Raw genomic sequence first — 60,948 nt, 5'->3', positions numbered from 1 at the left:
CTTTAATGTCTTAAAAATACAAAGTTTCAAATTTCTGCATAATTTGAACAATCTGAAAAAGGCTATCAGTAGAGATCTATGTCCTAAATATAAAGCTGTTCAATTAGCAGTTTTGAAAAAGATTTTTAAAGAACTTTTGACCAAAAATGACGAAAATTGCCATGAAATATAAAAAATTGAATATTTCATCACAACTAGCACAAATTTGACTAGGGTCATTCTTAGGGACATGTTTACCAAATATTGAAGACGTCAGTAAAAGAGAAGAAGATTTTTGCCAAAAATAGCAAAATTAGCCTCAAAAATATAAATTCGCATAGTTCATCATAATTTGAACATATGTGATTAGGGTAATCCCTGGGGACCTGTAATCCAAATATTAAAGGATTTGTACATGCTATTTTAAAGAAAAACCTTGGGATGTACAAATTTGAGGACAATGCTACACATCCACCTATTTAGCTGACGGCAAAGCTAAAAACCAGCTGCTAAGAACAAGAGACGTGTTAAGGTACAAGGTTTGGTAGCATGCTATGATCAACTAAATTTTATAAGGGTATAAGCTTCCAAAGACGTGAAGTCTCCTTTATCAGATGCAAGGGGGAATGAAAAATTGTAGCAGAAAGTGACAGAAAATTCAGAGTGAAAATTCAGAAAATTCAGTAATTAGAGTGGACATTTTTACTCTGAATTTTCCGTCGCTTTCAGCTTTAATTTTTCATTCCACCCTTGCATCTGATAAAGGAGACTACATGTCTGTGAAAGCTTATTCTCCGGCAACATTTAGTTGATCATAGCATGCTATCAAAGCTTAGATTAATTCAGAAAAAAATACAGAAACTTATCAAAATTCAGTTACTGACCCTTGGAAGTTTAAATCTACATTAGAGATGAACTGAGGTTCTCAAGCTTGTTTCCAGACAGCTACCTGTACACTCATCTTCTTCATTATCTGTACCACGTGCACCAGCTTCTGTAACAACTCTTCGATTTTCAGTTAAATCCAACTTTTTACATCCTGAAAATGATGCAACAATAGGTAATATGGCGAGATGAGACTTTAAATGAAAGACAAGAGACTGATTAGGTTAAGGAAAAGGGGAGACTTTCATATACAGTGCCTCTTTTCAATACTGTTACAAAATATTGGTTTCTTCTTGTCATCAATTGATTAAAATAAAAAGCCAAACTCTCATATGCTGAAACAATACATTGTATACTCTACGATGTTTAACTGATTTTTTACATGCGATTGTCTCTACTAAAAGCCATCAGCTGTGATTACGCTGCGGTACTATGCAAGGCGTATCGATCGCGCTCAGGTCAAGGGTTATCGCTTAAGTTGGTGTTACGATGACCCTTGACCCGAGTGAGATCGATCGATAGGCCATGGCCAAAAGTACGTCGCGTATCACAGCTTGATGTTGGTATACCAGCCACTGAAAAAAAGGGTTCTTCACGTAATTAAGCTATTTCAAAGTACAATATGATTAATTTCGAAGGATATTCATACAGATGCTTCAAAATCTAATACCTTTTACGATTTTGGAGAGAAAACTTACCTTTCTGGTCATGTTTCCGCACGATCACGACTTCAGGGTGCGCTTACAAGAAAAATGTCGCAACTTCCGTTTTGATGCATCATGGGATAGGAAAAAGCACCAAACTTGAACACGAAGTGTTTAGAAATAGAACGCCTCTTGCACGCCGATGTTAAAATTAAAAACGTTCATGGTAGTTGTCTGATTTTTATTTCAAATTTTCAAAATTTCAACACGTAATAAACGTGTAAAATTATTTTGTATACTTTCTTTTTTAGAAAAAACATGCTTTCAGCAATTGTAGACCGGAAATATTTTTCACTAAGTGGGAAATTCGTCACACCAAAATCCGTGTACGTTTGCCGGACAGCGAGGCAGTAGTAAATTGAATATAGCCATTGTAAAGTAAAAAACACAAAAGACTGTTAATTGTTTCACAGTATTGTAAAATTTCTGTGATGCTGAGTTTTTGAACACTTGAAGGAGATGGTTGTTAACACATAGTGTTCAGGTTTAGAACATCATTGTTAATAATATGAACAGTAGTGTTAACAATATGAACACTAGCCGTTCAAATTTGAACACCGACACGTACATTTTGAACGCGTAAAGACGCGTCTAGCGTCCGCTATTTTTACAGTGTACATATATCTGATGATGCAGAGATCGATCTTTACATAATTGCAGAGCCAAAGAATTATGTTTGAATAAAAGTTCATATGAATCAAGCATTCGTGCAGAAGGTATAGTTCGATTGAGTTAATAGTGTTTGACATGTTAATTAAAAGAATGCTAACTATGGATTCTCTGTGTCGAGAAATCACATTACAGTTTACATACAAATTGAAACGGATCAAACCTTGGAGCTAATCAGATAGAAGTACTCCCGTACTATACGCTCTATATATTTGCAAGTTATTCATGTCAGTGCAACCGGACGCGAGTCATTATACTGTTTTGTGCTTGATAGTTTTGGAACTGGCATGACAGTGAACTATTTCTAGCCACTTGGTACAACTTGAATGGGTAAAGAACGTTTAAAAATATACGTAAAAATAGGACTGAGCAATTATATTGTTTTGCATAGCTTTTCATGGGTCTGACTGGTAAGTTGTCCGGGCGAGCTACTTGGTTACACTTCGAACTGGAGATAGCTTGATTAACAATAATAATTTAATATCAATCCATTCAGAGAATGTAAGATTCTTATATAACGATAACAATTCTTGACTAAAATCTCATTTGTATCAATCACAACATGAAATGTATTCAGTTCATTCGAGAAAGACCTTAAATCTCGGGAAAGAAGTGAAATTTATGCTTCGATTTATACTCATCAATGTTTAAAGCCCATTCCAAGCTAGACGAAAGATCCGTCGCTCGAGGGCGCTCTCTACGCTCCCCCACAGTGAGTTGAGGAGCGTAGTGAGCGCCCTCGGATCCTTCAGTCTAATTCCATGCTTTTCCGGTATAATTTCTTTTCTCCTCAACCTCCGTCTTTTACTTATAATTCGCAATTTTAGCCACTCGCCTAAATGTGTTTCTTACCTGAAATAACCCTTCTTATCTTGCAGAATTAAATTCTATTCTTTTAATTTCAAGTCTTTTTTTAAAATTGTTTGCTCTTTAGTGAATACGCGCACTGCACTGCTCTTTGCAACAACATCTACACAAAAGTTCAACATAACAGCATGCAGTGTCTACTAGGTCACTTCGATCACTACAGTTAGCGTCGACCCCAGTGTGTTTCAAGAATGTTCTGGCAAGGATGAAGAAGTGGCATGCGACAAGGAAGTGACGTCAAAGATGCGTGTACTGATGAAAATGAGGTCAAAGTTTACGTTCAAAAAAGGGCTGATAAATTATTTTTTGAAGCAGAACTAGGGTATGGGTGGGGGACTTGGAAAACTAAGGAGAGAAATTATTGAAAGAAATGGTCCCAATTTTCAGCCAATTCCCTTTTGTCGTAGAATCGTAACTCTACCCACGTCTTTTCCAGCTATACTGACACCTATACGAAAGGCACTTGTTGATTTATACTCTTCATTTATATTGACGTTAAATTGCTTTAGACATTTTAGATTCCTTTTTATTCAATTCTTGGTCTTGCATTTATTTCTTTATTTATTTTGTTGTTATTCTTTATTTTTTATTGCATTTGTTGTGCAGGTTTATTAGATGTTAATAGTGAATTTCAAAATAGCTTGGAATTACAATGTGTTAACATGAATAGAAAAAAACGTTCCTGGCAATAGAAAATAACGCCAAATGCATCAACTGCAAACGTTTCGTTTTGATAGATCATGCCAATCTAGGCCTTAACAACTGTTGCAGATTCAAATCCTCCTTAATTTCCCCTATTACGAAAAAGCAGCGTTTTGCCGGATTATAATCAAAGGTGTGAATGCTTGATCAACTCACTGAATCCAAAGTACACGGTGTTTATCGGAGAGCAAATACCAAGTACCCTTTGCGCATTGTCATGTTAATCACAGTCAACCAAGAGATTGGGCAGACAGTCCATGTAGCCGACAATGAGATGCTAATGATATGCAGAATGTACAAGTTTCAGGTTTCGTCGACCAACTTCCCCCTCTTGGGTACAACTTCAAACTCTGAAATACCAAGTCGGTATGAAACTTCCCGGTATGAAAGTTGGCAAGTAAGTTGACACGTTGGCACAGGCCTCCTCCAACTTCCACCCATGAAAGTTGGCAAGTAAGTAAGTTGGCAAGTTGGCAGAGGCCCCCACCAACTTCCACCCATGAAAGTTGGCAAGTAAGTAAGTTGGCAAGTTGGCAGAGGCCCCCGCCAACTTCCACCCATGAAAGTTGGCAAGTAAGTAAGTTGGCAAGTTGGCAGAGGCCCCCGCCAACTTCCACCCATGAAAGTTGGCAAGTAAGTAAGTTGGCAAGTTGGCAGAGGCCCCCGCCAACTTCCACCAATGAAAGTTGTCAAGTAAGTTGGCAAGTTGGCAGAGGCCCGCGCCAACTTCCGGCAGACAGTCCATGTAGCCGACAATGAGATGCTAATGATATGCAGAATGTACAAGTTTCAGGTTTCGTCGACCAACTTCCCCCTCTTGGGTACAACTTCAAACTCTGAAATACCAAGTCGGTGGCTATCGTCTGTTACATAATTCAATAGCAAACTTGTGGAAGTTTCCAAGTTCGTGGGACCCTCTGCCAACTTGCCAACTTACTTGCCAACTTTCAATGGGGAAGTTGGCGGGGGCCTCTGCCAACTTGCCAACTTACTTACTTGCCAACTTTCATGCGTGGAAGTTGGTGGCGCCCTTTGCCAAGTTCTGGAAGTTAGCAAGTTGGCGGGGGTCTCTGCCAACTTGCCAACTTACTTGCCAACTTTCAATGGGGAAGTTGGCGGGGGCCTCTGCCAACTTGCCAACTTACTTACTTGCCAACTTTCATGGGCAGAAGTTGGAGGAGGCCTGTGCCAACTTGCCAACTTACTTGCCAACTTTCAATGGGGAAGTTGGCGAGCCCCCGTGGAGGCCCCCGCCAACTTCCACCCATGAAAGTTGGCAAGTAAGTAAGTTGGCAAGTTGGCAGAGGCCCCCGCCAACTTCCACCCATGAAAGTTGGCAAGTAAGTAAGTTGGCAAGTTGGCAGAGACCCCCGCCAACTTCCACCCATTAAAGTTGGCAAGTAAGTTAGCAAGTTGTCAGAGGCCCCCGCCAACTTCCACCCATGAAAGTTGGCAAGTAAGTAAGTTGGCAAGTTGGCAGAGGCCCCCGCCAACTTCCACCCATGAAAGTTGGCAAGTAAGTTGGCAAGTTGGCACAGGCCCCCGCCAACTTCCACCCATGAAAGTTGGCAAGTAAGTTGGCAAGTTGGCAGAGGCCCCCTCCAACTTCCACCCATGAAAGTTGGCAAGTAAGTAAGTTGGCAAGTTGGCACAGGCCCCCGCCAACTTCCACCCATGGCAAGTAAGTTGGCAAGTTGGCAGAGGCCCCCGCCAACTTCCACCCATGAAAGTTGGCAAGAAAGTAAGTTGGCAAGTTGGCAGAGGCCCCCGCCAACTTCCCTGAATGAAAGTTGGCAAGTAAGTTGGCAAGTTGGCAGAGGCCCCCGCCAACTTCCACCCATGAAAGTTGGCAAGTACGTAAGTTTGCAAGTTGGCACAGGCTTCCGCCAACTTCCACTCATGAAAGTTGGCAAGTAAGTTTCCAAGCTGGCACAGGCCTCCACCAACTTCCACCCATGAAAGTTGGCAAGAAAGTAAGTTGGCAAGTTGGCAGAGGCCCCCGCCAACTTCCACCCATGAAAGTTGTCAAGTAAGTTGGCAAGTTGGCAGAGGCCCCCGCCAACTTCCACCCATGAAAGTTGGCAAGTAAGTTGGCAAGTTGGCAGAGGCCCCCGCCAACTTCCACTCATGAAAGTTGGCAAGTAAGTAAGTTGGCAAGTTGGCAGAGGCCCCCGCCAACTTCCCAGTATGAAAGTTGACAAGTAAGTTGGCAAGTTGGCACAGGCCTCCACCAACTTCCACCAATGAAAGTTGGCAAGTAAGTAAGTTGGCAAGTTGGCAGAGGCCCCCGCCAACTTCCACCCATGAAAGTTGGCAAGTAAGTTGGCAAGTTGGCAGAGGCCCCCGCCAACTTCCACCCATGAAAGTTGGCAAGTAAGTAAGTCGGCAAGTTGGCAGAGGCCCCCGCCAACTTCCACCCATGAAAGTTGGCAAGTAAGTAAGTTGGCAAGTTGGCAGAGCCCCCGCCAACTTCCACCCATGAAAGTTGGCAAGTAAGTTAGCAAGTTGTCAGAGGCCCCGCCAACTTCCACCCATGAAAGTTGGCAAGTAAGTAAGTTGGCAAGTTGGCAGAGGCCCCCGCCAACTTCCACCCATGAAAGTTGGCAAGTAAGTAAGTTGCAAGTTGGCAGAGGCCCCCGCCAACTTCCACCCATGAAAGTTGGCAAGTAAGTTGGCAAGTTGGCAGAGGCCCCCGCCAACTTCCACCCATGAAAGTTGGCAAGTAAGTAAGTTGGCAAGTTGGCACAGGCCCCCGCCAACTTCCACCCATGGCAAGTAAGTTGGCAAGTTGGCAGAGGCCCCCGCCAACTTCCACCCATGAAAGTTGGCAAGAAAGTAAGTTGGCAAGTTGGCAGAGGCCCCTGCCAACTTCCCTCAATGAAAGTTGTCAAGTAAGTTGGCAAGTTGGCAGAGGCCCCCGCCAATTTCCACCCATTAAAGTTGGCAAGTACGTAAGTTTGCAAGTTGGCACAGGCTTCCGCCAACTTCCACTCATGAAAGTTGGCAAGTAAGTTTCCAAGCTGGCACAGGCCTCCACCAACTTCCACCCATGAAAGTTGGCAAGAAAGTAAGTTGGCAAGTTGGCAGAGGCCCCCGCCAACTTCCACCCATGAAAGTTGTCAAGTAAGTTGGCAAGTTGGCAGAGGCCCCCGCCAACTTCCACCCATGAAAGTTGTCAAGTAAGTGGCAAGTTGGCAGAGGCCCCCGCCAACTTCCACCCATGAAAGTTGGCAAGTAAGTAAGTTGGCAAGTTGGCAGAGGCCCCCGCCAACTTCCCAGTATGAAAGTTGGCAAGTAAGTTGGCAAGTTGGCACAGGCCTCCACCAACTTCCACCCATGAAAGTTGGCAAGTAAGTAAGTTGGCAAGTTGGCAGAGGCCCCAGCCAACTTCCACCCATGAAAGTTGGCAAGTAAGTTGGCAAGTTGGCAGAGGCCCCCGCCAACTTCCACCCATGAAAGTTGGCAAGTAAGTAAGTTGGCAAGTTGGCAGAGGCCCCCGCCAACTTCCCAGTATGAAAGTTGGCAAGTAAGTTGGCAAGTTGGCACAGGCCCCCGCCAACTTCCACCCATGAAAGTTGGCAAGTAAGTAAGTTGGCAAGTTGGCAGAGGCCCCCGCCAACTTCCTTCCATGAAAGTTGGCAAGTAAGTTGGCAAGTTGGCACAGGCTTCCGCCAAGTTCCACCCATGAAAGTTGGCAAGTAAGTAAGTTGGCAAGTTGGCACAGGCCCCGCCAACTTCCCTGAATGAAAGTTGTCAAGTAAGTTGGCAAGTTGGCAGAGGCCCCCGCCAACTTCCACCCACGAAAGTTGGCAAGTAAGTAAGTTGGCAAGTTGGCACAGGCCCCCGCCAACTTCCACCCATTAAAGTTGGCAAGTAAGTTAGCAAGTTGGCAGAGGCCCCGCCAACTTCCACCCATGAAAGTTGGCAAGTAAGTAAGTTGGCAAGTTGGCAGAGGCCCCCGCCAACTTCCACCCATGAAAGTTGGCAAGTAAGTTGGCAAGTTGGCAGAGGCCCCCGCCAACTTCCACCCATGAAAGTTGGCAAGTAGTAAGTTGGCAAGTTGGCAGAGGCCCCCGCCAACTTCCACCATGAAAGTTGGCAAGTAAGTTTGCAAGTGGCACAGGCCCCCGCCAACTTCCACCCATGAAAGTTGGCAAGTAAGTTTGCAAGTTGGCAGAGGCCCCCGCCAACTTCCACCCATGAAAGTTGGCAATAGTAAGTTTGCAAGTTGGCACAGGCTTCCGCCAACTTCCACTCATGAAAGTTGGCAAGTAAGTTGGCAAGTTGGCACAGGCCCCCGCCAACTTCCACCCATGAAAGTTGGCAAGAAAGTAAGTTGGCAAGTTGGCAGAGGCCCCCGCCAACTTCCACCCATGAAAGTTGGCAAGTAAGTTGGCAAGTTGGCAGAGGCCCCCGCCAACTTCCACCCATGAAAGTTGGCAAGAAAGTAAGTTGGCAAGTTGGCAGAGGCCCCCGCCAACTTCCACCCATGAAAGTTGGCAAGTAAGTTGGCAAGTTGGCAGAGGCCCCCGCCAACTTCCACTCATGAAAGTTGGCAAGTAAGTTGGCAAGTTGGCACGAGGCCTCCGCCAACTTCCACCCATGAAAGTTGGCAAGAAAGTAAGTTGGCAAGTTGGCAGAGGCCCCCGCCAACTTCCACCCATGAAAGTTGGCAAGTAAGTAGTTGGCAAGTTGGCAGAGGCCCCCGCCAACTTCCACCCATGAAAGTTGGCAAGTAAGTTTGGCAAGTTGGCAGAGGCCCCCGCCAACTTCCACCCATGAAAGTTGGCAAGTAAGTAAGTTGGCAAGTTGGCAAGGCCCTGCCAACTTCCAACATGAAAGTTGGCAAGTAGAAGTTGGCAAGTTGGCAGAGGCCCCCGCCAACTTCCACCCATGAAAGTTGGCAAGTAAGTATGGCAAGTTGGCAGAGGCCCCCGCCAACTTCCACCCATGAAAGTTGGCAAGTAAGTAAGTTGGCAAGTTGGCAGAGGCCCCCGCCAACTTCCACCCATGAAAGTTGGCAAGTAAGTTGGCAAGTTGGCAGAGGCCCCCGCCAACTTCCACCCATGAAAGTTGGCAAGTAAGTAAGTTGGCAAGTTGGCAGAGGCCCCCGCCAACTTCCACCCATGAAAGTTGGCAAGTAAGTAAGTTGGCAAGTTGGCAGAGACCCCCGCCAACTTCCACCCATAAAGTTGGCAAGTAAGTTATGGCAAGTGTGCAGAGGCCCCCGCCAACTTCCACCCATGAAAGTTGGCAGTAAGTAAGTTGGCAAGTTGGCAGAGGCCCCCGCCAACTTCCACCCATGAAAGTTGGCAAGTAAGTAAGTTGGCAATGCAGAGGCCCCCGCCAACTTCCACCCATGAAAGTTGGCAAGTAAGTTTGGCAAGTTGGCAGAGGCCCCCGCCAACTTCCACCCATTAAAGTTGGCAAGTAACTAAGTTGGCAAGTTGGCAGAGGCCCCCGCCAACTTCCACCCATGAAAGTTGGCAAGTAAGTTGGCAAGTTGGCAGAGGCCCCCGCCAACTTCCACCCATGAAAGTTGGCAAGAAAGTAAGTTGGCAAGTTGGCAGAGGCCCCCGCCAACTTCCACCAATGAAAGTTGGCAAGTAAGTATGGCAAGTTGGCAGAGGCCCCCGCCAACTTCCACCCATGAAAGTTGGCATAGTAAGTTAGCAAGTTGGCACAGGCTCCCGCCAACTTCCACTCATGAAAGTTGGCAAGTAAGTTTGGCAAGTTGGCACAGGCCTCCACCAACTTCCACCCATGAAAGTTGGCAAGAAAGTAAGTTGGCAAGTTGGCAGAGGCCCCCGCCAACTTCCACCCATGAAAGTTGTCAAGTAAGTTGGCAAGTTGGCAGAGGCCCCCGCCAACTTCCACCCATGAAAGTTGTCAAGTAAGTTGGCAAGTTGGCAGAGGCCCCCGCCAACTTCCACCCATGAAAGTTGGCAAGTAAGTAAGTTGGCAAGTTGGCAGAGGCCCCCGCCAACTTCCCAGTATGAAAGTTGGCAAGTAAGTTGGCAAGTTGGCACAGGCCTCCACAACTTCCACCCATGAAAGTTGGCAAGTAAGTAAGTTGGCAAGTTGGCAGAGGCCCCCGCCAACTTCCACCCATGAAAGTTGGCAAGTAAGTTGGCAAGTTGGCAGAGGCCCCCGCCAACTTCCACCCATGAAAGTTGGCAAGTAAGTAAGTTGGCAAGTTGGCAGAGGCCCCGCCAACTTCCCTGCATGAAAGTTGGCAAGTAAGTTGGCAAGTTGGCACAGGCCCCCGCCAACTTCCACCCATGAAAGTTGGCAAGTAAGTAGTTGGCAAGTTGGCAGAGGCCCCCGCCAACTTCCTCCATGAAAGTTGCAAGTAAGTTGGCAAGTTGGCAGAGGCTCCGCCAATTCCACCCATGAAAGTTGGCAAGTAAGTAAGTTGGCAAGTTGGCAGAGGCCCCGCCACTTCCTGAATGAAAGTTGTCAAGTAAGTTGGCAAGTTGGCAGAGGCCCCCGCCAACTTCCACCCATGAAAGTTGGCAAGTAAGTAAGTTGGCAAGTTGGCACAGGCCCCCACCAACTTCCACCCATGAAAGATGGCAAGTAAGTTGGCAAGTTGGCAGAGGCCCCCGCCAACTTCCACCCATGAAAGTTGGCAAGTAAGTAAGTTGGCAAGTTGGCAGAGGCCCCCGCCAACTTCCACCCATGAAAGTTGGCAAGTAAGTTGGCAAGTTGGCAGAGGCCCCCGCCAACTTCCACCCATGAAAGTTGGCAAGTACGTAAGTTGGCAAGTTGGCACAGGCTCCCGCCAACTTCCACCCATGAAAGTTGGCAAGTAAGTTGGCAAGTTGGCACAGGCCTCCACCAACTTCCACCCATTAAATTGGCAAGTAAGTTTGCAAGTTGGCAGAGGCCCCCGCCAACTTCCACCCATGAAAGTTGGCAAGTACGTAAGTTTGCAAGTTGGCAGAGGCTTCCCGCCAACTTCCACTCATGAAAGTTGGCAAGTAAGTTTTCCAAGCTGGCACAGGCCTCCACCAACTTCCACCCATGAAAGTTGGCAAGAAAGTAAGTTGGCAAGTTGGCAGAGGCCCCCCGCCAACTTCCACCCATGAAAGTTGTCAAGTAAGTTGGCAAGTTGGCAGAGGCCCCCGCCAACTTCCACCCATGAAAGTTGGCAAGTAAGTAAGTTGGCAAGTTGGCAGAGGCCCCCGCCAACTTCCACTCATGAAAGTTGGCAAGTAAGTAAGTTGGCAAGTTGGCAGAGGCCCCCGCCAACTCCCAGTATGAAAGTTGGCAAGTAAGTTGGCAAGTTGGCACAGGCCTCCGCCAACTTCCACCCATGAAAGTTGGCAAGTAAGTAAGTTGGCAAGTTGGCAGAGGCCCCCGCCAACTTCCACCCATGAAAGTTGGCAAGTAAGTAAGTTGGCAAGTTGGCACAGGCCCCCGCCAACTTCCACCCATTAAAGTTGGCAAGTAAGTTTGCAAGTTGGCAGAGGCCCCCGCCAACTTCCACCCATGAAAGTTGGCAAGTAAGTAAGTTGGCAATTTGGCACAGGCCCCGCCAACTTCCCTAAATGAAAGTTGTCAAGTAAGTTGGCAAGTTGGCAGAGGCCCCCGCCAACTTCCACCCATGAAAGTTGGCAAGTAAGTAAGTTGGCAAGTTGGCAGAGGCCCCCGCCAACTTCCACCCATGAAAGTTGGCAAGTAAGTAAGTTGGCAAGTTGGCAGAGGCCCCCGCCAACTTCCACTCATGAAAGTTGGCAAGTAAGTAAGTTGGCAAGTTGGCAGAGGCCCCCGCCAACTTCCAGTATGAAAGTTGGCAAGTAAGTTGGCAAGTTGGCACAGGCCTCCGCCAACTTCCACCCATGAAAGTTGGCAAGTAAGTAAGTTGGCAAGTTGGCAGAGGCCCCGCCAACTTCCACCCATGAAAGTTGGCAAGTAAGTAAGTTGGCAAGTTGGCACAGGCTCCCGCCAACTTCCACCCATTAAAGTTGGCAAGTAAGTTTGCAAGTTGGCAGAGGCCCCCGCCAACTTCCACCCATGAAAGTTGGCAAGTAAGTAAGTTGGCAATTTGGCACAGGCCCCGCCAACTTCCCTAAATGAAAGTTGTCAAGTAAGTTGGCAAGTTGGCAGAGGCCCCCGCCAACTTCCACCCATGAAAGTTGGCAAGTAAGTAATGTGGCAAGCTGTCAGGGGCCTCACCAACTTTCCAGTTGTCAAGTAAGTTGCCAAGAGGGCAGAGGCCCGTGTCACCTATTATTGTCTTCTCATTTACATATTTTTCGTGTAACCCCATGTTCGTGTCGGCTACATGGACAGTCAACCAAGAGATTGTGGGAGCGTGGGGGAGTGGGAACGCGGTAACATTGGCGATGTTGACTGTGGCTCAGTGAACGTCGTACCATAGGGGATAGCCTATGTGTCCGTCCCCAGGGGTGGGTAGGTGTTTTGTTGTATTGCTAATAAAGGTTTATTCAACCAAACTTTGGTGGTTTTTGTCTTGCACTGCCCTTGACAATCTTGCGTCAACGTTTTATCAGCATGCTGCATCTATTATCTGACCAGTTTGATTGCCTAATTCGCCAAAGCAAGCAAGGTTGTAATTTAGTCTATTATCTGATGAGTTTGAGTGCCTAATTTGCCAAAGTAAGCAAGGGTAAATTACTAATCTGTGGACGCTGTCACCAGATTATCACCGGATTAACTTTGACAGAGTCAACAACGAGCGCACCAGCAAGGTATAACTGAAGAAAGGGGAGAAACTCTCAGAAGCCGTGTCCAGATGTGGTCCGTAAAACTAGTGAACACTTTATATTCATGTATTCAGAAACAATCAGGTGGCAAAACAAACTTGAATATTCATTTGTAAACGAACAGGTCGGAAAGGAGGACTTCCGAGGAATGCGTGGTATGTGTTCAACCATCTCTGCTACCTCCATGCTTCAACCAATCGTATTTGGAGCCGTTGTGACTCCTTCTCCCCTTCTACCTCCTTGGTTCAATACACCTTGCTAACGAATCGGAGGTGTTTTTATACTCTTCCGTCTGGCCCGGCAAAAACCACGTTGGTCGACGTGCCTAACACCGCATCGAACTGAATCAGACTTCATGGGTATACTGAACACTTCCTTGTAAGTCAAGAACAAGAACGGAAAATGCTTTATTAACTCTTTGACGTACGCGTTCGCCTTCAACTTGTTCAGTTTATCAACTTCGTTCTTGCAATACGTACACTTTCGTATCAGTCATTTTTTAAATAACGAAACAAGACATGTTTTACATAGGACCGGTTGTGTGCTCTACAATAGAAACTTATACACCGCGGTATTTTGCTTTGAATTTTTCAATTGACCCCATGTGCGGACTAAAAACAAGAACAAGAGGAGTCGAGTGTTCTCTCTGCAAATCTAAGAAGCATTTCGAACACGAACGATTCGGATATCGTGACTTCAACATTACTAGCTACGCAGCTCGAAAGTTATTCTCGGAAACAGGACGGGAACATTAGTCCAAACCGGATTTTGCATGGTAGCTAAGGAAACCGGCTTTTCTTTCTCAGAAAGCATGCAATGTACTGCGTACTGCTTATACTCCCTTGGGTCTGAGACTTTCGCCCTCTCGGCCATATTAAACCGTCAGTGAGCTACCAAGAACATGATAGTTCAGTCGCGTGAACCTTTGTATATTTTGATACATTAATTTATCAATCTTTATACTCAACTACCTAACGCATCAAACAAGGGTCACAGTCAAGGACGTTAGGACGTTCTCCAAAAACATAATCGATTGGTGTCGTGGAATGATTTTCACCAGGCTTTAGAACTAATAAATAACTGGTCATCAACGTGTCTTCGCATATCAAATCGACAAGTGTATTTTGTAAATTCGAAGGTTCACATAGTTCACTGTAAAGTTACATCCTTCACTGTCAAGTTGTGTTATACATTGTCAAAAACACATTTTCGGGAAATCTGACGTGCAAGGGAAAGACATAGCGACTGAGTCCGACGGAGGCGCAAAAAACAGTGCATCCGCATTTGTGTCCGATGTACACATCTCTGTGATTCCAGTTTCTCAATCGACTAACCCTATGTCAAATTGTAGTGAACTCCGAGCACAGTCCCGCATATGAAGGCGAGCCAGTGGCCATGATGTTGGATTGCATAAACTTCGAAGTAAAGCTGGGGTTTTTATACAATACGAATACCAATGTGCAAGGGAAAGACCCTGCGAACGCGCGACTGAGTCCGACAGTGGCGTAAGAAGTGTTTCCCGACAGTCAGACATACAGTGTGCAATATCATGCATTTTTACAGCGTGTTAAAACGTTGACATATAAAGATATGTCCAAAAGTTTTTGTTTATATATAGTTATGTATAGTTACGCAGGGTTTCACGCGAGTTCAAAAACTGACATAAAAAACATATGATGTCCCAAAAAATTCGTTTTATTCAACTGACTGATTAATCGTCTTTGCTATTATGAGTGCAAACATTGTAATTTGTAGCGGAAAGCATTCACCGGTGAAACCAGAGGCTGTCCGCATATCACATGATTGCATGACGATGTCAATAAAGTAGAGATCCGGAACTAATCTATTCACTTTCTGAAATATGTTTACGTTCATGCATTATATTTTAGAGTGCCTCTTCGACCATACACCTGCCCGACGACCAATTAGATATACTCGATAATTTGGTTCATCTAGAATCGTTCTTAATTTTTACTTACAGTAAGCTTACAACCTGTCTAAACTGAACCCTACAGGGACTGAGAAAATTGTTTACTATAACTTTATTTTAAAATGTCCAACCGGACAATAATTTGCAAAATTATTTCCGTTATTGTGTAAATACACTTGTTGAAAATCTAACTTGTAATAATTTTTCTATAAATTTCTCCAAAGGCTTGAGTTTTGTTTCAGGAAAGTCAGGCTTCATGTGTGTTGTAATTAGGCCTAAGTAGGACAAACATCAATTACCATGATTCCACTATTCTCATCTCTGTAAGCTTATTTTGTTTATCCGCTTGTAGCTATTTGTGTTGAACTGGTCGATCTGAGCCCCTCTGTGGTCACTTCTCTCATACGAGGATATACAGACACGTTCTCACCCTATCCCCACCCCTCTCGGTATTCAGACTCACAGCCCCTCGCCTCGTTCACTAAGCAGCGGTGAAGTGCCCTTAAGGTAGAACGCACCTCGGGGACAGACATTCGGACTCTCAAACTTTTACAATTCTCTTCTGATATACCACATGTGGGGGTTCATTTGAAAGCTCTTGATGAAAGATAACTTTTCACCGGCTTAGTTTTTCGAAATTCAAAATTTTTATTTTTCTCCATAGAGTTAACGCAGGGATGGCGGCCATTTTGAATTTCTAATATCGGTAAATCTTGGGTAATTTGTTTCTCTAGTACCAAAATTTGCACGGTCACCCTCTATTTTTATTCTTGATTTTGAAAGAGAATGATTGAAAGATCCCTTGAGGAAAGTTAGAGCAAAAGTTTAAGTCTTTCACTTTCGAGTGCATGTAGGCCTACCTTAACCAGTCCGGGTCAGCTCCAAAATTGGAGACTCATTATGATAATGTATTTCGGCATTCAGCCAATCATCGACCAGATTACATCATTAATAAAGTACAGGTCACGCTGGGTCACAAATTACCCACCAAGTGTGATCGGCAGTTTTGGGCCGCTTATTAAGCCCCTGTTTTGTGAATTTCGACGAATTTCGACAGTCAACATAATCCACGTGTTCTGCAGAAGGTCATGTCCAACAAGGAGTCCGATTAGTGAACAAATATTCGAAATATTGACGATTCATTTCTACCCCCAGTTTATCGATTTCGCTCAAGTACCGAGAATCATTTTGTGGATGTTCGTCATCTCTATTAGAAATACTGTTATAAAGGTTATTTGTGTAGGTACGCGTATAACATTTTGCAAGAAGAAGAGCAATGTCAGAGCTTTAAAACGATACCTGTTTTGTAGTTGTCAAACGCAGACTAAAATGGTACGCGATTTTGAAAATGTGTTGACAGAGTGGCCACACAACTGTTCCCCATACGGTAGAATTTGTATCGCTGCCATCTCCGATACAAATGGGGTATTCTGAACGATCTGTGTAGGTACACGATTTATATTTCGCAGGACTTCAAGCCAGAGTCTAGGAATCACAGCGATATATGGGGTTTGGTTGTCTTAGCTAGAATAAAACTGGTACGCGATTTAGAAATTGTGTTTTGACAGAGTGGCCACACAACTGTTCGACATTATGGCAGAATACGGCGCGGGAGTTCGACACATTAGGTTCGGCTACACGTTTTACGTGAACGTGAACGCGTAGAATCCACGTTGGCGTTGGCGTACACGTTCGCGTGCAAAAGTCCGTTTGGCTACGCATTACGCCAACCGTTCTTCTGGCACGCGCAAGAAATGATTCGGCCCGGCTTGGGTCCGCGTAGTCTGTTACAGGGATAGCTCAATGGTTTGCCCGTATGCCGCAAATCGACGAAGAAATTGCACATAAAAATAACAAAAATACATGAATATCTTTGAGGATGTCACTATCATATATCCAACTAACAACTGCATGAATGATTCACAGTTTTTACCATGTTTTGACACCTAAAGATGAGAATAAATTTACACGTTTACAAATTACGTGAAAACAGCTGTCTCCACGTAAATACGCGACGCCGGCTCCGTGTACGTGAAGAACGTACGCACAAGTCGATGACATCATCGCAGAAATTCGTGACGTTACGCGTTCACGTTCACGTAAAACGTGTAGCCGAACCTCTCTAGTATGGCGTACGTAACGAAGGACGCACAATTTTTACTGATGGCGCGCTGGCCGCTGATTGGCTAATGAGAGGGGGAAAATATTATGGTATAGCGCTCCAATTTTGGAGCTGACCCGGACTGATAACATTGCGAGCGAGGCTCTCTGCGCGAGGACCAGGAGCCTGTCCGTCTATCTCCTCGGCTGCACTAGTCTACTTTCTAACCTTATTTCTACCACTTGCTACGCTTTGCTCAACTTTGGCAGGCAAAACGCGGCAAGCGGCAGGAGTATGACAGGACACACACGACGGGCTTTCGTATCCACTGGGTGGACTTGATTGGGGCGCCCCGGTCGACCTGACCGGGGCGTGACCGGTTTTTTCCGTCACGTGGTCGGGGTCATCCGGCGTATTCTCCAATCAAGTGACAGGCTGTGTTGAGCGCCCTATATTGCAGACGATAAACACATTCCTTCGTTTTTTTTAGAGTCGCGTTAAAACACATCGAATATTAGTTGCAATGGATGCGGAATTGGTCGGTTTGACTGGTATTGTTACGGAAGTTGTTGACGATGAGCGCATAGACCTCAGGACGTTGCTGACTGTACTGTAAGTACCGTGTTCGCGTAAATACTCGTCAGAAAAGGGAATTACCCTCATTTTAAAGCAAAACTGTTTCAGTGTTTGTGATCGATCTTAGTTTCAAGGTTATCTTAATTTTTCTATGATTTATGAACGCAATAATAAACAGATAAAGTTCAAAAATATTTTCGTACATCAAAACTACTAAGTATGCAAGTAAAACTTTGTGGAAATATTTCACTAGGTGGAATCACAGTTATTATTTTGGATATATTCGTGTGACCAAACAGAGGCGAAGGTGAGTCATATCATAAGAACAGTCTCCTTTGTGGCAACTGTAATGCTCTGTCCAAAATTAGGCTCAAAACTTTGAAGCAGATACTCCATGCTCCTATAGCACACGGGCATATATCGGTCGGTTATAGTCTACTCCAACACTCGATATGTACTCTGTACACTGCGCTTGAACGGGATTCTGCAGTTCGTCCTGAACTCCCGTCATTCTGAATACAGCTGACTGACGGCACCGTGCTTGGTTTCTACAGATCAATGGTGTTATTTTCTTGAAGGAAATCACACTAGTGTAGCTTGCATGTAGCTAGTGTAGCTATGATGAAACAACGAGAATGAACACAGATTTTATTTCATTGAGTCAAACTGGAGTATTAGAGACACTCATCCTCCATTAACTACGGTATACAGTAAAACATATACTTTACTGTTTTCCCCAAAATTGGGGGAGGGGTTCATATGTCAACATTTATGGGACAGAATCTATGTTAATAATCAACATTTCCTTCAAAGTGGTAGGTTAAAAGTCTACATCATTGCAAGAATGTCAACATTTAACATCAATACTTTACTGACAATAGTTTACAAGTATTTGGGTTATACAGGCAGATATCTAGTATTTTATCGTATTTTACTTCTTTTGAATTCAGTACTAGTAATGAATATTTTGTGTTTTTGTATGGATTCAGTTTTCAGTATAAGCAGCCTGCCCTATCTTTGGCCCTGGTGTAAAAGTCAAAGCATTGTCTGTGTCCTTGTGACTGTATAAATCACTCTATTTATTTGTCCAGGAGAGAATTGTTTATTCAGACAAATCAATGATAGCATACATGTATTGTTCATCTCTTTAAAGGACCAGTAATGCTAACTTTTGATGATTTTTTTTCACTATTTTTGTTTTTAATGTCAACTATAATTTCTTGTTCTACTCCCAGGGGGCATATTAATATATACAGTATTCAGCTTGACAACTCAGCCTGTACATGTGTAAACTGTGTTGTTATTGTTGACGATTGAATTCTAGTCTGGACTTGAATTCAAATGTTGACAATAACAGTGCATTTTACACATTAAATAATATGCTATGTAGACAAGCTAAATAATAGTTGTTTCAACATTCTTTTGGGAGTAGAATAAGAACATTTCATTAACATATAAAATAAAAATAATGATAAATTATCAAAAGTGAGCATTTCTGGCCCTTTAAAGAGAAGGAATAATTAATGGTGATTCTTGAAGCCAAAGCAAATCAATCAGATCCTATGTATATGAGGGAGAATTTTTCATAGATTGAAATTCCAAATGTCACACCTAGGGTACTTGTCAGCCTTTACATCAAGTCTTGCAGAGCCATCAAATGTGATGACTACATCACTTATTATTTAAATTACCTCTTTTCTTTATGTTGATGAAGCTTCAAAGCAATGTTTGTTATCAAATGTTATAATTTATTCTTTCAAATATGATATCTGTATTCAGAAAAAAGTGTTTGGAGTAAAACGATGGTGTTTTCAGATCAAATTATGATCATAACAGATAATGTGAAGTAGAAGTTCACAATATTGGATGATATTTAAAAACTCGCATTTGAGAATTGTATCCCCTTAGCAGGATAAGAATTAATTTCAGTTTTGTAATGTAAAACAGATACTGAAATACTGGTTTGAACTTTGACCTATGTGACATTCATACATTGTAGATGTAGGAATTTTGACCTTTGTTGTTCTAGCCTTGTCAAACAGTGGACTTCATTGATAAAGATATATTTTGGAAATTGGATTTTAGGGACATTGGCTCATTGAGGAGTTAGTTTGTGAATGTTGAATGTAAAGGTATATATTATTCTATACTTGGACATGATCTGGTGTGAAAAAATACATTGTAAAAAGTGACAATGTCTTTCTAAGTTCTGCATTCCAAGTAGTCTCAGTGAGCCAGACTCTCTCTGCTGGGGGCGCTGTCACTTCTGTCAGAGAAGAGACACTTCTCCGGGCGGAAGCAACAGCGCCCCCAGCAGAGAGCAGTGTTCAATCTAGGATGTAAAAACAGGGAGCCACGGGGCCCCTGCTCCTGTCCCAAGGGGGCCATTTTAGAAAATCAGGGGCCATCATTAACACCCATGTAAAACCCTTGAATTGTCTGTTGATCTATCAAGTCAAGAAAAGGAGAATACAAGAGATGGAACCCCCGCAACCAACCAAGCCCCGCTGCAAAGTTGTCCCCAGTACTGATGTTGTGTAACAATGACAACAGCAAACTAACTTTTTGGTTTGATTCAGTTGTTTATGAAAGTTATATGATGAATTTTTGATATCTATTTCAGACTTGAACAACTTTAGGACTAGTGATTTTAGCTGTGGAAATGATCATAGCTTAATGTATTGGTGGGACTTCTCTGAGAGAGGCCATTGACAATCATTCATACACTGAAACAGCACGAGAAAGTAACCTGTGTGACCTAAATAAAGTGGCGGATACATCAACTTTTAAACATAACTTGTATTCTGATCAAAGGGTTTTACACACCGGTGTTGTTCTATGCATAGAGCCGGCTACTCTGGAAAACGAGATATGTCAGACCAAAAATATTGCTGTTCAAAATGATCATCTGGCCCAGCATGAATATTTTCCTTGCAGTGTTCAACGCTTGTATGGATGGTAGACATCACAGGTGCTTCCATTTAAGGGCCTACCCAATCATCTTTGTCTAAAACAGGGGTTCATCAACTACTAGCATTAAAATTCCCAGTAACAACTACCCTTTCGCCATTACATGGAGGCTATAACTGCTGTTGTTTACATTCATCGGCCATCATGCCACATGCACATGGCTCCACTTCACTGTTGACCCACATGTACATCAATCCTTTCTACCCAGCTTCGTACGTACCACCATACATGCTGTACTGGGTATTGAAATTACAAAGGACGATGGGTAACTGAATCATTTTACATGTCACACTATGACTGAGGTAATGACCCGACCTTTGGGGAGCCCAACCAGCTTCACTGTGCAAATGTACAAACTACTTTAACTCAGTGTGACCTAAACATTCAGAGAATGTTGCGCCCTCAGTGGCGCATCAAACGGTGAAATGAGGGCCATTTGAGATTTTATTGCGCAAATTGTGCAATAGTGCGTCCTAGAATGAACTCTGAGAGAGTCTGGGTCACTAAGACTACATTCCAAAATGACTACATGTGTTCAGTCTAATGAAAGGTGTTGTATAAACATGGCAAGTATTATTGACTGTCAATGGAAACTCATTGTAAGGATTGTATTTGGTTTTTGCAGAGATGAGAGATATTAATATGATTTTCACACTGAGTTGAAATGTTTTTGTCAATGGTTGTTTGGACATATTCATGATGCCTCACAGAATTTCTTGAAAGTGTGTTTTGCTAATACTGTGAAGAAAGACATCAGCTACTGCAGCTAAATTTTCTTTTCATGGATAATTTTGTGGGGGTGTTGCATTGTGAATCCTGTCTAGTATTAAGTATGCTGTGTTTGTTGGAATCAGATAAGTAATTGCATCCTGGGAAATCTAGTACCAAATTGTGAGTCAGATTGCTTGATTTTATGACTGCTACACTCAATTACGATAGGAGTTTCTCTTTTTCAATGATCATCAATATAGACTAATGAAAAAGACATTAGATGACATGTTATAGATAGACCCTTGTTTTCATGAGGATTGCTGTGAATTGAATGAAAGTTACATTTCTGATTAAATTGAAAGGGTTCAATATTACTCGGAAGAAAGAAAAGTGATATTTTTGACAAACAAACCAAAAGTCCTGGTAACTTGATTGAATAAAACAATGACTTTGATTCTCAAATCTATTTATCCTATTCTGTCTTCAAAGGAGTATTATATTGTGTTGCTGTTATCCAAGACAACTTTGAATCAAGGAAATATTCATAGAGTGCTGCCTGTGATGCCACCTAACCTGTCTCAACACAATTTCCATTATTGTCATTGAGCATTTGACCTCAAGATGGCGCTGTCTCTGGTTACTTTCAGTATACTGACAATCAATAAACACCAGGTAAGTTTACCTTGGCCCACGTAGTATTGTGAAACTTATCTCATGATAGAAGGCTGAGAGAGAGAATACTGCATTGAATTGACAGAACATGTAGTGAATAATTATAAAAATTTTTATTTGAAAAAAGACATGAAATTGTCAAATGTATCAGATTTTGAATGCCGATGTTGAACGCCCCAAAGTGGCTTGAAGTGGTGCTTAAAACTATGCAAGATATGAGAGTGCATGAAAATTTAGATAAATTGATAGGATTTACTGTCACCTTTCCATGATATCTCTTTACATGATAAATACTGTTAATTCATGGGGTTACATTATTGCTTAAAGAAGTTAAACATTTTGAATGATTTTGAGAAGACCATAACATAACAGTATAGGCCAGTTTTACCATATCCTGTGTGTACCGGTACAGGGTTTACATTACTGATGCTAGTAAGTTGGGGAAAATAGTCATTTTTTGCATTTTAGAAAGTTTATGAACTAAATTTGAAAACACCTGGAAAGACAAGTTTAGGTTTATCCACTGAGAACTGGCTAGGTTTACCGTACATGGTAGAGGGCGCTCTTTGCATCACTCCCAGATATGCATCTTCAGTCAGTACAGATGTGATGATGTCCAATTCCAGACAGAACAATATTATCAAACCAAATATGGTAATTTTTAGTGGGTAGCTCTTTGTGTGACAGTTGGGCACCCTGATTTTGAGGCGGATTTTTTTGAGAACTTGATCTGATTATGAATACACATACCTGAAATATACACATACCTGAAATATACACATATCTGAAATATGTACATACCTGAAATGCAGAATATTATTTCAGTCACTTATTGACCCTTGTTTGCTGTAGCTATGGTAATCTTTGAAACATGGCATCAGACTTGCATTTGATGGGATAATTTACTTTTGAATGACTGAAATATTTCATGAAAAAGAAGTCTGATCCAATAATGACAAAAACATTTTTTAATGTTTCATACTTAAAAGGGATTTCATAGTTACATATTTAGCTTTACCACATTCCATAGTGTCCTTGTACAAATATCACCCTGACGTGTAGTCTGAATTCTCTCTTGTGATTGTTGTTGTAGAAAATAATTGCTGCTCAAGGTGGACAGTGCTTCATGGACAGACATTCAGAATTTACTTAGTACTCTCAAAGTGAAAGACTTAAACTTTCTTTCAAACTTTCCTCAAGTAAAATTTCAGTTTTTCTCTTTCAAAATCAAATCAGGGGTCCCTGGTAAACCTTGGTACTCGAGTAACAAATTACTTGACATTTAACAATATTTGAAATTCAAAATGGATGCAATCCCTCTGTTAACTCTGTGGGAAAATAGAATCTTGTATTTCAAAAAAAACTAAGACGGTGAACCAAGAGCCTTACTATCATCTCCCACAACTGGTAGATCAGAAAGAAATTGTGGAACTCAAAGAATTCCAGAATCTGGCACATTGTACTTTAAGTAGTAAATCACACCCAACAATGGGTATTATCTCAAGATTTTCACGAGTACCCAATGTAAAGGAATCGGATATCTCTTGTGTGTTTGTAGGGTGAAGTGATCCAAACAATTTAGTCTCAGATGTAGATTTTGACTGTTATTACAACAGTTCAAGCACATTAGAATTTAAGCTCAAAACATGTAAAAAGTTTTTTCCTTAAAGTTTAAATGAGAAAAAAGTTTGCAATTTATATAGCCCTAGATATACCGGGGGTATGAGTCTTAGATATATGAATATTAATTAATAGCTGACCAACATTCTTGACAGCCTGTATGTGTTTTGTGCATACACACTTGTGACTATAATCATGTCCTAAAATATATTGATCAACTATTCACTTCCTGCAAATTAATTCATGTTCAGGGCCACTTGATCAGATTCCAATGGTTGTAAACCACAAATTTTATCATACCAGTATATTGATGGTGCAAATACAGCGATCAGATTGGTCAAGATATGAAAAGAATCGTGGCATATTCATGATATGCAATGGCTGGCAAATGTGTGAGCTCTTGGGTGTGTTCTATTATCTTCCTCGAGGCGCCCTTGGGCGGCCTGGGGTGACCCAGTGAGGTCATTGTCGGGGTACCTCGAGGTAGATTTCACCACCCCTGCATGTCGAGTCAGGGAAGTCCGGGGCACTGCATAACAAACATAGCAGATAACAAGCAGACAACACAAGTGCTCATGGAGAAAAACTTCCCTTTAACTTTCAAAACAGATGATGTGACATGATGTTGTTGAAAATAAAAAGGCTAAAAAATATCTAATCTGTGGCAATATCTTTGATTTCCTAGTGTATTGTTGCTGCCATTTTGTTCCCACGGTAACGTTCAATTTACCCACTTTCTCAGGGAGCCCCATCGTTCCCCATGGGCAACATCATGACATCACTTAGGGCTCCTGGAGGAACATAATCAAACGCAGCCCTTGGCTTGAGCGAAAATCCTCTTTGGACGTTCCATGCCTGAATTTCAATATACTGTTATATCATACCGGTATAATAGCAATAAATCACAACCAGCGACGGTATACCAGTCGGTTTTGACCATATCATGACATGTATGCACTGGTCAAAATCTCATCGTTGCTTGGTGTCCTTTTATTGCTGAAATATAGCACTGCTATTTTCTCATCTCCACAAATCAGATCACTGTGTTTTTGCCATGATCAATGTACTGGTATGAAATAATTTGGTTTAGAGGTCACACTGAAACACATTTTATTTTCTTGTTAGGTATTCACCAGTTGGCATCATGTCCCTGATTGCTGCAAAGTTGCTATCTACAATGTATGGGTGCATTATCTGGAATCTGTGCTGGCCCAGCTTGGCATATACCATATGCTGACCCAGTGTTTATTGGACTATATTTGATTCATGCTACTTCCAGGACTGTACTTTGAGATCACCAGGAAAATCCATTTGTTTACTCTTTTTGAGTGCTGCAAGCATGGATAACTACCCTTGGCACAGCCTCCAGGTGAGTTAAAATCTGTATTTTACATATCATCAATATAACATTTTAATTCACTGTTAAAAGGCCAGTAATACTAATTTTTGATGACTTTTTCATTATTTTTATTCTCTATATCAGTTTCATTTCTTATTCTTCTCCCTAAAGAATGTTGAAATATCCACTAATTAGCTTATCAACATAGCGTCTATATGTGCAAAATGTACTGTTATTGTTTACAGTGGTCGCGCTTACTTTGGCAGTTCTGCGTCCCTAGGGACGCAATGTAGCCCAAAATGTGCGTCCATTCTATTTTGATTGCGTCCCGATAATTTGCATATTAACTAGACTCAATTTTGTGACGTTGTTCTTGAACAGTTTCTCACGGCGTAAAGGTCATCACGATAAGGTCAATCACCCAGTTGTTCATGGTAACAATGTTCAACGTGTTTAATGTGCAAAATTAACAGTTCAAATCTTGCAAGTAATTATCTCAGTCTTTTTTTACTTTCGTTTCTTTTCTTTAAATATTGCTGTAGCTTGATTGATATCGAAGTCCTGTAGTGCTGGACCGTGTATGCTTATTACGCTGCGTCGAGCACATTTTATGCGATTCTGGGTACTAAAACCCCTTTCACACGGTACACTTGTAACAGGGATAACCAATGCTATTGACGCGAGAATTGCGTAATCGGAAAATATGTCGGCATAATCGGTTGTGAGCACACGGCAGGCATCCTCAAAAGAACGAACTCCATGACCCTGAAGTGTACGCTTGACTGCGAGGAACTCATTGCGTAGATTGCCGCCATTCAGTAATGGCTCTACCTCAACTCCCGTCGCGTCCTGTTTCGGCTGCCCGTAAAACACTGAAAGTCGTTCAAGACTTTCAGTTGCATAGTCTCGAAGACGTTCGTCGTCATCAGGATAAAGACTCACATTAAACACCTTATCGAAACTACTCAGCAGATCTAACGCGTTGCTAGGGAAACGATCCTCTAGTCTCGATATCAAATGTTCGATAAATTGTCTCACTCGGTTGTGAGCGGTTATATTTGCAGCCGCAGCATATGTTACTTGTATTCACGAATCGTGCAGTTATTTGAAATTCCTGATTGAAACGTCGTTCACTGTCGCCAGATATCGGCTCATTGAGGAGATCGCGAAGTGCCGCAATAGTTGTGCCAACCATTGGCTGCACTCTCGACAGATTAACACTCTCTCGTTGAAACACTAAGTTCAATCGGTCCATAATTAGCAGGACGTCTGTGAGTGTGTAGGTCAACGCAATGAATAAGGTTTGATCAGTCTTAACATGCCTTCTGCCGTGGGATTTTTTATTGCATCCTCCTCCAACTCCAGCACTAAAGCAGGCCAATTGCTTTCAATTGACTTTACAGCCCATGATAATGACACCTATGGCGTTGAATGCCTGCCAAAATTAAGCTATTGACATTTGTAATTACGACATGCCATGATGAGATGCAAAATGCGAATATTTGACATGCAGACTTGACATTCGTAATTACGACATGCCATGATGAGGTACAAAATGCGAAAATTTGGACATGCAGACTTGACATTCATAATTACGACATGCCATGATGAGGTACAAAATGCGAATATTTGGACATGCGGACTTGACATTCTTACATGAAGAATGCGAGAATTTGCTATGGGGACATTCAATGCGAAGTTGCATTTGATCATGCGCAATGAAGACCCGCGATGCAACATGCGGACATGCCATTATGCGATGCAAAATGCAGACATGCCATTATGCGATGCGAAATGCAGACATGCCATTATGCGATGCAAAATGCAGACATGCCATTATGCGATGCGAAATGCAGACATGCCATTATGCGATGCAAAATGCAGTCATGCCATTATGCGATGCAAAATGCAGACATGCCATTATGCGATGCGAAATGCGGACATGCCATTATGCGATGCGAAATGCAGACATGCCATTATGCGATGCAAAATGCAGACATGCCATTATGCGATGCAAAATGCGGACATGCCATTATGCGATGCCGAATGCCGACATGAGGAGTAGAAGCTTTGAATTAGGCTACCTTTTTTCCAGCAAGCTAGGAGGTCACCTTACATCCATAATGCATCTATCTTTCAACTATTTGCAAACATGGCGTCGAGTCTTGAACTCCGAGCCCTGGAGCTGGTACAAGTGAGGCCGATGAGCGACAACGCAGTGCATTGCAAGCACCTGCTGCCATGGAGAAGTTGAATTTACAAAGATACGGACTCTGTATAAAAAGGCCCGTTTCACGGATGAAAATGGCGACTACAATCACGTCCAAAAAATTTGGAAAACAATTTCCAAACTGTCCAAAGCTGAAATCTGTTGGTGGTGTTTTGCTATCGGTCGGCAGGTAGCTGTCAATTGGACCATGGAGGTAGATTGGACCCAACGCCGAGTCGCCAAGTGGCTGAAGAGCAGGTGTTGTGCCCCTAACCTTACTTCTATACGATATTTCAGATTGTATTGCATAGTTTTATTTCGATTTAAAACAGTCGCTGGTCTTTATAATTTTGCGACGACATTCTCTTAGTTATACAACGCCGCGCCGCCACTCGGAGACGGCAACGTGGTCCACAGCGCTAGGTAAAGTACAGTAACTACCGCAGTCATCTGAGAATTGGACGTAAATTGCCATCGAGCTCAAAACATAAAATTGGGTACACTACAGATGTTGATTATACAACAATACAGTAGAAGTGACAATTGTTTATTTATTATCTTATTTACTTTCTAGTCTGCACGGATGTATATTCAGAATGGGTTCATCAGATTTTAAGACGTATGATACAGATTTGCTATGTTGACTTTGATGCTGTTTTGTCAGTGGCGCATGATGATCATATTCCAAAAGGATTTTTAAAGAATGCCATTGAAAGTTTTTCTTTTTATAGTTGCTCTTCCAAAGAACATTATCACAATGTTTTGACTGATTAAACAGAAAGATTTTCTTTGTGTAGTGTTTTGATTGTGAAAAACCACCGACATACATTTCCTCATCTTTTTGCAGATTAACATGAAAGCAGATATTTTAATCGAAATTTTGGCAGGGAATGTTGGCAGAGATGAAGTAATAAGAAGGCTTAGACATCACCATCGTGATTCCAATCAAGTGTTTTATGATTTGTCAGCTATAAGTGGCAAGTAAGCAAAACATATACATACATATTTTTTTAGCTACTATAGACTAATAGTCTATAGAAGCTATTGGGATGGGTATCCGTCCGGCATCCATTGTCAGTCTGTATGTATGTATGTATGTCTGTTTGTGAGGATGTCCGTCCACTCAAATATCTGGGGAACTGTAGTACTTACAGACTTATATTTCCTGTGTTGATGAACATATGATTCTGACAAAATATCTTTTTTAGTTTTTAGCTCATATTTGGTTTTGTATATAAATACCAAAAAGAGCTTACATGATGAGTCGGTGGCGTCTGTCTGTCTGTATGTATGTATGTATGTGGAAATGTATGTGCGGATGTATGTCCGTCACACACAAAGGCTACCATACCGCCAAAGCTACCATCTCAGTATTTGGTGTACAGGTAGATGCAGGGGTTGAGATATGATGTTGTTCAAATGAACACGTCAGTGTCAAAAATGTGCAAATGAGGTAAGAAAAAGGGAAATTCTGCAAATGTGCAGGAGTGATGGCATGCCACTTAAAGACAGGCTAACTCCACTGACCTTGAGTCATATCCTGTCATTGTTTATGAACTGTTACCGGTACATATTAACAGACCTGCTCAAACCATAGACAAGAGAGGGGGAAGACTGTCTATGCTCAAACTAAGAGGGGCTAGCTGTTTCTGCTATGCATGTTGCTAAAGTTGACCTCCAGTACCTAAAGTTTCAGACCTTATTTACTTTTGTTATTCTTGTTTTTCTGGTTTAAATACTTCTTGTTGTTTCCTGGTTGTACTGTGCAGAAATCATTGTCATAACATCAACGTAGAATTATCCTGCACTGAACAGATAGAAAGCAACATTTATTGTTGATCTTTGGTACCCATACTGGTATATACCAATTCTGATCAAATTTGAGCGACACCGTATAATTGCGGTATTTTTAGCTACTATAGACTATAGTCTATAGAAGCTATTGGGATGGGTATCCGTCCGGCGTCCGTCGTCAGTCTGTATGTATGTATGTATGTCCGTTTGTGAGGCGTCCGTCCACTCAAATATCTTGAGAACCGCTGTACTTACTGATTTGATATTTGTTGTGTAGATGAAAAATATGATTTTGAGAAACTATTTTTTTTAATTTTTTGATATTGTTGAAAATAGGCAAATTAATGCCAAAAAAGGTGTTTTTGGTAAAAATCTTCTTCTTCATAACCGCTGGTCAGACAGCTTTGTTATTTGGTATACAGGTCCCTAGGGATAACCCAACTTAGATTTGTTCAAATTGTGATGAAATATGCAAATGTGTATTTTTAAGGAATTTTTTTGTCATTTTTGGTCAAAATTTTGACTTACATTGTATGTAATTCTTGTACTGTATAAACCCTATCAATTCACCCAGAAAAAATATTAATATGATTTTAAATAATTGAATTAATTAGGAAATCATCAAAGCCAAAATAATTTTAGTGTGGAATTATCAGAAAGTTCAACTTTTTTTGACAGTTCATAGTGAAATGCTTACCATCTTGGAGGATTAAAACATGTAAAGGCAACTTTCCTGAATCCCAACTTTGACATATTCTGAACCACCATTTACGTTATCTAAAAGAAATTGCTCATAATAGTTTGTCATGATAGGGTGGTCAAATAAATAGAGATAGAGAAAGTTCTAATTTCCATTTATGGTTGACTTGGTAAGGATAAAATAAGATTACTTTTTGAGGAAAAAAATAGAGTGGTCAATTAAAAGAGTGGTCAAAGTGATAGGGTTTTTATGGTAAAGCTGGGCTGTAAGATTCCTCATGTGCTATTTATAGCAATTATGCAATCTGTGTAAACAGTGCAATGAAAGTGTAACATGATTCCTTATAATGCTTTTGATGACCTTGAACTTCTTAAGTTTCAAACATTTGTCTTTTCAGTGTGCTTTCTCTGAGTACGTACAGTCTCAACTTATTCAACAGAACTTACTTACACTGTTAATTTGAAAGTTAAAATGTGCTTTGTTAATAGGATGAAAATACTGATATTAACCCTTTCACCACCATGGTTTGTTCCAAATCCATTGTTTTCTGTGGTAAAGTTGGACCTGTATACAGGGAACTGGGGTGACCAGCTCAAGATTCTTTGTAACCTGACAGATATACTGTTTTTTATGACATAAATCTTGATTTAAGCAAGTCTTGTTTACTTTAATTAGAATGTAATTAACTCTCGTTTATTTGCTATTATAGACTAATATAGTCTGATGAAATATGCAAATCTGTATTTTTATGGAATTTTTTTCCATTTTTGGTCAGGCCATCCTGAAGTGAGCTATCAAAGATATCCACCTTCTTCATCAATACATCATGTCACAAAAAGTTATTCTCTACATAACACAGCAGAGCTCTGTCAACTGTTGGGTTGCTTGTTTTTTCAAAACCGCTGGTCAGACAGTTAATATTTAGTTTACATGTCCCTAGGATGACCTTAGTGAGATAATTTCATACAGTCAGGAAATACTTAATTTTGTACCCATGTCTATAGTAGCTTCAGGGACTTTGGCCCTATGTTTTAATATTGTTGAAAATATGCAAATTAGCTCAAAAAAGTCACACAGTGCTTTCAAAACAGTCACAACAGTCATATACCCAGTATCAGCACTCACAGGACCAGCTACCAGCATCGACATGTATGTCAAAGAAAGTTTATTTTTCACACTCCTCATATGATGCAAGTTTTGCAAAGATGACTACGTGGTAGACTTTACCGGTTCAAGCCTCTTGTATGTGTCCAACTAAAGTTATGCTGAGTATGACACTGGGTTGAAATTGGACTCTTAGTCTAAGTAAAATAGACAGTGAGATACTGTACAACATAGAATTGAAAAATGAAGAATAATCATCAAAAACATTGACATTTGCCCATTTTATATTCCAGATGAAAACCACGATGAAGCGACAAATTCAATTCAAGATGTGATGGGTTCTACATCCATGGCATCAACATCAACAGACCATGGACCTACAAGTGGTAAGCTAAATGATTCATTTCCCTGTACACAAAGTACAGCGTAACAGTAATAATATCTGATATCATATACCTAGATTCACGTGCCTATTTAACCCTTTTCCTGCCAGACAGTAATAACTGTATCACTTCCCCATCAGCCAAGTCAGTAAAAAGCGGTATTGAGCAAAAAAATGACGTATTTTCACCCACTTGGCTTGGTATGTTATAGCATCTTTTGTCCAAAAAAAATCAACTTACAGTATTATGTTTTCAACAGCCTTCAAATGTACAGTATAATGTTAAAATACATCATATGGAATACGTTGTGTTTCATTAATTTTAACCATCTTGACCTGGTGGTGAAATATGGACTTGGCAGGAAAAGGGATAAAGCTTCGTGAGAAAGCACCCTTACATCCATGCATTTTTTTAACGTATCACGCCGCAGCCCAGTGCCCAAATTTGGATGAACGCGTTGAATTCTGCACGTCCAAATATGGGCAATCGTGTTCACTGTTGAACTATATGAACTGCTTCAATACTTGTTACAAAGCGTGTTGCTATCGGGGAATGTTATATTTGTACATAAAGTCAAAGCAAGATTAGGAAAACGTCTGCTCGCTAAGATTGTATAGTGGCGACAGTGGAGTCGGGCTGGTGACATTTAATATTTCTAAAGTCAAGTGAAATCCATCGTAGGCCTATCCTAAGTGCGTGCCAAATGACACGAATTTACATCACGCATTGTCCTTCTTTAATACACCTTGATTACAACCTGGATCTCTGTTGCTCATGTATGAAGCTTTGCGTGTTCTTCTGCAGGTAAACAAATAACGTCATTATGTAAGTAAATCAACTATGTGAAGAGGCCATTGCTTTTCTGAAAAATTGACACAAATGGCAATGAATATTTGATATTGCACAAATTTTTACCTCAGAACAAAACTAAATATTATGTTAAGTACATATTTATCATTCCATACGGTATATGATAAAACCTTTACGGCCCAGATACAAGTTTTGCGGACCATAGTCGCACGGCATATGGGCCCTCACACTCGGGCCCTTCCGCCGTACGACCTTGGCCTGCTAAACTCGTATCAGGGCCGTAAAGATTATTACTTAAGGTCCATGCATCCTTCAATCATCAGACAAATGAAGTTAAAGGATCCTTACCCCACTTTCTTTTAAATCTTTGGGACATACCATTCTATTTGTATGTGGTGTTAAACTTTGATAAATAATATTTGTTTTGATGGCGACATTTTGAAACCAACTCAGATTGTTTGTTTAACAGCAAGATTTCTCAGTATTGATAATGTGCAGCTTTTCTGATATGCAGAGATTGCATCGCTTGCTTATGTTAGAGTAGCTCGTCAATAATTGACCATGAAATGTCTGTCTGTGTGCCTGTATGTATGTCTGTATGTATGTGTCTGTATGTATGTATATAAAACACTGCATATGTACATATGTATGTACTATCTGTCTATCTATCTGTCAGTCTGTCTGCAGTTACGCATTTAGGTATTTACCCATTTCAACAATGTATGTCTGTAAGTATGTCTGTGTGTATGTATGTATGTATGTATGTATGTATGCATGTATCAAAACCTCAAAACCACAGCACCTGCCATCTTATTCTTCTGTGTACAGGTGGGCCCTGGGGTGGAGATTTGAATTTGGTAAAATATCAAAATGTCAATGGCAAAAATTTTGCAAATGAGTAAAAAAAAAGTAAAATCCTGCCAAGTGCTGAAGCTCAGTAACTACTGGCCAGATTTGGCTGAAACTTGGTATGCATGTACCTAAGGGTAACCTTAGTTGTGAGTCTTATAATTTGTATTTTTTAGGCAAATTTCCCCCATTTTTGGTAAAAAAACCCATTTTATCTGAAATTGCTTGTCCACTTCTTTTGAAAGTTGGTATGAATGTTCACAGGGGTAAACCTTGGTAAGTATGTCCAAATTGTGACAAACCATGAAATGTAATCATGTAATCAAAGTAGCCATTAACAACCGGGGCTGCGTCATCAACGATTACTTGTCACTCAGGACAGTCATTTTAGGATCACGATCAGTAGGAATTGTTTAGATCATGCAAATGTTATGTAATCAAAGTTACTTGTCTTTTTATTTCTTCAGACACTGCAAAACACACACCTTCTGCTATGACACCCCTGGAAACACTTGAAGAATGGAGGAAAACAACTATCAGTGGGCATGCTAGACCACCAAAGATATACTACATCCAAGATGCCAAGTCACCATTTCAACAAATGTTTGGCATTTATGAGAAGAAAGTTGATCTTTTCATTCATCCATCTGTAACATTAATTTCTGGTATTAAGGAAGAGGCTGCAGTGGATGTTTGGGATCCATCCAGAGAGTTCTTCCACCTGACATTTCAAACACTGACAAGAAACACAGAGGAACTTTTGTATGAGGGAAAAATGGAACATCTGTTACAAGTACTCAAACAATCAGTTATAAGTCAGGAACTTTTTGAACTTGTTGGTAAAGCAATTGCACATGGATTAAAACTGATATGACACCAATGTCTTGCAATTACATGTAACACATGCATTTGCACTCTATTTTTTCATGTTTAGTTACATTGTTGCAAACTTAAATGCTGAACTTTTGTTTCATGTCACTGCTGAAGAATGCTGCTAAATTGTGGGGAAAGATTCTGTGTTATATCCCCACGGATACTGTCCAGGGGGACTTATAGTTTTGGTTGTGTGCTTGCGTGCATCCGTTCATGGAGATATCTCAGAGACGTCCGGAGCGATTTCATTCAAACTTGATACAAGGGTTACTCCTTATGTCAGGCATATGCACATCAAATTGTTTTGCGATCTGACCAAATATGGCCGTGTGACGGTCATTTTATTGAGAAAGCGGGGACTATGTCATTGACAATGACTTTTTGAAAAAGAGCTCTATTTCTAAAGCGACTGCACTAAATTTGATGAAACTTTGTAAAGATGTTTGTCACACAGAGCTCTGATAGCACACAGTCAGTATTCCATCAATTAATTGCTACTTTGCATATTTGATGAACTTTTGTAATTAGGGTGATATGTATAGAAATACTGCAGCAAATTTGATGAAACTTGGTATAGATCTTTAGCACACAGTGTCATATAAGTTTGCAAAGACACTTAGTGGTGTCACTCAAATTAATTGCTATTTTGCATATTTAATGAACTTTCCTAACTAGGAGGCTATGTCCAGAAATACTGCATCAAATTTAATGAATCATGGTACAGATGTTGATCATTCAGTACTTTAATACTGTGAGAAGTCATTAAGCAGTATCAAGTCAATTGATTGCTATGTTGCATATTTAATGAACTTTCATAATTAGTATGATTTGTCTAGAAATACTGTATCAAATTCATGTGTTACAGATGTTGATCTTCCAGTAGTGTTATGGGATGCAAAGATATGTAGTAGTATCATGTCAATTATTTGCATTTGAGGTGCATAAAAATTTTAAATTAATCACACAGGTGATTCCTAAGAAGTGAATTTTCAGAATGGAGAAATTGCCTAAAAATTTAAAACATTTGTAGTTTCATTGCAATTTGAGCAAATCTGCCTCAAATCACCCCTGAGGTTATAGACACTAAATGTCGAGGCTATTTGAGCAGGTTTTGAACAATGTCTCTTTAAATTTATCATTTTTGCAGTTTGTACAGCTCATTTGCATATCTCCAATGCTACACAAAAAATAATCTGTCCCAATCCCCTTACATACCTTCACAGCAACTATCAGAGTAATGAATACAGCACTTTTCAACTTTCACAGTTGATGGACAGACAGACAAGCATACCAATATAACTACGACAGATACCGTACCTACAATATGTTACCTTGTCACATATTCACATAGTAGCTAAAATTCATAGATTTGTATGCAAAAAGCTAAACGGTAAAGTCCTACTGGTATTCAAATACCGGTACAGTGTTCTTTGTTCATGAAACCTCCAAAAAACCTGTGCATGTGTGAATGCAAATCCAAGAATGTAATTACTCGGGCCTTGTGATAAGTCTAGTAAATCATACACTTTATACTATCCCTATTCTTAGCATTTTTTGGTAAAGAGCAAACATATATTTGAACCATATCTGATACAAAGACATTGCAAACATCTACAAATTCACACATGCTGCTAGGTTTTTAGTGATTGACAGTTTATGGCATTACATACTCTGTGCTTCCTATGCTTGCAGAACAAGACTGATGAGGTTTTCCCCTTGAATAAGTTAAGCCTGGTTTAAAATCACTACACATGTAAAACTTAAAGTCCATATCACTGGGTATAAGTGTGGCCCATACTGCCACCAGAGTTAGGGGTGTATGGGTCCCACCACAAGTTTCTTGTTGTTGTTGTTTATTTTGATAGTTTGGAGTATGATATGTATTGCCAATGAAGATTTATACCATCAACCTAAAGGGTCTTGGTCTTATAAAACTGGTTTTCTGAAGATTTCTTGTTGAGGTTGTTCTCTTCACTCAGTGACACTGTATCATAGACCCTAGTTTCCTCTACAGGCTATAACTGCATGCATAGTGTCATGTATTTGTCCTGTGATAATCTCATGCTGTTTCATCATGAGTGTGACTGCCTATTGCACTAAGGAAAGCAAACAAGTTGTAAGTTGCTAATCTGTGGCTGCTGTCATTAGATTATCACCATTGCTAGTGCATTTATTGTTGACAAAAGACCAAGACGCCAAAAAATCAGTAGATAAAAGTTTTGTTGGCAATGTACACATCATACTCATATTATATACTACAACTTATATAAATAAATTAAAGCTGCAAGCTGCGTTGGCAGGCCCAGGCAGTTGCCATGGTTTCAGATGCTTGCAATGATGATACTATGAGCAAAGTTTTAAATGGTTTTTGTAAAGATGAATTCTGAACACCATGTCATGGTTATTTAGATTTCGCTGGTAATGGTAGGTGTAACGCAAAACCCAACAGGTTGCCAAACAATGTAACCGATGTAAATGCCTTTGCAAACTTGAAAGTGCTCAAAGTAAGGATGACACAAGGAAACTCAGTTCAATTGGGATAAAGATTTTTAAAGATTAAATTTGGATTTCAATATCAGTGCAGCAAACAAAGTCTGGGAAAGTGAGACTAACCACTTACTATATCTAAAGAAAGACAATACAACACTTCGTACAATTTTATGATAAGTACACACAAGCCAAATTTACTGCATGTAAAGTGTGTGATTTTTAACTGTCATAATTTTGATACCATGACACAGCACTCAATTTTAAAATATACAAGAAATACTTGACATTTAACCATCTATTGTACTGGTCAGAATTTTTTCACTCATTGGAACAGTACAGTATGACTTCATGTAGTCATGTTTGTTATTTGCTACACAATGATATATGAAAGACTATGTTTATAGATCTACACTGAGGTAGAGTCACAAATGCCATCTGTTCTCATACTTGTATGAGTATTGTGAAAATTGAATGAAGTTTAAGCGATTGTTAATAAATGCACATATTTATTGATATTGTAAATTGTGTGGTACTGTTCTTCCAAGTCTTAATAACTGTGGCTATCCACCCTTTGTAAAATATATAGCAAAAATACTATGCATGGATCAGACAGAGTGCTGTCACTTGCACATCAATTAATACTTTATTCACAGTGTACACAACAGGTACAATCAATGTCTCATTAGAGATGGTCCCAAACATTGCTCCTTGTTCAAATATGCCAGGCGCTTTTTTCACATCAAAATTCATAGACTGCATACTGGTCATGTTAATTTATTTAATGCACTATACAAAATTTTCATCGCTTGAATACAGTAAGCTACCTTTACAAACAACAGTGACCATCACTGTTAATATCAGCCACAAACAACAGGAGGATAATATGTAAGTTGTTCACATCTAAGGGCAGCACGTATCATGCTTCAGTTTTCCAGCAAACACACACATATGCCATCAAATGTCACGTGCAGCCCTCAAAACATTTTGATTACACAGTTGGTACTTGATCCTCAGTAATGCTGAACGAGGGCCGTCCTCGGGAATTTGCTGGTTTCAACAACGGTACTCAGGCTTCAAAACCATCATCACAGAGCTAGCCAGAACATCAATGGCGCCAATGACAAGCTGAACAGGGCTGACAACATCGTCGTCGATTATTCCAAAAGCATTCGAGTTAGAAAGAAGACGATGGACATTCACATATTTCTTTGGAAGAAATCGTGAAACTGATCATCCATACGTTATGAATTGAGATCGAGAAGTAGAGATTGAATGCTCCTACTACCTCCATGCTCGAGCGTACATGGCGATTTATAAAATCAGAGTTCAACGGATTGCTTGATATTGACATTTGGCATATATGTACTCTGAGTAACTGGTGTCCTTGCTAGCTTACCACAGAAGGCCACACAAGCACTTCTCTGATGCTCGTTCGTAATACCATAGACCCTTCATGGAGCTCAAGAGACCGTAAGATGGTCTTATTCGAGGCCGACCATGTTTGCGAATACACCGGTGCATTGTGGATATGAGGTGACCCCCTAGTTTGCTGGAAAAGGTAGCCTAATTCAAAGATTCTACTCCTCATGTCAGCATTTCGCATCGCATAATGGCATGTCTGCATTTTGCATCGCATAATGGCATAATGGCATGTCTGCATTTTGCATCGCATAATGGCATGTCCGCATGTTGCATCGCGGGTCTTCATTGCGCATGATCAAATGTAACTTCGCATTGAATGTCCCCATAGCAAATTCTCGCATTCTTCATGTAAGAATGTCAAGTCCGCATGTCCAAATATTCGCATTTTGTACCTCATCATGGCATGTCGTAATTATGAATGTCAAGTCTGCATGTCCAAATTTTCGCATTTTGTACCTCATCATGGCATGTCGTAATTATGAATGTCAAGTCTGCATGTCCAAATATTCGCATTTTGTACCTCATCATGGCATGTCGTAATTATGAATGTCAAGTCTGCATGTCCAAATATTCGCATTTTGTACCTCATCATGGCATGTCGTAATTACGAATGTCAAGTCTGCATGTCAAATATTCGCATTTTGTACCTCATCATGGCATGTCGTAATTATGAATGTCAAGTCTGCATGTCCAAATATTCGCATTTTGTACCTCATCATGGCATGTCGTAATTATGAATGTCAAGTCTGCATGTCCAAATTTTCGCATTTTGCATCTCATCATGGCATGTCGTAATTACGAATGTCAAGTCTGCATGTCCAAATATTCGCATTTTGTACCTCATCATGGCATGTCGTAATTAAGAATGTCAAGTCTGCATGTCCAAATTTTCGCATTTTGCATCTCATCATGGCATGTCGTAATTGTGAAAGGCATGTCGTAATTACAAATGTCATAGCTGAATTTTGGCAGGCATTCAACGCCATAGACACCCTTACGAAATTTTTTTTGGTGGCATATGTCCCACTGTCTTGCGGCTTATAAGCTACACACACAAAAGGCTGCCAGAACTTTTTTTTCACTATGTGCCGATATGTGCCACTAGAGGCACTCAACAGGCACACAACGACAATCAGTCAAATCTTTTGTGGCAGGTATGCTAAAATATTTAAATAAACACAGTTTGAGCAAGATATTGCTCACTATAAGCCACAACATTGAGTTGACACTCCACTTGGTCACGCATTCTTCAGATTCTTAGATGAGATACCCATTGACAGTGACACTACAGCTGGCACAGCAGGAAACCTTCGATTTTCAACAAATTGTGTGAAAAACTACCATTTGACTTTGATCGGTGCAAGAAATCAATCACTGACTTTTTATGTACGTTTTGCAAATGATTGGTTCTCACTGACAGCGTAACTGTTTCTACAGAAAAAAAAGGCTTTGCAAAATATTAACTCTGGCGAACCATATATCGACGTTAGCCCTGCGTACAATGCTGTGTGTTCCGCTACAGCTAATTGTGGTGAGCGGGGCGATTAGCTGTAGCGGAACACACAGCATCGTACGCAGGGCAAATATCGACGTATGATGAACTTATTTCACGTGCATATCTCCCTTGAAAAGACTAGTCTTTCAAAGAACTGCAACTCAAAAATAACGTATATCTTGTTCTTTTGTGTTTCTTACGCCCTTTCCACACGCGGGTTTTAAATGAACTGCAAGTACGGAGTAGGTCTTGAAAGCGTACGTACGGCACATGGAGGTACGTACGGTAAAGCTTTCCAGCGTATAATAATGTACGCATAGTTTCAACATTGATCACGCTGGGCTTCAAAATACGGACGTGCGCGATGAAAGTCATCGTCGGGCAAAGTTTGTAAGTCACGAGACTGCTATGTCGGAGCCGTTTTGTAGAGTTTTGTGTTGATCTAGAAAGGTTATTCCCATGTATTTGTGTCGTTTTGGTTTTCAAACGCAAGCTCGCATGCAGCTGAGCTCGAGCTCGATCAAACTGCTTGCTAGCTGCAATAATTGTAGCCCTTGGTTGGTGGGGATTGGGCTTCTGTCGTGCGGCTCGCCCCCTTGCCCCAACCAGGGCTACAATTTCTTCCTATACCTGCTAGTGTAAAAGCTGCAGTGCGGATCTGCACTGCATGGTCAAGGCACGCACGGGGCCGGCATTATTAGAGAATCTCGCCTTACCGTGTGCAAATTTCACTATAATCCTGCTCCCGGATAATGTTAGAGCCCTTGTAACTCCTATCGATGGTCAACTTTACTCCTTGCAGCTGAAAAATGACAGTTTAATGACTCAGGCGCGAAGTCAATTCGAACTGGACCGCCGTCGTTGAACTCTGTACCCAGCCGACTTGTACCATTACATTTTAGGGGTGGCCGACAGGTGTGAGGGAGCTGAATGAGCATGCTTATGGGTAGCCCTTCACTGCCTCCGGAGCCAAAGCCGGACACTCTTGCCATACTCTAGGACTAGTTTATGGGATTGAAAGGGGTGGGTAATTTTCATGACAATATATAACTCTTGGTGAATAAAGAGAGATACTTTTGCCGAAGTTCAACTACGCATTTTAATTAGTTCAATAAATTCTGTGCTCTATCTTCCCAACTTTCTCTAATATGTTACGTACTAGTTCAATAAATCCTACACGGGAATGGGTCCTTTGAAGCAGTTAGAACTTTGTGTCCATGCACATTGTTCAGAGGCGTGTGCCTAAGTTAAACTCCATAACTAGTTCAACTTTCACAACTAAGTTCAACCATCCACCTCCATGGTACAACTACATTTACAAGATGCCGCTGTTGTTCAATGTGGAAAGAGTGGTTCCAAGCAAAATCTGTTCGACTAAAAAGGTCACAATGTGTGAAGTGGGGTGCCAAAACGGCATTCTTGTCCATGACGGCGTGACTTTGAACATTTTTTTTTTAAATCGGATATTTTCCCTCTGGTATCAAAGTTTGACATATCGACGATTTCGGGATTACTGTGAAATCGCCGATCGACACTGGACTCAGCACTCTGCGTCTGTGAAATCGCCTATACTTACAGAATATTTATCGGCAATTTCCGGACTCTACGACTCTAGAGATACTACAATGACTAGCCTTGTGCCACGGCACGCCGGGTCTGTGAAATCGCCGATATTTATTTATAGTTACTTATAGTGCAGCTTTGCCAAATACTTTGCTATTTGTATACAACACGTAGGTATTTTACTGTTTTTGTATGGTCGTAGCATTTCTTAACTCATTACACAAACGCGGATTACATTCCAGGTTAATTTTCTCACAGGACATTTATGTAGTCTCGCTTCGAACCATAGTGAACTTTACAGTGTGCATGATGAACTCAGTATGGAAATAGCCTAATATAGGAGCGACTTCCTCCAATCTGATTAAAATCAGAAGAGTACGGCGACGTCTTCTTATGCGTACGCGGTATTCTCTCGCTGTCGCGTAGTGAGAGGCGACAGCGACTCGGAGAGAATACCGCGTACGCATAAGAAGACGTCGCCGTACTCTACACCTGATTTTAATCAGATGGACTTCCTCCATCCGTTTGCTCATGACTACTTCAATAATGCAGTGTTTATCAATTTAAAATTTCGGCATTTTCTTGTCTGTCAACATACATCTTAATGATGAAGTAGGCCGGGTTGTATGAGGATTTCTTTACAGCATTTTCACATCTGTGCTTTTTCATGGATACATCTTTCTTTTTGTAACAAATGCCTTGAATCAGCATGTTTTACATACATGCTTTGATATTGACCTCAGCAGTTTTTGAATAAATCTGATAAAATTTGAAGCACCGAAGTAGTAGTAGTCACAGTACAGTAGTAGTATCTATTTAAAGCTTCCCATTTTTACACAAAGTTGAGAATGTTCCGGACTAATTAAACTCATGTCATGATGAGTGTGGGGGAAAATGACATACATAACATGATCAAAAACAGAAGTGGACCAAAAATGGACTCGTGAGATACACCGCACCAATCGACAAAACATGAGCGTGTACACCTAAATAGCTAACATTGACTTCTTCCTGTAAGGTCTGATCGAAACCACTTCAGTGACAAATCAGAAAACATGTACACAGAAAGTTCGCTCAGCAAAATGTTATGATCAACGATGAAAAAAAATCTTTAAGTATATCTAAAAACAATTATCTTCATCTATATTCTGTAAAAGTATAGACCCTGGTCAGTTAACTTGACTAAAGCATGTGACAAGAGTGATGTTGTCTGATGATTGTGAGTTGTGACAAAAAAGATTAAATGCATAAAACTGTAAAAACTAATATAAACATGTTTTTCTAGTATTTTAGATAGAACTGGTAGAAGGGAGATAGGCCTATAGTTGTTAACATCACTTTTAGAGCCTCCCTTATGAATCGGAACTATTTCAGCACATTTGAAACAGTCGGAAAATGTACCACTATAAGCTTCAAGATTAAAAAGAGTCGCGAATATTTGTCAGACATTTCACCACTTTACAGCTCTGGCCAAGCGCTAGTCTGGCTCGAACTTCGCTACTAGATGATACTAGAGTTTGTTAATTAGGCGGGTAAATATCTGATATATATCGAAGATTTTATAGCCTTAGAGCTCTATATCATATAGTATAGTAGCCGTAAAATCGATTGGATATTTTATAATTATATTGCGGTGTCCTCTTGTTGTCAGAGCATCTGTAAAAATGGCAAATACGAGACGACAGACTTTGCATTGCGTAAATATCTCTTTCACTTCTCAGGAAATAAAGATGGCAAGTTCTTCAATGGTCACTGGTCTCTCTTTGCTTTCAGCGATAGTGGTATTCTAGCAGTAATTGAAAAGGAGCAAACAGTCCTACGGCCTTTTTTCAATCCTCCGAAAAGATAGCGTTAAAATAACAACAACTATACTGCCACTAGCGCGCTACTGTACTGCTAGTGCCACCGTTTTCATTAGTCCCTCACACCTGTCGGCCACCCCTAAAATGTAATGGTACAAGTCGGCTGGGTACAGAGTTCAACGACGGCGGTCCAGTTCGAATTGACTTCGCGCCTGAGTCATTAAACTGTCATTTTTCAGCTGCAAGGAGTAAAGTTGACCATCGATAGGAGTTACAAGGGCTCTAACATTATCCGGGAGCAGGATTATAGTGAAATTTGCACACGGTAAGGCGAGATTCTCTAATAATGCGGCCCCGTGTGTGCCTTGACCATGCAGTGCAGATCCGCACTGCAGCTTTTACACTAGCAGGTATAGGAAGAAATTGTAGCCCTGGTTGGGGCAAGGCGCGAGCCGCACGACAGAAGCCCAATCCCCACCAACCAAGGGCTACAATTATTGCAGCTAGCTGCTTGCTGAAGCAGGGAGACAATGCGTGGGTCAGAACAGACTTTGAACCCGGAACTCTAGAATCACGCCTGATGATGTCATAGATCATGTGAAGACTTCTTTATGATTGGTCAGATTGTTGTAGATCATGTGAAGATTTCTTTATGATTGGTCAGATTGCCAAAAGGTCATGGGTCAAATCCTGAGCGGCAAATTAAATCTGATATGCACTGGTAGGCCGTTAGGACGTTTGAGCGAGGAGTATATCGTCGCCGTTTTTTCGCTCTGATTTTTGTACAGTTTAGCGTAAAATTACCGTAGGACATTATCATTCAGGGTACGTAAAGGTTAGCTATGAATTTAAAACCAACAAACAGCGTTTGCGATGCGTTGATGGCCCTTGGATGACCGATTCTGAGACCGCGATATCGTCCCGAAGAACAACGGACACACCCATAGTTTGATCGAAGAGCTGCAGATCGTTTAAAAATTCGGTAAGTAATTTTCAATACCACGAGTTGTCTCTATAATTTTCGCAGTTTTCACTGTCTTTGGTCGTGCTATATTGATGTTGTTCTTGGCGAACCCTGTTCAAGTATGCCAAATGAACGTACGGTATTGGCAAAAATAATATACCGGTAGTTAATCATGTTGGTTGGTAGCCCTGCGTACGATGCTGTGTGTTCCGCTACAGTTACGATCATAATCGCCCCGCTCACCATGCACCACAGCCCTGCAAAGACCCGTACGCGTCCGTAGGGTCGGTGACTTCAAATCCATTTTGGGACTTGACGTAAAAAGCCAAATTACTGCCGAAATTCAGCGTTCTTGGGCCCAAGTCGTATCCCTGCCTACCTCAGCTACTCGATCGCTTCCAAAAATGCCAGTCTTTTATTCACTTCTCGTAAATAACCGTCGATGTCGGCAACTCTCGCTAGCCCTGCGTACGATGCTGTGTGTTACTTAGCTGTAGCGGCCAACACACAGCATCGTCCGCATTTTTAGATTACGCTTTTGAAAATTACGAATGCAAGAACGACGAAAATACAACTCAGTGGGCTAACTGCTAGTGTAACAATGAATACCAATAGGCATATCCACGACTCAGAGTACAAGCTGCAAAAACAGCAATGTATGCAACATTGATAAAATTTGTCTGCATTTCAAGCTGCGTGTCCGATATCGCGTGCGTACAGCTATATGTAGTAACAAACCTGTAACCGTGCACTGCGCTATTATAAAGTGATACTCCAGTTTTTGTTTTAAAACAATTTATGAGACAGTTTTCCATTTACATTTCTTCTGTTTGAGATGTGCTGAAACCCAATCACCGCTGGTCAATAGTTGTAGTTTGGAGTGGTGTGTCACAAGTATATAGTGAAAATGAGGCTGAAAAGCAATGATTTGGTAATCACAATAAACATAATGTATAGATATGTCATGAGTTTGTATCATGAGGTAAATTATTTAATATTAATTATTATAATTTCTTTCAAGCACATGAATGTCTTTTCCGTGAATTTTTGTATTAATATATAATAAGGGTAGTCGACAAAAACAAGCAATTTCACTTTGCACATGTAATAATATCCTTGTCTGTTATTTATCATTTTTATTCTCAGTGTATGGGCAAAGGCCATGAAGCTGAACAGACCAATGGATCAACAGGAACATTCAATCTGAAGTTTCAGAACAAGATCGTAAACATTGGGATGGCATCAAAAACAACTTTGGATAATGTGAAAAATCAAATGCAGACTTTTAGACGTGTTCTGTTATGTTTTTCACATGAACCTCATTAGATTATTGAATTCTGATTTTATTTTAATTTCTTAGTGGTCCAGCCTAGTGTACCAACATCATTGTTTTACATATCAAAATAAACAATGGGGTATTATCGTGAAGATATGTGGTAAGTGGTTTTTTTTTGTTTGCATCTGTGAGTAGGCGGTTAAAAGGCAGTAGCTGTAACTTAATTTTTATGCAGTATTTTTATACTGTTATGTGTCTTGATTTTTGCCTATTTTGCCAAGTGAGTAAAGTGAAAAGTTACCTCGACACACAAAAGTTAAAGAACAACATCATAAGTTACAGCTACTGTCCCTTACAACAAATGAAGATGTGAAGTGTATGGTAATCTCCTGGCTAGTATAAAACTGGTAGGTACAAATGCAGGTATGGTTGGGGAGGGGGGGGGGGTAGCACAGGAAGCATGCATAGCAGCATTTTACCATGAAACCTTTTACCCCACCATTTTTTGTGGCATATTGTCTGCAATCACAGCGGCTTCTATGCCGCTAAAAGCTCCGCCCCATTTTTTTGCGGCATATCGTCTGCAATCACAGCGGCCTGTATGCCGCAAAACTGTGCCAGAACAGATCTTTGCATGATAAAATATGAATAACCTGCTTATAAGCCACAAACAGTTGCAGCTTGGTATCCACAACTATTGTGGGTTAGCATGCACAACTATGTGCCAGAAGCCATATTTTTCGTAAGGGCAGCCATCTAACTGAACATGGCTGCTTTAAACTCAAGAAATCGTTGACATCGAGGGCTTTGTTGAGTTCGCCGCAATCGCTTGTAACAAGCAGCGGAATATTCAAAGTAATTATATACCGAATTAACTGTATTTCTATATTTGGCGACTGCTTCAACACCCTTTGCAGCATCGGACGACACGAGTGCAACTCGATGAGCGGCGCAATACACCTGTAACATGAACGGGTTTACACGCTGAAGGCATACTCCGACTCCGTTGAGACGTCCAGTCATTACAGACGCCCCGTCTGATCCAAGTCCAACTACTTTGTATTTCGAAATATTCATGCGCTCAAACTGTTGTAATATCGCCTCAGTCACCGTTTCAGCATTGCCTGCTGCAATTGTTACATTTCCGGAAAACACAGTTTTAGCTTCTCCGTTCTTTACTATGTGAATAAATATGATAAGTTTCTTATTGACCGTAATATTTACGGTTTCATCCACGATGACCGAAATAACGGGACTTGCAGCAATCTCTTTATCAAGTTCTGTCTGTAAAACTTTGGCAATCGCGGCTTGCATCTCCCTCACACTTTCGTGGTGTTTGTAGTATTGGCCGTCTGAAAGCGCTAGACACTTATTTTCGTTTTGTAGCTCAAGCAAAGATGAAAACATATCATCTGGCAATTCCTTCTTAAAGCCATAAAATATACAGTTCGAAGCATTGCCGCATGTGAATCTTTCTGTTTTCCTTGATTTATTTCCACGGTCTTTTCATACTTGACTGAAGTGGCTTGTGTTTCTCTGCGTCGATATGATCGGTGTGTCCAGAATGACGTACTAAAGCTGAGCGCTGCATGTCGCTACATCCTACGGCACTAGTAAAGGAGTTTTTTTTGCCACTACTTTTGCACAGTGAACAAAACATCCTGTCTTCACTTTTCCCGTCAATAACGGCGGTCTTGTTCAGTAGCCATGGAAATTCCCTCTCCCACTCCGATCTATATTTTCGCTTTCTCGATTTAGCTGGCGTAGTGCTCGAGTCGGAGTCACATTACCGTGTTCAACGGCTGCGGCAATACTTGAAGTTTCTGGCTGACGAACCTCACTCGGAGTCCAAGTAGTTTCATCACAAGTTTCTCCCGTTTTGCGACCAGCTGTTAAACATTTGTCACCTGATGAACCGGAGTTTGTGAATTTGAACCAGAACAGGGTTGACTGTTTACGAGAACTCATGTCTGCTGAGGACGACAACGTACAAACGGTGTGATCACACTGTAATGAGTGATTGATATTTGAAATTTCGCTACCGTTTTAGGATTTCATTTTTAGAAAGTGTCAAATTGTCAACCAATAAGAAAAAGGGAAACAACGAAAAATGTCGCAACTCTTATCAATCAAAATAAACACGGAGACGACACGATGGTTTTGATTAAACTCGATACGCTACAAATTGTTTCATGTTTATTTTAGTGAAAGCGTTACCACTGGTAACTGTCAATCACCCTCGTGGCCGGCCGTCTTAGTATATTCACATGTGCAGTTGTTGAGTACCCACCAGTGGAAGCTAATGCGTCCCATTGGACGCAGATGCTATAAAAACTGCGTCCACAAGCTTGCTATTTGCGTCAAATACGCACAATTTTGCATCAAACGCGACCACTGTGTTTACATTTGAATTCTAGTTTGGACAAGAAATGGGAAGAATTCTCTTCAACAATAACGTCGTCAACAATAACAACACAGTTTACACATGTACAGGCTGAACGAACCCAAGAAAACTGTCAAGATTTGTGAAAATTTCCCAAGCAAAAGACAACTGGACTCCAGAACTGAGCAATATGCGACGCACTGTCACATGCGTTGTAAAAATTTGGCAAATCCGGAGATGTTTTCAGAAAAAAAGTATCTCAACTTGGCCCACAAGTGTTCCATTTTATTTTGTGATTGATTATGTTTTACATTTCAGCCGTAAAATTACGATTCTTTGAGTTGTTAATCTTATTATTCATATTCACGGGCATATATAAACAAACCATAATTGTGTATTTGTGGTCAGTCACGTGGTTCAGCTCGACCAATCAAAATGCGAATGGCAGAGCATGGTAATATAATGATCTATATAGTCTTTTTAAAGACATAGGAGAAATGGGAATTCTTGAGGAGAAAGGCAGAACTTGTGGCATTAGCCTATGCTGCATCCCTGATGGAAATTCCTCTGGCCAAGACAGCAAGCGAAAAGTCAGCTGAGAGAAAAAAACAGTACGAAGTAACTTTGGAAGTAGACGGTCGACACCTACCAGCTCTCTTCAAGATTTGAAGTCAGGATGGGAAGGCGAGAGTGTGGGTATGTCAAAGTGGCCTCCTACCATGATAGCAGATATTCAGACATATTTACAAAAGCATGAAATGGATATACCGGTAGTGCTAGCCTCTCTAAATGCTTTTGAAAGACTATAAAGAGGGCAAGGCTTTTAGTATTTTTCGTCCATGTTTCTCTTTGAAATACTCTATCATTGGGTTGCTGATGACAGCCCATACTGCTGCCTAAAGTCAAGATGCATTCCATCACAGAAAGTAAATGGAGACCCACACACTGTATGGGTCATCATAGATAAAGAGAGTGGAGACATCAAGAGTTCATACTGCTCTTGTGTAGCTGGGTAAGTTTCCAAAGAATTCATATCAAAAGTAAAACATTTATTTGATTGACGTCACTTGCTGAAATCAGTCATTATTGTTATCATTATAATGTAACTATCTTGCTGAGTATTTGTCTAAAAATCAATCAATGAACAGATTGTTCAGTTTTCAGCATCATTTCTTTTCAGTGAAAGCAAAATTCAAATCCGATATAATGGAATTGCCTTGAGTTTTTTTAATTTTCCGGTCAATATTATTAGTTTTCAATTCACAATTATTGGCTGATGAATATACTGATCCACCATTACTTCATAAACCAGCGAAATTCTGTAAAATTAGCATTTTCATATTTTCCAACGGAAATGTTCTAATTAATTTTTCACTGTTGCAAATCACTGATAACTGCAAATATACCCTGTGCAACTTAAGTAATAACAACCTCATATCCTTGTTTCCAGACTTGGAAAATCCTGTAATCATGTAGCAGCACTACTTAAGCTGGACTTTTGTTGGAAGTATGAATATGTTTTCAAATCTAAAACTTCACTTCCATGACACATGGACAGCAGCTGGAAAATCCCTAAATGTGAAACCAACACAAATGAAAGAAATGAAATGGAAATATCCTCATGCTGAGCAAAATGGTAGGTTCATTACTTCTTCACCTAAATACAGTGGTGAATCTAAATATAACCTGCCAATGCTTGCTAACCAAATACACAGCAAAATAACATCACTCCTGTAACAGATCCTGGCACAAGCCTGTGGTAAATCAGGGCTGTGTGAGCAAAAACAAAACGTTGTTATAACAGAGCTGTACAGAGAGACTGACGACTGAATGAAATTGTACATTTAATGTTACCTGTAGTTCATGGCAGAATACAGAGTTAATTGTCATAGCATATCTTGGACGTATATGTACTGTTTGACCGCCCAAATCTGAAAATAACTTCTCTGATATTTCTTGAATGTATATGTAATTTTTTTTTATTTCTTTACAGATCACAACAGCATAATCAAGACACCAGAAAAAGCTACATTTATGCCCCACAAGAGAAACAAGAACAAGGAATGACATTTGCCCAGTTTCTTTACAAGGCTGAGAATTTGTCACCTACATCTGTCATATTTGTTGAGAGTTCGACACAGAGGAACACATTGTTTGACAACACATATGCTTCAACATCTGCATCATCCCCAGCTCCACTGCCACCATCCATTAACGATGTTATTATGTCTCAGTCAAATATTGTGGATTTGGCAAGTCTGCCAAAGTACACAAGTGAGGAATTAAGTCAATACTATAGAACAGTGCACAATAGGACAAATTGACGGTGAACTTTGGAGTATATATAAAGAAAAGGATGAATAACTGTATCAAATTTCCACTCCGTATACACAAAAGTGAAAACAATTCACAGAGCTGACAGCCCCAATTCTGTCCATACAAAGTCTTTAACATGTAGACTTCCAGGATGTGTATAGCTCTTAATCCAGAAATTGCATCGTTGAAAGGATGGAGCCAGTGGCAAAGAAAGAATATATGTCAAAAATTATGAAACAAAGTGGTCATAGAAATGTTGCTCTTGTTGAATGTGGCTTGTATATTGATCAGGCAGATATCTACAATGTATCTAGGGGCTATAGCCCTTTTGCCATTGTAAAGTGTGACTGTTGTGGCACTGCAGGGTTGCTTAAGTGCAAATGTCCATTTTTTATTTCAGATGCATCACCCAGTGCCGATAATTTTCAGTATCTTGTCTACTCAGAGTGTGTTTCCAAACTAAAGCACACCCATGCTTACTATACACAGGTGCAGGGTCAGTTAGCAATTGCACAAAATCAGAGGTGTGATTTTTTTGTATATTCCTCACATGGGTCTCACCAGAGGGAATTTATTTGACACTGCATATTTGAAATCTGTAAAGAGTATTTAAGTATTTTTTGCTCACCACATCTTGCCAGAATTGAAATCTCACTCATGTAAGGTGTCAAGGAAATGCAGCATTGCTAATCGAGGTGTATTTGATACTGGTAGTCTCACAAAAGGTGACACATGTACGATTGCTGTTTTGCATTCTCTGTATTATGACACGACACAATTTGTATTTACAAAGTGTATGAAGGTTTGTGTTGAATGTAGAATTTTATCTGCTGCAAGATGTAGATTACAGGGTAGTTTTCAACCTTTTGGTATGAGAATGTATTGAGAGTAAAGTGGGAAGATGATGTGACTAAAGTTGGTCACAATTCAAAATCTTGTACATTAAGTGTTTTTCTGGAGAAACACAGTTTTTAATTCCATATGGCCTTAAATGAATTTCTGCAGATTTCAAATGTCTGACAGGTCTCAATTGCACAGATAATGTACTAAGGTGAAATTTTGATATTTGCACTAATGTTTTTGATCTTTCTATTGAGTGGCTTATTTCTAATTTACTCACTGGAGTTTGAATATATTGATCCACCCGGCACGCTGAACATATTTAATACCACATTTACAGTAAAATGAAATGTGCAATGTTTCCCTGATATTTAATGTAATTTAGCAATATGTGTTTACAAGTATTTCAGGCAAGAGTACAACTTTCACTTATTTTCATATCACGATATTTATTATGCTTATTAAACATTCCCGTTTCTTGATATGCAATGACGATGGAATCAGCTGGGCTGAATGGAGTAAATACCATAAACTGTAGTGAAGTACATTTTATAAAAAAAATAACTCTGGACGGGTATTTTTGGAATGCAGTATATAATTTGTGGTGTGTGTAGTAAATGAATGAGAATATGGCACTGAATCTCAGGGACGGTTGAAGTAAGTCGTTCATGTTCACACTAACTAATAAAAAAAATTGCACAAAAGTTATCTGTCTTGCTGCTAGAAGTGGGAAAGCCCTTTCATATAATCCCCATCCTGACCCAGATTGATTTTCTAAGCTAGGTAATACCTTGAGCATCAAGAATTGATTGCAGGATCACTAGCCTTCATAAAAATGATTACTGTATGTAAATAAATTCTTTCACCTTACAAGAGCTGGAGAGAAATTGCACAATGCTGCACATACTGTGATCACATCATCAATTACTGGGATCATAGTTATAGGATAATGTATTCTGTAAAATTCTGAAATCCTTGAAATGGTTACTTTCTCGTTCTACATGGATTCTGAGATCGGCAATTTTTTGTTAATTTTACATCTCCTTCTGTGTGCTGTTTTTAACCTCTAACACCTGGGGGCACAACAAGCTGGGCTATGTGCTTTTAATAGAAAATCTTGAGTAAGAGTGAAACCTTTATCAGCCAAATGCTGATCTCCTGGCTCAACTAAATCAAGAAATCCTGAGTTGCACACAATGTGATTATCTGAAGCCCGACCTTCCCATGCTTCAGATACAAAACTTATTGAACCCCTTGGAGTGCAAGCAACAAGTGTTTTAGCAGTATTGTGCTTTTTGTAATCGGACCTCATTTGTGATCGCAACTTTAGATCCTGAAGCCGTTCAATGAAAATTTCTGTACAATCCAAAATACTCACGAGCCTGGGAAAATGACGCTGGAAACACCTTGGAAAATTTGACAAAATATGCTCTTTGGGAGGATATGATATCAGTGACTTCAGCTCTGAGGAAAGGACCTTAATCCATGAGTTAAATATATGACTCACATGATTGACAGATATTAAAATCTGTTGCTCAAATCACTATTCAAAAGACCTAGCCTAAGTTTCATGAGGAGAAGAAGCATTTCATCTTTTCTACTTAACTATCTCTGTGGCCCAAATTTTTGGGTGACTTACCCTATAGGGAAAAGTGCGTGCGAGTGAGAAACTAACGCTTTCTCGCAATCGGTGAGAATCTGTTCTTATTCTCACCGCTGTCAGTGAGAAAATTTTAATCTCCACTGGAGATTGGTGAGAAATGCACTCCTTGGCGAGAATCAAGTGTGAGAACAAATTCTCACTCGCCGTTCATTGGCGAGAATCATAAAGACTCTGAAAGGCGAGTCTTGATGATTCTCGCCAGTGAATTTCAATTCTCGCTGTACTTAGTGAGAATTTCCATTCTCACCGATGAGAATTTGTTCTCACACTTGATTCTCGCCAAGGAGTGCATTTCTCACCAATCTCCAGTGGAGATTAAAATTTTCAATCTCCAGTGGAGATTAAAATTTTCTCACCAACAACGGTGAGAATAAGAACAGATTCTCACCGATTGCGAGAAAGCGTCAGTTTCTGGCTCTAGTCACGCACTTTTTCCCTATAGTGTTAAGAAATCTCCTTGGGACCTTTGTTGAAACAACATGTTTCCTACCATACCAAATACTGCATTCTGTCTACCTTGGGCTCTATAAACTCATACAGTAAATCAAAGACTGCAATGCTTGGAAGCAGTATGGAATTTGACTTTCTGTCACTGGTCAGTAGTTGTTCACTGACTGACTTTTCTTTGGCTTTCACAAATTTCATAGTAATGGCTTGGCATCCCATTTTGTTCGTAACTCATCAATTTTGTCTAATATAGCTTAATAGTGTGTGATTTCTCCTCACACCCTTTGCACATACTATTTTGATTACAATAGCACTGAAATAAGTAGCTGTGTTCATCATGGACATCAATATCAAAGGTAATGTCACCATCTGGTGAGGCATTTTCCATAGGATCTTCTTCCTTGCTTTCCTTTTCCTTGGAGGCCCTCTTCTTTGTCCGAAGCCTTTCTCTTCTTTGCAGGAATTACAGCTGGCCGAGCCTTCTGAATTTTCCTTCTTGGCGCTTTCTGTTGTACAGCATCACACCCAATTCCTGGTTTTGGATTTTCTGTCGTAGGTTTACCATCAACAAAGTGTTCAGAACATACTCTGCTGTATTTGTCTGGTATCCAGTTTCTCTTTGTCTGCCGGGGGTCCATTCGATTGATAAGCCTGACCCATTCTGAGTGTTTGGCAAGCTCCTGCAGATATCACTGGGCAAAGTTTGTTTTAAGAGAAGCAAATCACCTACCATTTAGCAATATTTGAAATTCAGAAATTGGAGGACTGTGTTCATACAATCCTCATCCAGGGCAAGGAGTGCATGTATTGTTCATACTCATGGGGATTGGTGTATTTCATACGTAGAACGTCCAGCGGATTGCTAAACTTCCTCTTTGGCCTTGCTGGAATCAACTTCACATACTTCTCAAGCTCACCATTCCTCTTCAATGTTTGTAATTCTTCTCTATATTTGCAATCTGTTGTTGTTTACTTTTAACACTCTTCTTGATTGTTCTCTGTGGCCTTCGTCTTCTTTGCAGCTCTGTGACAGAATCAAAGAAAAACTAGAAAGCATTTGCAAGCAAAAGCGAAGTTCCAGAGACCAGAGCAGCGGAAGAAACAAGAGAATGTGTGACAAAGATAGGTGCAGAATGAAAGAGTGCTTTGGATTTTAATATTCAAGCACGTACCTATAGTTAGGGCTGATAGCAGTAAACACCAATACAACTAAAAGCAAGGCAGTCCGGGGAATTACAGTACACAGATTACAAATGCCTACATGTACGGTAAAAACGCAACAGATACATATGGGGGCGACAACGCACGGAAATGTACATCAGACGACATTCTCGCGAGCCAGAGCAATTATTTTCGCTCCGCTGACCTACGCAAAAATCAATCGCTTGACGGGTAGCGCTGAGTTGTTGCCGTAAAGAGGCGCGTAGTTTACGATGATGATCAGACGAGAGGAAACCTCGGACCTAGGCCGTTGAAATTGAAAACCGAGGCCACATGCATTTTCATTTGATTAAAAGCACAGATTAAAACAATTTTCATTGCTATGTCGCTGTTTTCACAAGATACTGACCGTTTGATCTTGGAAAGTTGAGTTGCTTTTACGTGCAGCCAACGCATGCCGGTGCGATGACAGACAGTTCACTATGAATGCCTAGCTCTGCATGGCAGGGCTGTGTGTTACCGGCGTTAAACGGCCTCCCACCACAGCCCCGCAGACTGATATAGGAAAAACCGCTGGTGGCTCCTCAGAAATACGGCGGGCAGTTTCTCCACCAAAACAGCCGATTTTGAATCAAAATTTTGCATTGATCTTCGTTTTCGAGCACACCCACCTCGCCTAGGTACACGATGTGCCCAGCCGCGCTTGTAAACTTAGGGAAAGCCTACTTTTCTCTCTCTATGCGAGCGAAGCGATCGTATGCCGCCGCCATTTTTAATCTCATTATAATATGCTCAGCTGGAATCGGCAATCTGATTGGCTGGAGCCGGGGTTTATATTCTCAACAAGAAGACCTGCGCGCCGCGTAACATTTTTGAGCTCGCACAAATTTCGAACGCCAACTTGAGAGCTCAACGCGCCATAATGTCGAACAAGTCTATGGCTTCAGATTGATTTTGATTGTTAAATTTTAGTCTAGTGCAGCTTGACGAACCAACAAATGAAGAGTTTCTGTAAGCAGCGGAGGCTATGTAACAACAACATGATTTTTTAAAGTTTTTTGAGCGTTTTTTAAGTAAAATTATTCAAGTTCGATGTCTAATCGCGATATCGATGCGCTGCGTTGCGTAACCGTATTTTATGAATTCAACTGTGCACGCGCGCGCGTTCTGAAACGTTCTTTTTAGAGTTTGTATGAGGCTGGGCGCTCCTGAACTCTCGTTCCAACTTCGGCCCTAAATAACGAAATTGCCCACTTGCTTTTAACTTTAGCATAATATTATATAGGGCTCAGCCCTTGGTGTCGCGCCAGGGGTTAAGATTGGCAATGTTATTTGTATTGATTCATGATAAAATATAATTAATTGTTACTTCATATACGTTTATATGACAACTATGCCCACTTTCCCTCTGATGAAAACAGTTCACGTACGTACACTGACGTACACGACGTCAAACCCTGCAGCAGTGCAGGAATAGATTTTCTGTAATGTGTAAAAATGTTGGACAAAAATTGGCAATTTTTACCATGATAACAGCCTATTGTGTTAAACAAGGGACGTATTATGCCATCGTTACCATTGCAATGGTAACCGCACTGCCCACCTTCCACTTGCAAGCTGAAAACCAGATATGAACTGTAAATGCTCACGTGTTTCATTATATATTGCAGTTATGTGTAAATTTGAACCTTTGCCACATGTTTGCAACTTCATTGAAAGTATTATGATCAACATAATAAACAATATTCATCACAGATTAACTCTATAGGTCATTAAGTATTCAAATATGTAATTAGCTGAAATAAAAATAATTAATTTCTTTGACTGCTATCATTGTATCACCACTTTATATAGCAAGTGTAATTGCCTTTGGTCAAGTCCTTCAAACTATATATTCCAAACTTTGAAAGCTCATTAGATATGCAAACTATAAATTAGCTGACATGAAAACTTAAGTGCGAATGACTTCCAATATTGGTATCCCTAATTAGGAAAGTTAATTAAATACACACATTAGGAATTGGCTGAAGCAAAAATGCTTAATGCCTTTCAATAATGTTAGCCTACATAATAGTATCTTTAATGTACATAGCAAGTTTCATCAATTTTGGTCATGTAAATTTAAATATATATCCCTAATTTCAAAAATTCATTAAATATGCAAATTAGGAGCTGGATGAAGTAAAAATGCTTAATGACTTTCAATAATGTCCTATCATAGTATCTTTAATGTACATAGCCAGTTTCGTCAACTTTGGTCTCGTCAATTCAGATAAATACCCCTAATTAGGAAAGTTCATAAAATATGCAAATTAGGAATTGGCTGATGTAAATATGCTTAATGACATTAATAATGTTCTATCATAGAATCGTTAATGTAGATAGCAAGTTTCATCAATTTTGGTCATGTAACTTCAAATATATATCCTTAATTTCAAAAATCATTAAATATGCAAATTAGGATTTGGATGAAGTAAAAATGCTTAATGACTTTCAATAAGGTTAAATCATAGTATCTTCAATATGCATACCAAGTTTCGTCAATTTTGATCAAGTAAATTCAGATATATACTCCTAATTAGAAATTTCATTAAACATGCAAATTAGTAATTATCTTTCACGTCACCCCTTAATATCTTTCAAAGCTGATATATCTTGGTGTGATCAACATTTGTAGCGAATCTCATCAAATTGTGTGCAGTCGTTGTCAATATATATCAGTTTTTTCTAAAATCATTAATTATGCAAATGAGCAAAGAGTAAGCAAGCCACACCCACCAAAAACTAATCAGTTCTTGCCATTTGCAAACTGAATCTATGTACCACATTTGATTCTGATCTGATGAGCCGTTTTTGAGATATTGAGTACACAGACAGACAGACAGACAGACAGACAGACAGACAGACATCGCTGCGACATATGCTCACGTGTGTGAACACGTGAGCAAACTAGAGCGTTCCGTCTAAAAACTGGCAATTTTTGAACCTAGTTATTGACATAGGGGGCGCTTTTCTAAAATTCAATCCCAGCATTCTTTGCGTATGCCCCCCCCCCCCCCCCCCCCCCCGTTCATATGCACGACAGTTTTTCTCCCATTTTCTACTTTTTATGCGTGATATTAACGATATTTTGTATCAGCGACAAGGTTGATAATAACACTAACTGGCTAACAAAACATATATTTTATAAATGGCATGTTATAAAATAATAATTTGCACGTTTTGTATTTGTTTTTTACGAGTACTCAAAAAACATGATGGCGGCACCCATGAAGATAGGGTACACTTCCGGTTAGTCACATAGTATATTATGAATAAGCGCATGCGTAGTCAGTAAGCCGCTGGCGCGACTATTATAATGAGGTTATAAACGGTGCGCTAGGGTATTTGGTTGCGGATATAAGACCTCTGGAGTGAAAATTAGCATATTTGGGCATAGGGTACAGGGGACAGTCCCCTGGGGTGGGGAGGAAGGTGTTTCTTGTGCAACGGTTTACCTTATTTTTTTAAGTTTGACTGTGATATTTCAAATAAAGAGTTCAACTCACACCGTCTGACTGCTTTATTATTACCGACAAGTCCTTATCTCCTCTCCAACTTGTGTATACACCACTGTAATTGCTCCAAAAACATTGCCAACTTGCTTTCGACTCCAAACTGTCTGACTGTGTTTCCAATACCTACAATTCCTTATCTCCTCTTCAACCAGTGCACATACCACTCTAATTGCTGCGCAAACATTGCCAACTTGTTAATGACTGAGCGTATCAGCGGATTAGCTTAATAAGTCAACATCACAGCCGTCACACACGTAGTGAAATAAGGATGCGTGTGGGACGGCTGTGGTGTTGACTCAATCACTTAATCCGCTGATACGGACAGCGGATTAGCAAGTTGGCAATGTTGTCGGAGCAATTACAGAGGTGTATACACAAGTTGGAGAGGAGATAAGGACTTGTCGGTAATAATAAAGCAGTCAGACGGTGTAGAGTTGAACTCTTTATTTGAAATATCATAGTCAAAATTAATAAAATCAAATAAGGTAAACCGTTGCACAAAAAACACCTTCCTCCCCACCCCAGGGGACTGTTCCCTGTACCCTGTGATTCTACCATGAGCATTTGGGCAAAACAATATAGCGCCACGTACGGCGAGTATTTAGAGAAAAAATAAAATCAAAAAGCAACAACAAACAAAGCGAAAGAAAGCTAGAATTATTAATAGCTGAACGCAATATGATAGTTGAGCAATCCAAAATAAAAAATAAATAAATAAACAAACAAGAAATGCCCGTAAATCCCGTCCAAGCTGAGCGATGACGTCATAAGCGTAATGCAATGCATTCTGGGTAATTAAGGTAAAATTTGTGTATAGCATGTTCTATGGTAGTAATACCGGAAATAGAGAAAGAAAGAAAGAAAGAAAGAAAGAAGGAAAGTGAGCAAAAACTAACAGTTCCAGAGCTGGTCTCTGGAACTAATTAAGGCATATTATTCACATGGATGATAAGAAATTTTAGGAAGTTGCAATATGGCTAAAAGTTGGTTTCAATAGGAACTGGATCAAGGGTAGGAAATTAAAGCAAAGCTACATTTGCATGTAAAAACAAAAATTGCCGATATGATGTTATTAATCAATTACAAAGTGCAATACAGGTTGTGACTGTAATAAGTTTATAAATGCTGTTGTGGAAAGTAAATAATGGAAAAAACTAAACTAACCTCTTTGTCTTTTCTGCCTTCGGGCTTCTATCATTTCAACAGGAGATGATTTTTTCACAGTCGAGTTAGGTGTGCTTTGCTCATTCAAAGTTGCTGCAATAAGATAAAGGAAAATGTGTTACAATTACAAAGTAAAGGGCCTATGATTTTTCAACATTTGAGGAGATTATCAATCGGAAACTTATCAGAATTTCGGTAACTCCAGTGAGAGTGAAATTATATAGTATGGTATTGCCTGCTTCAATATTTTTATACCACTCTTTGAAGTTAAGTACCATCGTCTCAGTTTGAGTCTTTTTGGCTCAAAAATCAATAAACATAGTTTTGTCTTTGTGATCACCTTCTAAGTTTTGTTTGTTTATGAAATGGCAGCTATTTTAAGTACCTTTAATAGCCATTTTTATCAGCCACCTGCTGAGGTTTTCATCTAACATAGTGATATACAGTATGACAATGAATACTTGGCAATTTAGCTAACATAGTGATATACAGTATGACAATGAATGCTTGGCAATTTGAGCTACATGTGCTATGATTGCTGCTTTTGACAGATTTAATGTGGATAAATATTTCCTCCCACTTACCAAAATCAGTCATATTCATTGTTGATAAGTCTGATATTACTGGTATGCTCTAATCTGAAATTAAAGGCTTGAATAAACATGAAAGTAAACGAAAATTAAAATCACATTTATTATGCAATTATACCAACAACAGAATGTCAGACATGTATGTTTTAATGTTTATTTTATTCTAATAAAGCATGAAATATCATTAAATAACCATTGATATCACAGCAATTCTTTGACACGATTTTCAATGAATATCAGAAGTTTACTGTGTTTTTGTGTTATCCAGTGTATATAATACTGATTGTAGACCGCAGCGTATTATCTGTGATATTACTTAGTCTTTCAAGACGTCATGAATGAAGTGTAATATTTTATATAGTCCATATAGCACTGATTGTCAGACCACAGTGCATTGTCTGGGATATTGACTTTGTCTTTCAAGACGTCGTGAATGAAGAGTAATATTCTATATAGTCTAGCACTGATTGTCAGATCACAGTGTATTGTCTGTGATACTGACTTTGTCTTTCAAGACGTTGTGAATGAAGCGTAATATCTATATAGTCTATGTAGCACTGATTGTCAGACTACAGTGTATTATCTGTGATATTGACTTCGTCTTTCAAGACGTTGTGAATGAAGCGTAATATTCTATATAGCACTGATTGTCAGACCACAGTGTGTATCTGTGATATTGACTTCGTCTTTCAAGACGTCGTGAATGAAGCGTGATATTCTAAATTTTGGAGTAGAACACATGAAAATAGTAAAACTTGCCCCTGAAGAATTCAAATTGCATTCTTGGTTTTCTTGTGTTCGTGAATTATTTGTTGGACTCTGATGGCGTATATCCCAGTCTTGATAGATTGTAACAGATATATAGACCTGGTGTGTTTCAGGGTGTCAAGAGTATAGTCAACAACAAATATCTGAACCATAGCGTTGTGCAATGGGAAATAAACAACAATTCTTTTGTTTGTAATTGTTATTCTCTAGTTGTTTGGTTGATTTGAGCAATTAAAATAAAAATATGGGAGGTAGTGTACATTGGTTGTTTAATATTCTTTCCTCTGTACATTGGAATATAGATGCTTATAAACTGTGGTCAAGGGTTAACCAGTTCAAAAACAAAGAACAAAGCTCAGCCTGGTATACTGTATACCAGTGCAGTACTTAATTTGCCATGTGAACAAATTGCAGACTCTAATGACAGGTAAAGTGTACATATAAAAAAGTATAAATTCTGAATATTTAAAAATATAGCAAATAAAGACTGTTAGAACAGTCCACATTGCAATAGGAGATTACTGGGTCCTTAAAAGGACCCAGTTATCCTATTGCAAAGTGGACTGCTCTAACAACGATGGAACAGCATTTTAACAGCTACAAATTGACAACCCCTGTGAATGCTTTAACAGAAAAATTCAAATTTGTGTTTATTTGATTTAAGTGACTTGTATGTCAGTTTTAATGATTTTTCCAGCTACCTGTTATCCCTTCGCTAAACTGCACTTTCCTGACTGCTACCGGTACCAAACACATGCTGACATACCCATTATTTAGCTTGTCAAGAGTTGCTGAAATAATGGGTGATTATGGCTTTGCTATAATCATTGTTAACGTCTGGAGGGACACGGGGAGAAGGGTTTAGACCTTGCTAAGTATGGGTCACCATGCACCACTACTTCTACTGCTTGCTGGATGCACTGGAGACGTAACCTTATCTACCAACCGCCTTCAAATTTACCGTTATCTAAACAACTTGCGTCACCCTTGCCACGTCATTATCCATGCGCATATCAGTATGATCAAAGCCACAGATCGTCCATTTCAACTTCTGCCACGCTCAAGTTCACACCACAAAATTCACCATGCCAAAACCGAAGAAAAGCAGGGGCCGTGCACAGGCGGCCACCCGTACATCGGCGAGGGCGAAGAGACGCCCAGCGCACCTCAGCAAATACCTAGTACCCCAGTCAGTACCGACGGAAACCACACCAACCAACCCTGCCAGCGGCGTGCCGACAACCGCCACAGCGGCAGCCGATCCAGGTATGTCAGACCACGTCGCCAACTAATAGAAACCGGCATCGCAAGCGCCATTGATTCAATCCGACGGGAACAACGGCAGCCAACTACCAACACTACAGCGCAGGCGCCTATCCCTACGCCCAACCTGTAAGTCCAGCCAACTGATACAGTCGTTGGTGCTCTATCACCTGCTTCACTCATCGCCGCCGGGCCGACGACGCTCGCCGCTCCGTCCAGCTCGGTGCTTACTCAAGCCCACCCAAGTAATCATCTCGCTAATCGTAATGGATATCAACTCGCCATTACAGCTGCCCCACCCGACTCGACCACCAGTGGTGGCGCTGCGCACATCACTCTACCGATGGCGGCGCACCTCATAACAACAACCTGGACAATATGGCTGCGCCCTACGCTCAACCCGCCCAGCCAGCCGGTCACAATGCACCGCCATGGCGCCCACCACCTAGCGCCGGGCCAACGGGCAAATCCTCTGCAGCAATACCCCCAGCCGACATGCTACTGCTATACGTCGATCAATCAACACTCAACGCCTTGGCTAACCTCGGTAAGTTCATCGAATTTGGTGACTTACACCCGGATGCCCTAGCTCCCAACTCAACCCA

At 40.5% G+C, this 60,948-nt stretch overlaps 2 long non-coding RNA genes across 2 annotated transcripts; both read left to right on the top strand.

Moving 5' to 3' along the window:
• Positions 1 to 17,384: 17,384 nt before the first annotated feature.
• LOC139144128 (uncharacterized) lies at positions 17,385 to 33,869 on the top strand. Its single transcript, XR_011554752.1, has 7 exons — positions 17,385 to 17,452; positions 21,316 to 21,498; positions 24,244 to 24,487; positions 26,553 to 27,089; positions 27,514 to 27,647; positions 30,558 to 30,650; positions 32,774 to 33,869. It is a non-coding gene; the product is annotated as an uncharacterized lncRNA (long non-coding RNA).
• A 7,992-nt stretch (positions 33,870 to 41,861) lies between these two features.
• LOC139144127 (uncharacterized) lies at positions 41,862 to 48,060 on the top strand. The gene is made up of 3 exons (XR_011554751.1): positions 41,862 to 42,933; positions 44,062 to 47,586; positions 48,025 to 48,060. It is a non-coding gene; the product is annotated as an uncharacterized lncRNA (long non-coding RNA).
• The last annotated feature ends 12,888 nt before the right edge of the window (positions 48,061 to 60,948 follow it).

This window comes from Ptychodera flava, chromosome 11, assembly GCF_041260155.1.
Source record: "Ptychodera flava strain L36383 chromosome 11, AS_Pfla_20210202, whole genome shotgun sequence".
Classification (NCBI taxonomy): domain Eukaryota; kingdom Metazoa; phylum Hemichordata; class Enteropneusta; family Ptychoderidae; genus Ptychodera; species Ptychodera flava.
The sequence above is the reverse complement of the archived record's forward strand: the minus strand, read 5'-3'. Positions and strand labels throughout refer to the sequence as shown.